The 72,089-nt window shown below is 43.0% G+C and overlaps 1 protein-coding gene and 2 long non-coding RNA genes across 6 annotated transcripts; 1 reads left to right on the top strand and 2 right to left on the bottom strand.

The window, feature by feature from the left end:
* Positions 1-34,339: 34,339 nt before the first annotated feature.
* On the bottom strand, positions 34,340-53,458 carry LOC106590029 (uncharacterized). 3 transcript variants are annotated; one of them, XR_006762721.1, is made up of 6 exons: positions 53,334-53,458; positions 49,673-49,892; positions 47,245-47,443; positions 45,932-46,152; positions 39,715-39,788; positions 34,340-35,263 (listed from the first exon to the last, which is right to left on the bottom strand). It is a non-coding gene; the product is annotated as an uncharacterized lncRNA (long non-coding RNA). The 3 variants fall into 3 exon arrangements; XR_001324995.2 differs by lacking the exons at positions 34,340-35,263; positions 39,715-39,788 and having other exon boundaries at positions 45,304-46,152; XR_006762722.1 differs by lacking the exons at positions 34,340-35,263; positions 39,715-39,788; positions 53,334-53,458 and adding an exon at positions 52,206-53,316 and having other exon boundaries at positions 45,304-46,152.
* A 3-nt stretch (positions 53,459-53,461) lies between these two features.
* LOC123724008 (uncharacterized) lies at positions 53,462-54,815 on the bottom strand. Its single transcript, XR_006762720.1, has 2 exons — positions 53,952-54,815; positions 53,462-53,822 (listed from the first exon to the last, which is right to left on the bottom strand). It is a non-coding gene; the product is annotated as an uncharacterized lncRNA (long non-coding RNA).
* Positions 54,816-55,266: 451 nt separating this feature from the next.
* Positions 55,267-62,716, top strand: m3k8 (Mitogen-activated protein kinase kinase kinase 8). 2 transcript variants are annotated; one of them, NM_001173785.1, is given in 8 exon segments: positions 55,267-55,334; positions 55,737-56,111; positions 56,332-56,505; positions 56,931-57,192; positions 57,859-57,965; positions 59,122-59,274; positions 60,460-60,706; positions 60,939-61,894. In NM_001173785.1, coding segments are annotated over 7 exon segments (1,419 nt in total). In that variant the 5' UTR covers positions 55,267-55,334; positions 55,737-55,766; the 3' UTR covers positions 61,070-61,894.
* The last annotated feature ends 9,373 nt before the right edge of the window (positions 62,717-72,089 follow it).

Genomic DNA, 72,089 nt, shown 5'->3' with positions numbered 1-72,089 from the left:
CTATATAGGGAATAGGGTGCCATTTGGGACACAGCAAAGGCAAGTTACCCTAATCACTGTTCTGTTCCACTCTCCACCAGCCTCCCCATCACCCCGACCCCCTAACCCTCTATCTCCTCCAAAAACAAGCCATCCAGCCATCCATAACAAACAATGTTGTGCTCCTTATTTGGGTGGAAAATCAGATCAAGGTTGTGATTTGGGCCTCTGATAAGTTGGAAATGAGTGAAGTTGTCCCAGAGGTAGAGCATGTACTGTAGGAGTAATGGATTGCTAAGAGACAAACAGCCCTGATTCATGTCTGACACACTTCAGCTCATGCGTTCATTCACTCACTGTTAGCCTACATCCCAAATGGCATCCTATTCCCTTATATAGGGCTATCAGTCCTGGTCAAAAGTAGCGCACCACACAGGGAACATGGTGCCATTTGGGAAGCATGCTTAGCATTTCAGGGCCAGTATGAAGCCTATAGTCAGCTAGTGACAAAAATAGACAATCTGAAAGGGTCCGTAGTGTCACACACGCCCGCACACACATTCACTTTCTCTATATATTTCTCTCTCTCTCCCTCTTTCTCTACCTCCCCGAGGGTCAGGGTATAATCTCGGGGGCAGGGTGGTCACTCTCATGGATCATCGCTCAGAGACTCTCCAGGCTTCACAGTACTAACTCTGGGGGCGAACTGGGTCACTCGTTTGTGTGCTTGAGGAATGACACACATTACACTAATCTGAGCTTTACGAACCAACAAAACAAACAAACAGGTACTTTTTAATGAGAAAATGTGGTGGGTGCCTGAGTCGTGTTTGAAGTAGTAATTAAAAGAGATTTTAGTCTTATTTAGTCTGCAGCCAATAAAGAAAATAAACGGAGAGCTGCAGCTCAGATCTCAAATCAAGCTCATTGGCAGAAGGCTGGACCTCAAACCCAAACCACGCATCATAGATTTAAAAGACCACGATTATACACACATGATTATATATGTATGCTGCTATATGCAGAGCACCAGCATTAAAGTGTGCGATTAAAATATGTGACTATGCAGGTAATGGCATGTGTACATTCACACAAACACATACAGACTCACAAACACAGGCATACAGTGCTATCGGAAAGTATTCAGACCCGTTCCATTTTTCCACATTTTGTTATGTTACAGCCTTATTCTAAAATGGATTAAGTTATTTTTTTCCCCTCATCAATCTACACACAATACCCCATAATGACAGAGCGAAAATGTTTTTTATTTTTTTATTTTAGTAAATATATTACAAATTAAAAACAGAAATACCTTATGTAAATAAGTATTCAGACCCTTTGCTTTGAGACTCGAAATTGAAATCTGGTGTATCCTGTTCCATTGATGTTTCTACAACTTGATTGGAGTCCACCTGTGGTAAATTTAATTGATTGGACATGATTTGGAAAGGCACACACCTGTCTATATAAGGTCCCACAGTTGACAGTGCATGTCAGTGCAAAAACCAAGCCATGAGGTCGAAGCAATTGTACGTAGAGCTCCGAGACAGGATTGTGTCGAGGGCACAGATCTGGGGAAGGGTACCAAAACATTCCTGCAGCATTGAAGGTCCCCAAGAGCACAGTGGACTCCATCATTCTTAAATGGAAGAAGTTTGGAACCACCAAGACTCTTCCTAGAGCTGGCCACCCAGCCAAACTGTGCAATCGGGGGAGAAGGGACTTGGTCAGGGACGGAACCAAGAACCCGATGGTCACTTTGACAGAGCTCCAGAGTTCCTCTGTGGAGATGGGAGAACCTTCCAGAAGGAAAACCATCTCTGCAGCACTCCACCAATCAGGCCTTTATAGTAGAGTCCGGGCTCTGGCCTGACGGAAGCCACTCCTTAGTAAAAGGCACATAACAGCCCGCTTGGAGTTTGCCAAAAGGTACCTAAAGTTTTTTAAACCATGAGAAACAAGATTCTCTGGTCTGATGAAACCAAGATTGAACTCTTTGGCCTGAATGCCAAGTGTCACGTCTGGAGGAAACCTGGCACCATCCCTACAGTGAAGCATGGTGGTGGCAGCATCATGCTGTGGGGATGTTTTTCAGCGGCAGGGACTGGGAGACTAGTCAAGATCGAGGGAAAGATAAACGGAGCAAAGTACAGAGAGTCACTCTGGATAAGAGCGTCTGCTAAATGACGTAAATGTAAATGTAAATCCTTGATGATAACCTGCTGCAGAGCACTCAGGACTGGGACGAAGGTTCACATTCCAACGCGACAACAACCCTATGCACACAACCTAGACAACACAGGAGTGGCTTCGAGACAAGTCTCTGAATGTCCTTGAGTGGCCCAGCCAGAGCCTGGACTTGACCCCGATCGAACATCTCTGGAGATAGTTGTGCAGCGACGCTCCCCATCCAACCTGAGAGGATCTGCAGAGAAGAATGGGACAAACTCCCCAGATACAGGTGTGCCAAGCTTGTAGTGTCAAACCCAAGAAGACCCAAGGCTGTAATCGCTGCCAAAGGTGTTTCAACAAAGTACTGAGTAAATGGTCTGAATACTTATGTAAATGTGATATTTAAGTTGTTTTCTATTTAAAATAAATTTGCAAACATTTCTAAAAACCTGTTTTTGCTTTGTTATTATGTGGTATTGTGTGTAGATTGAGGAGGGGGAAAAACAATTTGATCAATTTTAGAAAAAGGCTGTAACGTAACAAAATGTGGAAAAAGTCAAGGGGTCTGAATTTTCCAAATGCACTGTATACTGTCTACATGTACGCAAGCACTACGGCGCACTGTATCTCTTCTGTATCCAGTAAGGTCTGATGAAATAAAATATAGTATGGAGAAGGGATAGTAAACAGTCACCTCACCATAGGTTGTGTCCCAAATGGCACTCTATTTCTATAAATAGTGCACTGCTTTTGACCAGGGCCCATATGGTTCTGGTCGAAAGTAGTGCACTATATAGGGAATAGGATGCCATTTGGGATGAAACTATAGTCTGAGTTCAGTGAGAGGACATAGATAATGAACCAGCTGCTCACTCCTCAAATCAACCCACTGTATTATACTGCTCACTAACTTCTCAACTCTTATCTCTCAAAGTGTAGGGGTCTCTGAGGAGCTAGACACTTTCTTTCACTTTATCTTCCCTCCTCTCTCCCTTTCTCTTCCTCCCCCTCTTTCTCTTTTCCCCGTCCCCTTCTCTCCTCTCCCTCTACCCCACTCCATCTTCTCTCTCTACCCCTCACTCTCTCTCTCACCCCCCCCTCTCTGTAATAAAACCAGATTTGTAGGGCAGGAACGGAGGAATGGGAGGTTCTTGGTGCTCTGGAAATCCTCAGCAGCCAGATGAGAAAAAAACTCTCCCTCTATTTCTTCCTTCCTTTCTTCAGCACACACCCATGTTTTAATTTGCTGGCCAGTGGAATGGAAGAGGGAGAGAGTGTGAATGGGACAGGCTGCAGAGAGAGGTGATTTGCATGTAACCGAAACTTGTGCAAGTTATTCCCATTCACATCCTGCTTATAGCTCACTGCAACACAGTCATACTTTAACATCAGAAGGACATTTAGACTGCCACCCGTAAGACAGCAGTGTAAACTCCTCAGAGGAGGAAGGGGAAGACCATTCTCCTCAGTGAAATGTCATAAAAATAGAAATAGTGAAACATTAAAGTTATCCTTTTTAGATAAAACTATACTAAATATATTCATATGTCACCAAATAATTGACTAAAATACACTGTTTTGCAATGAAGGTCTACAGTAACTTTAAAAGCTCTGTCTGGGGTAGCACCATGGTGTACCCGGAGGACAGCTAGCTTCCGTCCTCCTCTGGGTACATTGACTTCAATACAAAACCTATGAGGCTTGTAGGCCTCACCCCCTTCCATAGACATACATGGTAATTATGACCACTTCCGGAGGACGTCCTCCAACCAATCAAAGCTTGTGTAGTATGAACTGACATGTTGTCCATCAAATTATAGAATTAGGATCAGAGAATGAACCTAGTGTGTTGTATTGGGATTGTGCCACAGAGCATTATGGGGGTTCTATGTGTTGAGAAGCTTGGTGACATTGTTGGATAGAGATTAAGAGTGAAGATTGATAGTTGAGACATTTTTACATATTAAATTCAACTTAGTTTTTTCAAATTACAGGAGACTGAGGAAGTATATTATAAATTGCTTTCTTGGTTTTAGAACTTTATTTTTGTGTCCAGTTAGTGCAATTTATTGAAGTTAACTAGCAGCGTGAGGGAGCAGTTTTCTCTGCCAGAATGACTAACGGTACTGATAATGTTGTGGACATTTTGTTCATTCTCTGGGGTACACGGAAAAGGTGTGAATTAAAACCGAGGGTCGACCTCTGCCTGAGATTAGTTTCATGAAGAAGGATGAAAAGGTGAGGGTTTTCAATACCAATTGGTATCAAAAGTATAGCTGGTTAACAATACAGATGGCCTTTCATCAAGCCATCTGTATTGCTGGCCTTGCTTGCTTTTTGGAAAGTCTGAGTCTTGAGCGAAAGGGGGGCGGCAGGTAGCCTAGTGGTTAATGTGTTGGGCCAGTAACTGGAAGGTTGTTGGATCGAATCCCAAAGCTAACAACTTAAAAATCTGTCGTTCTGCCTGATAGGCCATCATTGTAAATTAGAATTTGTTCTTAACTGACTTGCCTAGTTAAATAAAGGATACATAAATAAACAAACCAAAAAAATGCTGTGACCTGAAGAACATCAATCATTCAGGTAAATGGCATCACAAAAGCAGGGAGCATATAAACACTCACATCAGATACAAGCTTCTGGGAAAAAGCCGCATCGATCATGTAATGGACGAAGAGCTGCATATTCAAATTGCACAACACAACGAGAAAGTAAGAAAAAACAAGGATGTACTCAAGCAGATTATCTACACCACTGCATTTTTGGGAATGCAAGAATTCGTTTTTAGAGGACATGGCCAGAGGGACAGTGCCGCAACTACAAGGAGCTTGCAGAGGTAATAGCACGTTATGATGTGTTACTTGCTGAACATATGGAACTTTCTAATGTCTTTCCTGGTATTTCGAAATCAATTCAGAATGATTTGATAGCTTCCATCGCATCATCCATTTAAAGTGAGATTAAAAGAGAGGTGGATGCGGCGCTGTTTTTCGCATGGCAAATAATGAAACCACAGACATCAGCTGTTGCTCGCAGTTGTCAGTTATCGTCAGTTATGTGGATGATCAGGGCTTTTTTTCAGGAGCGTTTCTTGGGCTACTTTGATGTGTGAAGTGGGCGAGATCCGTAGTCTGTTTGACTTTGTGAATTCTGAGATGTCTGAGTTGAACTTCATGGAGAAACGTGTTGCCCAAACCTATGATAGTGCTGCTGTAATGGCTTCTGCCTTAAATGGCCTGCAGGCAAAAGTAAGAGAAGTAGCTCAGAGTGCCACTTTTGTGCATTGCTGTGCACACCGGCTCAATTTAGTTTTGAGTCAGAGCACCAAGTTCATTCCCAAAGTTAAGGTTTTCTTTGCGACACTGGGCGGCTTCACCACTTTTTTTTGCAAGTCGACCAAGAGTGTGATGGTGCTTGAACAGGCTAGATGTGCAGGCTTGCCAAAAAATGCACCAACACGTTGGAAAATCACTTCTAGAATTGTCAACACTGTGGCGGAAAACTATGAGCACTGAAGGACACCTTCACACATATCATAGAGCACCCTACTATGAATGATGATACTGTGTCATGTGCAGATGGGTTCAATTTTGATTGAACTAACTTTTTAGTAGATATTTGCTCACACAGATGTTGTGTTTGACATAGTGCAGCAGAAAGCCTGCTACTCAGGCCCAGAAGGTAGGATATGCATATTATTAGTAGATTTGGATAGACGTCACTCTGAAGTTTCTAAAACGGTTTGAATGATGTCTGTGAGTATAACATAACTCATATGGCAGGCAAAAACCTGAGAAAAAATCCAACCAGGAAGTGGTTTGTAGTTTTTCAACTTATTGCCTTTCCAAACTACAGTGTCTGTGGGGTCATTTTGCACTTCCTAAGGCTTCCACTAGATGTCAACAGTCTTTAGAACCTTGTTTCATGCTTCTACTGTTACTGGGCAGAGAATAAGAGCTGTCTCAAGCCTGGGACCAGTGAGTTGTTTACTGCGCGGGCACACAGGCACACCGCTCCTTCTTTTTCCTTTGTAATGAATATGCTATTGTCCGGTTGGAATATTATCGAAGATTTATGTTAAAAAGACCCTAAGGATTGATTGTAAACATCGTTTGACATGTTTCTATGAACGGTTTTGTGCTCACGCATTATGCCTTTGGATTAGTGATCTGAACGCGCGAACAAAACGGAGGTATTTGGACATAAATATGGAGTTTATCGATTAAAACGAACATTTCTTGTGGAAGTGGGAGCCCTGGGAGTGCATTCCGACGAAGATCAGCAAAGGTAAGTGAAGATTTATAATACTATTTCTGAGTTTAGTTGACTCCAGAACTTGGCGGGTAACTGTATAGCTTGCTTTGATGGCTGAGCTCTGTATTCAGAATATTGAACAATGTGCTTTCGCCATAAAGCTATTTTGAAATCTGACACAGCGGTTGCATTAAGGAGAAGTGTATCTATAATTCTTTGAATAACTGTTGTAAATTTTATCAACGTTTATGATGAGTATTTTTGTAAATTGATTTTATAATACATTTTCTGAACATCACGCGCCAATGTAAAATGTTTTTTTTGGATATAAATAATAACTTTATCGAACAAAACATACATGTATTGTGTAACATTGAGTCCTGGGAGTGTCATCTGATGAAGATCATCAAAGGTTAGTGATACATTTTAGCTGTATTTCTGGTTTTTGTGACGCCTCTCCTTGCTTGGAAAATGGCTGTGTGGTTTTTCTTATTTAGGCGCTGTCCTAACATAATCTAATGTTATGCTTTCGCCGTAAAGCCTTTTTGAAATCGGACAATGTGGTTGAATTAATGAGAAGTGTATCTTTAACCTGTTATGGCTAGGGGGCAGTATTTTCACGGCTGGATAAAAAACGTACCCGATTTAATCTGGTTACTTCTCCTGCCCAGTAACTAGAATATGCATATAATTATTGGCTTTGGATAGAAAACACTCCAAAGTTTCTAAAACTGTTTGAATGGTGTCTGTGAGTATAACAGAACTCAAATGGCAGGTCAAAACCTGAGAGATTCCTTTACAGGAAGTGGCCTGTCTGACCATTTCTTGAACTTCTTTGCCATCTCATTCAATTACAAAGGATCTCTGCTCTAACGTGACACTTCCCACGTCTTCCATAGGCTCTCAGAGCCCGGGAAAAAAACGGATGTCATCATCCCAGCCCCAGGCTGAAACACATTATCGCTTTTCTCAAGTGGCCGGTCAAGGGACTGTGGGCTTAGGCGCGTGCCCTGGCCGCCCCCGTCTTTGTGATTTTTCCTCTGTTTGCCGAAAAGGAGATTCCCGGTCGGAATATTATCGCTTTTTTACGAGATAAATCGCATAAAAATTGATTTTAAACAGCGGTTGACATGCTTCGAAGTACGGTAATGGAATATTTAGATTTTTTTGGTCACGAATTGCGCGACCCTGATATACCATTTCGGATAGTTTCTGGAACGCACGAACAAAACGCCGCTATTCGGATATAACGATGGATTATTTGGGACCAAACCAACATTTGTTATTGAAGTAGAAGTCCTGGGAGTGCATTCTGATGAAGACAACAAAAGGTAATCAAACTTTTATAATAGTAAATCTGATTTTGGTGAAGGCTAAACTTGCCGGGTGTCTAAATAGCTAGCCCGTGATGGCTGGGCTATGTACTTAGAATATTGCAAAATGTGCTTTCACCAAAAAACTATTTTAAAATCGGACATATTGAGTGCATAGAGGAGTTCTGTATCTATAATTCTTAAAATAATTGTTATGCTTTTTGTGAACGTTTATCGTGAGTAATTTAGTAAATTGTTAGTAAATTCCCCGGAAGTTTGCGGGGGTATGCTAGTTCTGAACGTCACATGCTAATGTAAAAAGCTGTTTTTTATATAAATATGAACTTGATTGAACAAAACATGCATGTATTGTATAACATAATGTCCTAGGTGTGTCATCTGATGAAGATCATCAAAGGTTAGTGCTGCATTTAGCTGTCTTCTGGGTTTTTGTGACATTATATGCTAGCTTGAAAAATGGGTGTCTGATTATTTCTGGCTGGGTACTCTGCTGACATAATCTAATGTTTTGCTTTCGCTGTAAAGCCTTTTTGAAATCGGACAGTGTGGTTAGATAAAGGAGAGTCTTGTCTTTAAAATGCTGTGAAATAGTCATATGTTTGAAAAATTGAAGTTTTTGTATTTTTGAGGAATTTGTAATTCGCGCCACACCTATCATTGGATATTGGAGCAGGTGTTCCGCTAGCGGAACGTCTAGATGTAAGAGGTTTTAACATTCATATATTCACAAGTGCAATACACCAAATCAAAGCTGAACTTCTTGTTAATCTAGCCACAGTGTCAGATTTAAAAAAGGCTTTACGGCGAAAGCAAACAATGCTATTATGTGAGGACAGCACCCCATCAAACAACACAGACAATCATATTTCACCCCGCCAGGCGCGACACAAAACTCAGAAATAACTATATAATTCATGCCTTACCTTTGACGAGCTTCTTCTGTTGGCACTCCAATATGTCCCATAAACATCACAAATGGTCCTTTTGTTCGATTAATTCCGTCGTTATATATCCAAAATGCCCATTTATTTGGCGTGTTTGATCCAGAAAAACACCGGTTCCAACTCGCGCAACATGACTACAAAATATCTCAAGTTACCTTTAATCTTTGTCCAAACCTTTCAAACAACTTTCCTAATACAAATGTAGGTATTTTTTTACATAAATAATCAATAAAATTTAAGACGGGAGAAACTGCGTTCAATACCGGAGAAAAACAAAGTGGAGCGTGCTTTTCAGGTCACGCGCCTCTATCAAACAGTACACTTCCCTCGAGCCTCATTCTGAACAGGGCTACTTCTTCATTACACAAAGGAAAAACATCAACCAATTTCTAAAGACTGGTGACATCCAGTGGAAGCGATAGGAACTGCAAGCAACTGCCTTAGAATTATGGATTCTCAATGAAAACCCATTGAAAAGAGAGTGACCTAAAAAGAAAATAATTCTGGATGGTTTGTCCTCGGGGTTTCGCCTGCCAAATAAGTTCTGTTATACTGACAGACATCATTCAAACAGTTTTAGAAATCTTAGAGCGCTTTCTATCCAAATCTACCAATAATATGCATATCCTAGCTTCTGGGCCTGAGTAGCAGGCAGTATACTTTGGGCACACTTTTCATCCAGACGTGAAAATAGCGCCCTCAAGCCATAAGAAGTTAACAAAATAAATACAATACCTGTTGTATATTGGTCACAATCTCTGCTGTGAGTTCGTTGTAGACTCTCAGACGAGCAGCATCCAGGTGCAGTAGGGACTTGAAACGGGGGTCCAAAGCGGTGCTTTTGTGTAAGAAGTCTTGGACACCAGGGTCAGCATATCTAGGCTCCAGGTTAACTCTGATAGCAGTCTTGACATCCCTTACTGCGGGTTCATCTTCATCAGATGCCACCATTGATTTCAAGATCATTGTTTTCATAGGAGGGACCATAGAAACTGATGGAATGCTCTCAGTGCATATCAGTGTTGTGACTGTTTTGAGAGGTTTGCACACTTTGATAACGTCCTCTGCTAGTCTTATGTCATTTTCAGACAAAGTCACAATATCTTTGACATTCTTCCACACAGCTTGATCAGTCAGTGCAGAATACACCGCAACTTTCTGCTCAAGGTATCTCTCAACCATGTCATGGCTTGAATTCCATCTAGTAGGGACATCTTGGATTAGTTTGTGGTTTGGCAGCTCCAGTATCTCCTGTTTTGTCTTGAAAACATGTGCAGCAGTTGTGCTTTTGTGAAAGGATACCACCTTCCTGATCTTTGCTAGGAAGCGAGAGGTTGGATTCACTGACATTGCTTTTTGAGATACTAGATTAATAACGTGAGCGCAACATCCTATCTGTGGCCCCAATCCAGCTAGTGAAACTGCAGTTACAATATTTCTAGTGTTGTCAGTGGTCACAGGAATCGTTACATTATCCCTCTCCAACTTCCACACTGCAACTACTTCCCTTAGCTCTTCCCCCAAGTTTACACTGGTGTGACTACTCTTAACGGGACGTGTTTAAAGAACATGGCTTTTTATTTCCCACTCTGCCGTAATGAAATTAGCCGTTACAATCTCTAGCTCTAGACGTCCAACTGTCTGTTGTTCGAGCAACAGACCACGTTTCTGACAACTCACTCTCAAGTTGTTCTTTAGTTTTTTTTAAGGCAGGTATTAATGTCTGGGCAAAATGTGTATGGGAAGGAATTGTGGAGCGCAACTCGACCACATTAAACATATTTCTGAACCCCCCATTCTCTACCACAGAGAAGGGTCTCATATCTGCCGCTATGAATTTTGCTATCGCTGCGTTGATTTCTTTAGCTCTACCAGAGTCAGCCGCATATTGTTGCCTGAAGGCTGTGGGGAAAAGTGGTTGTCGATTGGTTGCCGTTTCATTTTTTTCTCCTAGTCATACCGATTGGCACTTTGGGGTGATGTCGGCGAAAATGAGTAGTCATGTTACTCGTATTGTCACTCGAATAGGCTATCTGCAATGAACAGAGCCTACATGTTGTAAAAGTTTTATCCACCACTCGTTGGCAACCCCTGTTATAGTTTACAGGGAAACCGAAATGTTCCTAGACGGCAGACCTGAATGATACTGGGGCGTCTTCTAATTCTGCCTCGCCAATGCTTACCATGTTGCTCCTTTGCATTTAGCTAACTGCTAATTCCTTCATAAACTAATTGCTTCTACGATGGTCTCTCATCTCTGTTCTCGCTGGAGTGAAATAACTAATGAGCGGAGCTGCATACAAGACTGAACAACTCTTTTTTTTTTTTTTTTACAGACAACTTTATTACTATGTGGATATTTTTCCCACGTTAGTTTATACGCCATTGGTTTATGCAATAATATTTTTTTACAATTAAATATATAGATATTTTCCTAGCTATAATATATGATTCATGTATTGTTCGGTTCACAGTGCGTACCGAACCGTGCACCGTGGACCCTGTACCGAACAGTTCAATATGAATACACGTACCGTTTCACCAAAACTATCCATTGAGAATTCTTAAATCACTGCATAAACATCTTCACTAGTATGAGAAGGCCATCGACCAGTTTGTCAAGCAGACTATGAGAAGAAAGGACTTAATCTTTAAAGTAAATCTTTCACATGTTTTTCCCCATTATAATGAAGTTTACATGAGTTTAATTGTTAATGAAATTATGTTACCAATTTTGAATTGAATTGATATTCATTTTAATGTTGTTTTCAACAGTAATTCCCCCATGCTCCACCCATGGCCCTCTGAAGAACTGACCAGCCCTGTACCCCTTTGAAGAACTGACCAGCCCTGTACCCCTTTGAAGAACTGAACAGCCCTGTACCCCTTTGAAGAACTGAACAGCCCTGTACCCCTTTGAAGAACTGAACAGCCCTGTACCCCTTTGAAGAACTGAACAGCCCTGTACCCCTTTGAAGAACTGAACAGCCCTGTACCCCTTTGAAGAACTGAACAGCCCTGTACCCCTTTGAAGAACTGAACAGCCCTGTACCCCTTTGAAGAACTGAACAGCCCTGTACCCCTTTGAAGCACTGAACAGTCTGTGCCCATCTGAAGAACTGAACAGTCTGTGCCCATCTGAAGAACTGAACAGTCTGTGCCCCTCTGAAGAACGGAATCCCCTGGTTATTCCCCATCCTGTCCTGCCCTTAGTGGAGGAGTTGGGCTATTCTCCAACACCATCCATCCATCCATCCATCCATGATTAACCTTTTTCTGCACTGAAGCCTCTGAACACCTCAACCCTGTCCTGCACTGAGGTCAAGCCTTTGAACACTTCTACTCATGCCTCATACCCTCATTCAATCGCTGCTGCCCTTCCCAACACTGTAAGTAGCCCTCTCATTCCCATTCCCATAATATTTTACTTAAATGTCTTTATTAAACGTTTTAGGTTCAAATAATTTGTCTTTGATGATTTTAAAAATGTGCTTTGTTGTTTGGTCCGCAGCTATACCATGGGTCTTCCATCCTCCTCAATTTTTCAAGTCACAAGCCTCCACTACAATACAGTAATGGTAACGCCATCAACACAGTACTGGTAATGCCATCAACACACTAATTGTCACGGGCAGATAGAACACTTGGAGGATGAGTCAGGCGCAGGAGACTGAGGTCCGTTTGAACAAACATAATTTAATACTGCCAAGTGGCAAAATCCACATATAAGGCAGGGTGCACAAAAGTCAAATGACGAGAGGGAAGCTCCACTCTAAAAGACAGACAGGGCGCAGCCCGGCAACCCTAATACCTAAACGATACGTAGCAAAAGCAACTACGTTAAATAATTACAACCCCTACCACACGTAACATAGAACAATCCCGCACGAATCCTAACTAAACACAGACAACCTAAATACCCCCCCACTAATGACAAACACGAAACAGGTGCAACCAAAAACAGACATAACTAACAGACACTGAAACATAGATTGGTGGCAGCTAGCACCGAGCACCGCCCGACCGAGGAGAGGCGCCACCTTCTGTGGACGTTGTGACACTAATGGTATAAATAAATGTACAGAACATTGCTACTTATATTATAAAATCATAAATATCTCAGCTGAAGCTATGGAGCTGTCTGTGTGATTTATTTTAGAATGCATTGTTTAAAATGATAATGACCCAAACGAAGCCAGGCGGGCTGGTTGTTGACTTTGATGCCTCGCTTAATTAGAACGTGTCTCTATACATACTCTGGTCAAAAGTAGTGCACTATAAAGGGAATAGGGTGCCATTTGGGACACACTACTTTTGACCAGGTGCTCTGGAAAAGGTACTGCACTATAAAGGGAATGGGACACAACCTCTATTACCGCAGTGTGCCTCCAGTATCCAAAATATCAAAGCGTTTTTTTGTAATTACTATTTCAAGTCGCAGGGACTCAACCATTTCCCCAATCTCCTCCTCTCCTCCACACAAGTTCTTCTCTAGAACTTCAAAGTCGGTAATATTATTTAACCCAGCCTTTCTTCACCGTTAAACAAAAGGAGAGCAGAAAGAAATCAAACCAAGGACAAGAAGAGGGAGTATGCATCCAAAATGGCACCATATTCTCTATATGGGCCCTGGTCAAAAGTAGTGCACTATAGAGTGAATAGCGTACCATTATAGATGAGGCCAGAGTGCAAGAGCAGCAGATTATGTGGTGCAGTGGTGGAAAAAGTACCGAATTGTCATACTTAAGTAAAAATAAAGATACCTTAACAGAAAATGGCTCAACAAAAAGGGAAAGTCACCAGGGAAAATCCTACTTGATTAAAGATCTAAAAGTATTTGGTTTTAAAAAATATTTAACTATCAAAACTAAATGTAATTGCTAAAATATACTTAAGTTTCAAAAGTAAAAGTATATATAATTTCAAAGTCCTTATATTAAGCAAACCAGATGGCACCATTTTCTTTTTTTTTTAATTTACAGATATCCAGGGGCACACTCCAACACTCAGACATTATTTACAAAAGAAGCATGGGCTTAGTGAGTCCGCCAGATCAGACACAATAGGAATGACCAGGGATGTTCTCTTGATAAATGTGTGAATTAGACCATTTTCCTGTCCTGCTAAGCATTCAAAATGTAACGAGTACTTTTGGGTGTCAGGAAAAAATGTATGGAGTAAAAAGTACATAATTTTCTTTAGGAATGTAGTGAAGTAAAAGTTGTCAATAATATAAATAGTAAAGTACAGATACCCCCATAAACTACTTAATTAGTACTTTCAAGTATTTTTACTTAAGTACTTTACACCACTGATGTGGTGGAACACTGAGCTAACTGATCTAACAGATCTGTCAGACGCATGACAAAGGATGCATGTGCATAGCATCCTATTCACCCTCTGGTCAAAAGTAGTGCACCATGTAGGAAACAGGAGGTCATTTGGGACTCACAAAGGTGATACTGTGACATATGATGCAGTAAGCAGGTTCACAAACAAACAAAAGAAGAAGAGATTGTGGGCATTGTGGGACTGAAGAATAGAATAGGAGGAAATAATGTCAGACTTAATCACTGACTGAAACATCACCATCAGAACTCATTTGAGCAGGGCCTATTACCCATGACTCATTGGGGATTCCGTTCAAAGCACAGTGGGAAGAAAGAGAAAGAGAGTATCCTACCCCAGTCATAGCCGAAGGAGAAACATCTAACGAGGCAGGGAGAAGAAAGTCAACCAACTCTAGCAAACATTCTTCATCAGGACTAACCCAGGACTCCCTGGAAAACAGTGGGAATTGTTACTGAGTGGACGATCCTGGCAAAAAAAGAAGAAAAAGATCCCAACTGTAGTACTGATCTCCTTCTGCAGTGCTCTGTCTCTGTTTTGTGTGTCTGCTGAGAAGTGTAAAGTACAGATGGGGAGGATCTGGAATTCTGGATACAGTAAAGGCGCCCACATAGTAGGTTCGATTTGCTCCTAACAGAACTCGGCTAGGCGAAGCAAACGTCTGTGCCTCGCATAATCGCCTTAAAAGACCTTCACTTGAATATTATATGTTTGTCCCTCTTTAGACACCGTAGCAACAACATAGAGTGGCTTGCGAAAGTATTTACCGACCTTGGCATTTTTCCTATTTTGTTGCCTTACAACCTGGAATTAAAATGGATTTTGGGGGGGGTTGTATCATTTGATTTACACAAAATGCCTACCACTTTGAAGATGCAAAATATTTTCAATTGTGAAAAAAAAGACAAAAAAAAAGATAAAAAAACTTGAGCGTGCCTAACTATTCACCCCCCCAAGTCAATACTTCGTAGAGCCACCTTTTGCAACAATTACAGCTGTAAGTCTCTTGGGGTATGTCTCTATAAGCTTGGCATATCTAGCCACTGTGATTTTTGCCCATTCTTCAAGGCAAAACTGCTCCAGCTCCTTCAAATTGGATGGGTTTCGCTGGTGTACAGCAATCTTTAAGCCATACCACAGATTCTCAATTGGATTGAGTTCTGGGCTTTGACGAGGCCATTCCAAGACGTTTAAATGTTTCTCCTTAACCTGTTGGGGCTAGGGGGCAGTATTTGCACGGCCGGATAAAAAACGTACCCGATTTAATCTGGTTACTACTCCTGCCCAGAAACTAGAATATGCATATTTAGTAGATTTGGATAGAAAACACACTAAAGTTTCTAAAACTGTTTGAATGGTGTCTGTAAGTACAACAGAACTCATATGGCAGGCCAAAACCTGAGAAGATTCCATGCAGGAAGTGCCCTGTCTGACAATTTGTTGTCCTTCTAGGTTATCTCCATCAAAAATACAGCATCTCTGCTGTAACGTGACATTTTCTAAGGCTTCCATTGGCTCTCAGAAGGCGCCAGAAAGTGGATTGAGAGCTCTGCAGTCTCTGGGCAAAAAAACAGCAGCAGAGTTTGTTACTGGCCTGCCTGGGGACAGTGACACTGGAGATGCACGTTCATGTGAATTCTCCATTTTGTTCTTTCAGTCTTTGAACGAATACAACGTCGCCCTGTTGGAATATTATCGCTATTTCACGAGAAAAATCGCATCAAAATTTATTTTAAACAGCGTTTGACATGCTTCGAAGTACGGTAATGGAATATTTTGTAATTTTGTCTCACGAAATGCGCCCGTGTGTCACCCTTCGGATTAGTTACCTGAACGCACAAACAAAATGGAGCTATTTCAATATAACTATGGATTATTTGGAACCAAAACAACATTTGTTGTTGAAGTAGAAGTCCTGGGAGTGCATTCTGACGAAGAACAGCAAAGGTAATCCAATTTTTCTTATAGTAAATCTGAGTTTGGTGAGAGCCAAACTTGATGGGTGTCAAATTAGCTAGCCGTGATGGCCGGGCTATCTACTCAGAATATTGCAAAATGTGCTTTCGCCGAAAAGCTATTTTAAAATCTGACACCGCGATTGCATAAAGGAGTTCTGTATCTATAATTCTTAAAATAATTGTTATGTATTTTGTAAACGTTTATCGTGAGTAATTTAGTAAATTCACCAGAAGTTTGCGGTGGGTATGCTAGTTCTGAACATCACATGCTAATGTAAAAAGCTGTTTTTTGATATAAATATGAACTTGATTGAACAAAACATGTATGTATTGTATAACATAATGTCATAGGAGTGTCATCTGATGAAGATCATCAAAGGTTAGTGCTGCATTTAGCTGTGGTTTTGGTTTTTGTGACATATATGCTCGCTTTGAAAATGGCTGTGTGATTATTTTTGGGAGGGTACTCTCCTGACATAATCTAATGTTTTGTTTTCGCTGTAAAGCCTTTTTGAAATCGGACAGTGTGTTTAGATTAACGAGAGTCTTGTCTTTAAAATGGTGTAAAATAGTCATATGTTTGAGAAATTTAAGTTATAGCATTTATGAGGTATTTGTATTTCGCGCCACACGATTCCACTGGCTGTTGACTAGGTGGGACACAAGCACCCGCCTTGCCCAGGGAGGTTAAAGCACTCGAGTGTTGCTTTAGCAGTATGCTTAGGGTCATTGTCTTGCTGGAAGGCGAACCTCCGTCCCAGTCTCAAATCTCTGGAAGACTGAAACAGGTTTCCCCTCAAGAATTTCCCTGTATTTAGCACCCTCCATCATTCCTTCAATTCTGACCAGTTTCCCAGTCCCTGCTGATGAAAAACATCCCCACAGCATGATGCTGCCACCACCATGCTTCACTGTGGGGATGTTCTTCTCGGGGTGATGAGAGGTGTTGGGTTTGCACCAGACATAGCGTTTTCCTTGTTGACCAGAGTACCTTCTTCCATATGTTTGGGGAGTCTCCCACATGCCTTTTGGCTAACACCAAATGTGTTTGCTTATTTTTTTCTTTAAGCAATGGCTTTTTTTCTGGCCACTCTTCCGTAAAGCCCAGCTCTGTGGAGTGTACCGGCTTAAAGTGGTCCTATGGACAGATACTCCACTCTCCGCTGTGGAGCTTTGCAGCTCCTTCAGGGTTATCTTTGGTCTCTTTGTTGCCTCTCAGATTAATGCCCTCTTTGCCTGGTTTTGGTGGGCGGCCCTCTCTTGGCAGGTTTGTTGTGGTGCCATATTCATTTAAAAAAATTATAATGGATTTAATGGTGCTCCGTGGGATGTTCAAAGTTTTGGATATGTTTTTATAACCCAACCCTGATCTGTACTTCTCTACAACTTTGTCACTGGCCTGTTTGGAGAGCTCCTTGGTCTTCATGGTGCTGCTTGTTTGGTGGTGCCCCTTGCTTAGTGGTGTTGCAGACTCTGAGGCCTTTCAGAACAGGTGTGTGTATATATACAGTGAGGGAAAAAAGTATTTGATCCCCTGCTGATTTTGTACGTTTGCCCACTGACAAAGAAATGATCAGTCTATTATTTTAATAGGAGGTTTATTTGAACAGTGAGAGACAGAATAACAACAACAAAATCCAGAAAAACGCATGTCAAAAATGTTATAAATTGATTTGCATTTTAATGAGGGAAATAAGTATTTGACCCCTCTGCAAAACATGACTTAGTACTTGGTGGCAAAACCCTTGTTGGCAATCACAGAGGTCAGACTTTTCTTGTAGTTGGCCACCAGGTTTGCACACATCTCAGGAGGGATTTTGTCCCACTCCTCTTTGCAGATCTTCTCCAAGTCATTAAGGTTTCGAGGCTGACGTTTGGCATCTCGAACCTTCAGCTCCCTCCACAGATTTTCTATGGGATTAAGGTCCGGAGACTGGCTAGGCCACTCCAGGCCCTTAATGTGCTTCTTCTTGAGCCACTCCTTTGTTGCCTTGGCCGTGTGTTTTGGGTCATTGTCATGCTGGAATACCCATCCACGACCCATTTTCAATGCCCTGGCTGAGGGAAGGAGGTTCTCACCCAAGATTTGACGGTACATCCATCGTCCCTTTGATGCTATGAATTTGTCCTATCCCCTTAGCAGAAAAACACCCCCAAAGCATAATGTTTCCACCTCCATGTTTGACGGTGGGGATGGTGTTCTTGGGGTCATTGGGGTCATAGGCATTCCTCCTCCTCCAAACACGGCGAGTTGAGTTGATGCCAAAGAGCTCCATTTTGGTCTCATCTGACCACAACACTTTCACCCAGTTGTCCTCTGAATCATTCAGATGTTCATTGGCAAACTTCAGACGGGCATGTATATGTGCTTTCTTGAGCAGGGGGACCTTGCGGTCGCTGCAGGATTTCAGTCCTTCATGGCGTAGTGTGTTAGCCATTGTTTTCTTGGTGACTATGGTCCCAGCTGCCTTGAGATCATTGACAAGATCCTCCCGTGTAGTTCTGGGCTGATTCCTCACCGTTCTCATGATCATTGCAACTCCACGAGGTGAGCTCTTGCATGGAGCCCCAGGCCGAGGGAGATTAACAGTTATTTTGTGTTTCTTCCATTTGCGAATAATCGCACCATCTTTTGTCACCTTCTCACCAAGCTGCTTGATGATGGTCTTGTAGCCCATTCCAGCCTTGTGTAGGTCTACAATCTTGTCCCTGACATCCTTGGAGAGCCCTTTGGTCTTGGCCATGGTGGAGAGTTTGGAATCTGATTGATTGCTTCTGTGGACAGGTGTCTTTTATAGAGGTAACAAATTGAGATTAGGAGCACTTCCTTTAAGAGTGTGCTCCTAATCTCAGCTCGTTACCTGTATAAAAGACACCTGGGAGCCATAAATCTTTCTGATTGAGAGGGGGTCAAATACTTATTCCCTCATTAAAATGCAAATCAATTTATAACACTTTTGACATGCGTTTTCCTGCATTTTTGTTGTTATTCTGTCTCTCACTGTTCAAATAAACCTACCATTAAAATTAGAGATTGATCATTTCTTTGTCAGTGTGCAAACGTACAAAAACAGGAGGGGATCAAATACTTTTTTCCCTCACTGTACTGAGATCATGTGACAGATCATGTGACACTTAGATTGCACACAGATGGACTTTATTTAACTAATTATGTGACTTCTGAAGGTAATCTGGTTGCACCAGATCTTATTTAGGGGCTTTATAGCAAAGGGGGTGAATACATTTCTTTTATATTTATTAAAAAAAAAAAATTAAACAAGTAATTTTTTTCATGTCACTTCACCAATTTGGCCTATTTTGTGTAAGTCCATTACATGAAATCCAAATAAAAATCTATTTAAATTACAGGTTGTAATGCAACAAAATAGGAAAAACACCAAGGGGGATGAATACTTTTGCAAGGCACTGTAGCCAGTATACACTTCCTCAAAATAATCAGAATTAATCTACAAGAAATCTGTAATTAATTGACGTTTTTGCCAAGCAGGTCTTAGTCGCACAATTTTACATCTAACTACGTTATATAAGATGTTCTGTGCAGTATTTCTCAGTTGAAAGAATTTGCAACAAACACTTAATTGAAGAATCTTGTCCATTGTTCCCACTTCTACTAGGAGTAGTACCAAAGATTTGTATAACTTACCCATGATAGACCACAGCTTGTCGTTTCCAATGGAAGCAAATTAATCATAGTGGGCAGAACAAGCAAGGAGGTGGGCAGAGCCAAGCACGAGCTAGCAAGATCCTATTGGTGCGTTCTAGCATGTATTTGCATATTTCCGTTAGGGAACTCCTAGTCTGTGTAGTGCACGTGCGCTATAACTAAATTCGCCCTTGCACTCATTCTAAAGAGCGCAATGTCTTAAAACTTTGGCAACGGGTAAAGTCTACCAAAATTAGTCCACTCTGTTCGTAAAAAATTCTCGTTTTGGAAAAAAAATAAACTGTATTGAGATCAATTGTTTCATAGTTGAGAAAATTAGCAGAGTGTAGGCCAAAATCCATCTTGGTCCATCTTCTCCCACTGCCGGCCACTGGGCTCCTCTCGTCACCATATTTGGTTGTGAGTGGATACGCCAACGGGATGCTGCACATTTATACATCCGGTGAAATATCTGGCTCATTGTTCTATCTGTGGTAGTATTGTTGATCAATGACTGACGAATGGGCGTAAACTTCAGCTACCGAACTTCGATTTGACTCACGAAACAAATGTGTGCGCGCGAACAGCCGGAAAATAAACCTGCCGAACACCATAACTAACAAAAACTTAAAAATGTCTTGTTATAATAACCTTTCCAATGTTACCTGCCCATCCGTTCACTCTCACACCATTCCATTCGGACAGGCTAGAACAAATAGACAGAGTGACAGACAAACAAATGGACAGATTTTTGAAAGAGGTCCATTTATTTCACACACAATCGTTAGTTAGGGTGGGGTTATTGGAAGAGGGGTGCCTATCTACCCCCATTCACTCTAATTGCATCTGGGTTAACAGTGGAGGTAGGCAAGGGGTGGAACATTCCAGAGCAGTAAGATAACTTCACTCTAGGGCTCCCTTCTCTCCAAATGAAAGGCGTGTGGAATTTTGTGCCAGAGCTCTAACAGGTACTGAGGAAGAGGAGCAGAAAGAGCAAAGAGAACGGGGAGAGGGAAGAGAAGTGGGGTGCTGTTATACTACCACGATACAAAACACATGTGCTCCTCCTCCCCCACCTCCTTCTCAACCCACCTCATCCCCTGCTCCACTTCCTTCTCAACCTCCTCCCCCTTCTCCACAACCCCCTTCTCCAAAACCCCCTTCTCCTCAACCCCATCCTTCTCCTCCTCACCCCACACTCCTACCCCTCCTCCTCACCCTCTCCTCATCCCCCCCTCAGCTCCCTGCTCCCCTGTTAGGGTCTAGGAGCCGAATAAAGGCATTATAGAGTTCATCTAAAGCCTGACTGCACCAAATGCCCCAAATGCCTATTTAATCAAAAGAAAATAAACCTGGCCACATTCAAATATTGGGTAAATCAACCTGCCCGTGTTGGCTGAGCCCCAGAATTATAACATGCTGTCTGAGGTTTAGGCATGGAGACTCAGGCTGCTTCTGAAACGGCACCCTATTACCTATATAGTGAACTACTTTTGACCAGAGCCCTATGCAGGCTCTGGTTAAAAGTAGTGTACTAAATAGGGAATAGGGTGCCATTTGGGATGCAACCATGGAGTCAGGCTTCTGGCCTGGTCTGTGTCTTCAGGCCCCCACTCCTATTACCTAAACATACTGAGGAAGGAAGAGACACACCCAGACCCAGCACTGAGGATGAATGGCTTACCATAGATACGCATATCACCTGGAAGGAAATTAACTAAAAAGGAAAAGGTTATACTGTTTTATCAAGTTACATGTTTGAAACAACAAATTCTGATAAGTTGCAGCAGAATTAAGCAGAGTAAGAAATTCAAGAGCGTAAATTGTTAGGTATAAGGACAGGCCCATTACTCTGTAGTAGTACTACACTAAGGCTACCTTTTTGGAAAGTTGTGCAAAGAAAACCCTACTAAGTTATGTTGTTGAAAGCTATGTTGTTGTGTTGCCAGGTATAAGAATAAGAACGTCTCCTGACAAGGTTAAATTAATAAACATGGTATAATGGACAACCTTTCCCAGAGTCACAAGGTCAGCCAGGTCATGGGGTCAGCATCCTCAAGGTCACGTCGCATGCAGTAACCCCTGGTTACACAGCCTGTTGTTTATTATGAACCGCATCACTTATGCCATTTAAATTAGCCTGTCTATCGCCCCCCAGCCTGACGCAGCCGTCCCGCGTCACTGTCCTTCTTCCCATCTAGAGGGCCCCTTAAAACAGGCCATCATTGTCTGGAGCTCTAGAGAAAGATGGTGTGCGTCTGTGTTTTCGCTCCTCTGGGGTGGGGTTCATTCGGCTGTCAGACAGACAGAAGGACAGTAATGTGGCCCAGCAACCCAGCCAGCCAATGGAGCTATGGAGCATGGAACAGCTCAGATGGAGGGATGGAGGGAGGGGATGGGGGAAGGATGGAGAGCACAGAGCAGCTCCACCGGAGGACCAACAGAGATTACTCTTCCTAATAGGGTTCATTAAGGTAACACAATAGCTCTGTCTGGGTATAGTAGTAGAGGAAGAGAAGAGTAGGCTATGCAAAGAATCAGCATGATGTTGATGTTGTTTTCCTGGATCAGCCCTGGGCTACGTTGCAAATTCCAGAATCCAAATACTTGGTAACAAGAGCTGCATTGAGAGCAGCTGAAGCCCTACAGCTGATGGTTGGGATAGGATTGGATGGACTGTTTGTATAGGTCTCCAAAATCTTCTGTCTGGCCACATAAAGTCTTAGCACAACTTTTCAAAGCAGTAGCTGTGGGCTACCACAGTAACTAGCTCTACCTGGGACATCACAGGATCACAGACCTGGTTCTCCAGCACAGCCTGTCATGCTTGAAGCCCAATCAGTCTTGTCACTGGGACTGGGCTGCTGCCACAGATGTCCATTTAATGAGCCACTAACATCTTTAAGGAGTGCTGATCTACAATCAGTTTCACCTTTCAGATCATAATGAATAAGATTACACTGAGTATACAAAACATTAAGAACACCTGCTCTTTCCATGACATAGACTGACCAGGTGAATCCAGGTGAAGGCTATGATCCCTTATTGATGTCACTTGTTAAATCCACTTCAATCAGTGTAGATGAATGGGGAGGGGATAGGTTAAAGAAGGATGTTCAAGCCTTGAGACGTAGATTGTGTATGTGGGCCATTCAGAGTGTAAATGGGCAAGACAAAAGTATTAATGTTTTCTATATTGTCGCTGATCTAGAGGATATAAGAGGTGGAGGTGAAGAAGAAGAACAAGGATGTATCTGGGGAAAGAGGAGAATGACTTGTGAACATCATTTAATAACAGTCATTTACTTCGTCTTTTCTTACTCTCAGTTCTGTCAGCCAATCAGGTCTTGTAGAGTGGACACAAAACACATTACACTGTGGTGGAGTGACCAATGATCAATCGCTGTATCTACACCACTGATTGCCCACTGAGACAATGCACAGCTGACAATAGTTATGTCTCCCAGACAGAAAAGCCACCCTACTACCAACAAAGGCTGTGAAAACAGCTTCAGACAGGGCCTCTTTCATACCACACCCACCCTTACTGCTCTGTTCTGTCTGAGCTAAGCTGACCAAGATAAGAAGTGCATGTCTACACACACAGACGTACCCACACACACAGATGTACGTACGCATACACACGCACGAACCTGCTGACGCACACACACACAGACAGACACACGCACACTCACAGCTCTTAATGCACAACAATTTATTCTTGAGCGGATGGTCGGGGAGCCAGAACAAATTCCAAATAATTTGTAGACTACAAATTGACCGATAGAAGCTCAAACAGACATGTTTGACTAAAACATCATTTCAAACCTTGCTTATATTTGTATACTATATTTGTATACTAAGTGTTGGAAAACTTGGGAACACATTTCTTAAATTAAAATCACTTGGAGCTGATTTCCTGGCATTTTTACAGTCTTTTATGTGCAACAATGAAAATGCAAAAAAATATATATTTTCATAATAATTTTTGCTCAGAAAACTTTGGGGGCCAAATAAAATCACCCCCAGGCCAAATTCGCCTTGCGGGGCGCCAGTTAGGGAATCCTGGCCTATAGCCCAGGCCTACTCTACGCTATAGACACTCAGCCATGCATTGAACAGCCTTTTTTTGCAAAAAGTAATTGAGTTAATAATTAATTAATTAGCCTAAATTATGACTATCCAATCTACTTATCACATTACCAAAGCAGTATTCACCCCCTTGGCATTTTTCCTATTTTGTTGGTTTACAACCTGGAAATAACATGGATTTTTTTGGGGGGGGGGGGTTGTATCATTTGATTTACACAACACGTCTACCACTTTGAAGATGCAAAATAAAACAAACAAGAAATAATACAAAAAAACTGAAAACTTGAGCCTGCATAACTATTCACCCCTCAAAAGTCAATACTACTGTAGAGCCACCTTTTGCAGCAATTACAGCTGCAAGTCTCTTAGGGTATGTCTCTATAAGCTTGTTACATCTAGCCACTGGGATTTTTGCCCATTCTTCAAGGCCAAACTGCTCCAGCTCCTCCAAGTTGGATGGGTTCCGCTGATGTACAGCAATCTTTAAGCCATACCACAGATTCTCAATTGAATTGAGGTCTGGGCTTTGACTCGGCCATTCCAAGACATTTAAATGTTTCCCCTTAAACCACTCGAATGTTGCTTTATCAGTATGCTTAGGGTCATTGTCCTGAATGAAGGTGAACCTCCATCCCAGTCTCAAATCTCTGGAAGAATGAAACAGGTTTCCCTCAAGAATTTCCCTGTATTTAGCGCCATCCATCATTCCATCAATTCTGACCAGTTTCCCAGTATCTGCTGACGAAAAACATCCCCACAACATGATGCTGCCACCCATGATGCTGCCACCCATTCTTCACTGTTTTAATCTCATCTGATCAGAGTACCTTCCTCCATATGTTTGGGGATTCTCCCACATGCCTTTGGCGAACACCAAATGTGTTTGCTTATTTTTTTCTTTAAGCAATGGCTTTTTTTCTGGCCACTCTTCCGTAAAGCCCAGATCTGTGGAGTGTACGGCTTAAAGTGGTCCTATGGACAGATACTCCAATTTCCACTGTGGAGCTTTGCAGCTCCTTCAGGGTTATCTTTGGTCTCTTTGTTGCATCTCTGGTTAATGCCCTCCTTGCCTGGTCTGTGAGTTTTGGTGGGTGGCCCTCTCTTGGCAGGTTTGTTGTGGTGCCATATTCTTTCCATTTTTTAATAATGGATTTAATGGTGCTCCGTGGGATGTTTAAAGTTTAGGATATTTTTTTAAAACCCAACCCTGATCTGTACTTCTCCACAACTTTGTCCCTGACCTGTTTGGAGAGCTCCTTGGTCTTCATGGTGCCGCTTGTTTGGTGGTGCCCCTTGCTTAGTGGTGTTGCAGACTCTGGGGCCTTTCAGAACAGGTGTATATATACTGAGATCATGTGACAGATCACATGACACTTAGATTGCACACAGGTGGACTTTATTTAACTAATTATGTGACTTTCGAAGGTAATTGGTTGCACCAGATCTTATTTAGGGGCTTCATAGCAAAGGAGGTGAATATATATGCACAAGCCTCTTTTCCATTTTTATTTTTTAGAATTTTCTGAACCATGTTAATTTTTCCATTTCACTTCACCAATTTGGACTAATTTGTGTATGTCCATTGAATGAAATAAAAATAAAAATCAATTTAAATTACAGGTTGTAATGCAACAAAATAGGAAAAACGCCAAGGGGGATGTCACGTCCTGACCAGTATAGGGGTTATTTGTTATTGTAGTTTGGTCAGGACGTGGCAGAGGGTATTTGTTTTATGTGGTTCGGGGTGGTGGTTTGTTTAGAAGGGTGTTTGATTTATTATTTCCGGATTTTGGGTTATGTTCTATGTTTTTGTATTTCTATGTTCTTTCTAGTTTAGTATTTTCTATGTTAGGTAATTTGGTGTTGGACTCCCAATTGAAGGCAGGTGTTTGTAGTTGCCTTTGATTGAGAGTCCTATATAAAGGGATGTGTTTTGTTTGTTATTTGTGGGTAGTTGTCTTTAGCACTGCTGTAATAAGTATAGCCTGTTAAACTGTCTTCTGTCGTCCTTTTTTTATTGTTTTTCCCGTGTTCACATTTATTTAATAAATTATATGATGAGCACGCAACCCGCTGCGCCTTGGTCCTCTCTTCACGAAGACAGCCGTTACAGGGGATGAATACTTTTGCAAGGCACTGTAGGTTATCTTACATAAGTCTGCAAATGCAATGATGCACGGAATGCCTTATTATAAAGGTGAATTTCTATGGGGAGAATTTAGCTTCCTCAAACTAGAAACTCATGTGCCGCCAATGGACTGTACCACATGATATTGCAGAGCAGCTAGCTAACAGCCCCTTGTTATTCAAAGTACTATAACTCACTACCCTCATTCTGCAGGTCCAAAGAGGAGTTGAGAAAAAGGCTGTGTTTGGCTAATTGAAGTGATATGGTACAACAGAAATTAGATTAACAGGATGAATAGATCACAGGAAGGCTATATTTGGTGTGGTGGTAATTGTGTCCCCTGATAGTGGCAGTCAGATGATCTTAAAACATGGTGTTTTTTTAGGGCAATGGGAGGTGGAGATGGGGTATGTGTGTCGGGGAGCCAGGAGTTAGGGTCTCTCACAGCTGATATGGCTAGTTCTGGCTGCTAACAAAAGAGAGGGAGGATTTGGCACTGGGGGGGTGCTGATCATCTCTTTGGCATAAAGCCATACTCCATCGGTCTCCATCTACCTTCCCTCAGCCCAGGGACAGACTGCTCCAACCCCCCTCGATGCATCATGGATCCTGACAGTGTCTAGGGCCAACCACATAAAGGCCCACACTGGTCACACAGAGCTTTGCTTTGAGACCATCCAGGGGGGACCAAACAGCTGGCCTTAATAGGGCATCCACATGGACAGTGCAGTAGCCTACCAGTCCCAGTCCTCATCCCAAACAATGCTGGTTTTAACCAGACAGGATGTACAGTAACAACGTTGTACAAACGTTGCCATCTCATCCTTTTCAAGTGAGCAGCTGACCCCTACAGTATAAGAAGCCCATCCCCAGGCCAGCCTCCCAGCCATGGAAAAGAGACGACCGGAGGGAGGAATGGACATTGAGGATGCGTCCCAGATGGCACCCTATCCCCTTTATAGTGCATTACTTTTGATCAAGATCCTGGTCAAAAGAAGTGGACTATATAGGCAATAGGGTGCCATTTGTGATGCAAACCAAGTTTTCTGAAGGGTGTGTTACCATGGGAAGGACTCACACCTGAAACAAAGGATATTTTGGTACAGTACAGTGAGACTGTGGCTTCCCCTTACTCTACACACTGCTTACATTATTGGGCCAGTTGCTTCCCCATTCTGCTTTCTTTGGGGGTTTCCGTTATGTAAACTGTGATAGCTTGTTTTTGTCAGACCTGGCAGCTTTCAGTGACTGAAAGTGGAAGCCTGACGTGCCACTTTAACTACAGTGAATGTAGGATAACTCTAGAAGAGAGAGATACACACTTTCATAACCTTATGGGACCTGAGCGTGCGTCAGGATCATTCCTGCTTCACCTACACTCCTCCCACGTGAAAGAGCGAGAGAGAGAGAGAGAGAGAGAGAGAGAGAGAGAGAGAGAGAGAGGCATATATAGAAAGAGAGAGGGAGAGAAAGAGAGGGCGTTGGGAGCGGGTTAAGTCTGCTTATGTTGGCGGGTGAATGGTTGTAGTGAGGTTGAGGGAACTACACTGATACACTGCCTGGGAGACGTGGATAGTTGTCCCTCAACCTACGGAAGCTGCATGGTGTTATAACCTCTTACAATGATGTCAGGACAATTCATGGAACTGGGAGGGGAAGTGATTGGAGATTACTTTCCCCACTATGCACTGTTCCTAAATGGCACCCTATTCCTATAGCGCTCTACTTTTGACCAAAGCCCTATGGGCCCTGGTCAAAAGAAGTTGACTGTATAGGCAATAGGGTGCCATTTGTGATGCAAACCAAGTTTTCTGAAGGGTGTGTTACCATGGGAAGGACTCACACCTTGTCCTTCATTCTGGTGGGGTTGGAGGGTATAGGGTACAATGAAACAGGGTATATCTGTGTATGGCGTATGACCACAATCCAGTTGTTTTATTAATTAAAGCCATACAGATATTATATCAATAGAGGCTTGCATCCATGGCCCGTAGGCTATTGAAATGGGGGGCATTCTCACTCATCCATCCTAGGTCTGCTATAACGGATATAAAGGATGTGCAAACAACCATGGTGCCAACATTCAACTGAATCACCAACCCTCTGCCAGGCACCAATTAGGCAGCAGAGCACCCTGAACCCTGACCTGAAACAATGTATATTTTGGTACAGTACAGTGAGACGGAGGCTTCCCCTTACTCTACACACTGCTTACATTATTGGGCCAGTTGATTCCCCATTCTGCTTTCTTTGGGGGTTTCCGTTATGTAAACTGTGATAGCTTGTTTTTGTCAGACCTGGCAGCTTTCAGTGACTGAAAGTAGAAGCCTGACGTGCCACTGTAACTACAGTGAATGTAGGATAACTCTAGAGGAGGGAGATACACACACAGATAATCTCAAGGGACCTGAGCGTGTGTCAGGATCATTCCTGCTCCAACTACACTCCTCCCATGTGAAAGAGCGAGAGAGATAGAGGGGAGAGAGAAGCACGTATAGAAAGAGGGAAAAAGAGAGAGGGAGAGAAAGAGAGGGTGTGGGAGTGGGTCAACTCTGCTTATGTTGACGGGTAAATGGTTGTAGTGAGGTTGGGGGAACTACACTGATACACTGCCTGGGAGACGTGGATAGTTGTCCCTCAACCTACGGAAGCTGCATGGTGTTATAACCTCTTACAATGATGTCAGGACAATTCATGGAACTGGGAGGGGAAGTGATTGGAGATTACTTTCCCCACCTTGCACTGGTCCTAAATGGCACCCTATTCCTACTTTTAACCAGAGACCTATGGGCCCTGGTCAAAAGTAGTGCACTATATTGGGGATAGGGTGCCATTTGGAACATACCATATGTGTGGAGCCTGGGGAGGTACGTGCTAGTAGCACGGATCAGATGGTTTGCTAAAAGAGCATGTAAAAGTGATCGGAGAGATAAGGCCCCCTGGAAAGACCACACTCAACGAGCTGTATAAGGCCATAAGCAAACAAGAAAATGCTCATCCAGAAGCGGCGCTCCTAGAGGCCGGGGACTTAATTGCAGAAAAACTTAAATCCGTTTTATCTCATTTCTACCAGCATGTCACATGTGCAACCAGAGGAAAAACAACTCTAGACCATCTTTACTCCACACACCGAGGCACATACAAAGCACTCCCTCCCCTCCCTTTGTCAAATCTGACCATAATTCTATCCTCCTGATTCCGGCTTACAAGCAAATTCTAAAGCAGGAAGTACCAGTGACTCGCTCAATACGGAAGTGGTCAGATGACGCGGCTGCAACGCAACCGAACTGTTTTGCTGGCATAGACTGGAATATGTTCTATGATTCATCTAATGGCATTGAGGAGTATACCACCTCAGTCACCGGCTTCATCGATAAGTGCATCGACGACGTCGTCCCCACATTGACCATACATCATCCGCACCGAGCTAAAGGCTAGAGCTGCCGCTTTCAAAGAGGGAGACACTAATCCGGACGCTTTTAACCTGTTATGGATAGGGGGCAGTATTTTCACGGCCGGATAAAAAACGTACCCGATTTAATCTGATTATTACTCCTGCCCAGAAACTAGAATATGCATATAATTATTAGCTTTGGATAGAAAACACTCCAAAGTTTCTAAAACTGTTTGAATGGTGTCTGTGAGTATAACAGAACTCATTTGGCAGGCCAAAACCTGAGAAGATTCTGTACAGGAAGTACCCTGTCTGACCATTTCTTGGCCTTCTTGATTATCTCTATCCAAAACAGGGGATCTCTGCTGTTACGTGACACTTCCTACGGCTCCCATGGGCTCTCAGAAGGCGGCAAAAAGCTGAATCGTGGCTTTGCAGGCCCTGGCTGAAAAACATTAGCGCGTTTGGATAGTGGTCGGTCAGAGTACTATGAGACTGAGGCGCGTGCACGAGTCGACTCCATGTTTACTTTCTCTCTCTTTGAACGAAAACAACCACTCCCGGTCGGAATATTATCGCTTTTTTACGAGAAAAATGGCATAAAAATTGATTTTAAACAGCGGTTGACATGCTTCGAAGTACGGTAATGGAATATTTAGAATTTTTTTGTCACGAAACGCGTCGGGCGCGTAACCCTTCGTCACCCTTGGATAGTGTCTTGAACGCACGAACAAAACGCCGCTATTTGGATATAACTATGGATTATTTTGAACCAAACCAACATTTGTTATTGAAGTAGAAGTCCTGGGAGTGCATCTGTTGAAGAACAGCAAAGGTAATAACATTTTTCTTATAGTAAATCTGACTTTGGTGAGGGCTAAACTTGGTGGGTGTCTAAATAGCTAGCCCTTTGATGCCGGGCTATCTACTTAGAATATTGCAAAATGTGCTTTCACCGAAAAGCTATTTTAAAATCGGACATAGCGAGTGCATAGAGGAGTTCTGTATCTATAATTCTTAAAATAATTGTTATGTTTTTGTGAACGTTTATCGTGAGTAATTTAGTAAATTCACCGGAAGTGTTTGGTGGGAATGCTAGTTCTGAACGTCACATGCTAATGTAAAAAGCTGGTTTTTGATATAAATATGAACTTGATTGAACAAAACATGCATGTATTGTATAACATAATGTCTTATGTGTGTCATCTGATGAAGATCATCAAAGGTTAGTGCTGCATTTAGCTGTGGTTTTGTTTTTTGTGACATTATATGCTAGCTTGAAAAATGGGTGTCTGATTATTTCTGGCTGGGTACTCTGCTGACATAATCTAATGTTTTGCTTTCGCTGTAAAGCCTTTTTGAAATCGGACAGTGTGGTTAGATAAAGGAGAGTCTTGTCGTTAAAATGGTGTAAAATAGTCATATGTTAGAAAAATTGAAGTTTTTGTATTTTTGAGGAATTTGTAATTCGCGCCACGCCTATCATTGGATATTGGACCAATAAAATAATAAAAATGGCTAGCGGAACGTCTAGATGTAAGAGTTAACATTGGGGAGGCAGGTAGCCTAGTGGTTAGAGCATTGGGCCAGTAATCAAAAAGTTGCTGGATCAAATCCCTGAGCTGACAAGGTAAAAATCTGTCGTTCTGCCCCTAAACAAGGCAGTTAACCCACCCTACCAGAAGGGCTAAATGCCTTTTATGCTCGCTTTGAGGCAAGCAACACTGAAGCATGCATGAGAGCACCAGCTGTTCTGGACGACTGTTTGAATGCTGTACATTGAGTACAGCTCAGCGTTCAACATCATGGTGCTCATCACTAAGCTAAAGACACTGAAACTAAACACCTCCCTCTGCAACTGGATCCTGGACTTCCTGACGGGCCGCCCCCAGGTGGTAACGGTAGGCAACAACACATCTGCCACGCTGATCATCAGGGGAGCGTGCTTAGTCCCCTCCTGTACTCCATGTTCACTGTTCAACAAACTATCATGGTCCAAACACACCAAGACAGTCATGAAGAGGGCACGACAACACCTTTTCCCCCTCAGGAGACAGGAAATATTTGGCAGGGGTCCCCAGATCCTCAAAAGATTCTATAGCTGCACCATTGAGAGCATCCTGACTGGTTGCATCACCGCCTGGTATGGCAACTGCTCGGCATCCGACCTACAGAGGGTAGTGCCTACGGCCCAGTACATCACTGGAGCCAGGCTTCCTGCCATCCAGAACCTATATACTAGGCGTTGTCAAAAATTGTCAAGGACTCCAGTCACCCAAGTCATAGACTGTTTTCTCTGCTACCGTACGGCAAGTGGTACCGGAGCACCAAGTCTAGGTCCAAAAGGCTCCTTAACAGCTTCTACCCCCAAGCCATAAGACTGCTGAACAATTAATCAAGTGGCCACCCGAACGATTTACATTGACCCCCCCCCCCCCTCACTGCTGCTACCTGCTGTTTATTAACTATGCATAGTCACTTTACCCCTACCTACATGTACAAATGACCTTCACTAACATTGGCTCGGTACCAGCACCCCCTGTACATAGCCTCGTTATTGTTATTTTGTTTTATTTAATTTTTTACTTTAGTTTATTTAGTAAATATTTTCTTAATCAACAATGCAATTCAAGAAATAGAGTTCAGGACTTATAAGTAAGCATTTCACGGTAAGGTCCACCTGTTGTATTCAGCACATGTGACAAATAAAATTGGATTTGATATTTGATTTGAAATATAGGTATGTAACCTAAATGGCACCCTATTCCCTATATAGTGCACTGCTTTTGAAAGGTAGTGCTGGTGGACTATATCGGGGATAGGATGACATTTGGCGGACACACACTAGAACGCTGGAATGTTTTCATCTAGAAAAATAGAAAGTAATTGTAGTAGTAATTTCATGAATTACAATAAAAATGTCTTTCCTTGGTCCACTATTTCACACCAGGTTTTAAAACGCTAAATTGCAGAGGTGTAAAAAGTCCCCCTAAAGAGGTTGTTAAAAATTGTTTTAAAAGTAGAATTCCAAATCCAAGACCATTTTTATATCTTCTTTATCCTTAGTATTTTTTTATCCAATCCCTCCCATTTTAAAAACTCCTCAAGCCACCTTTGTAAATTCTTTCAGGCTCTGAAGGGGGAGAGGGTTGGAGCCAAGGAAAAGCCCCAGCAACATAAACTATGATCAGACCTTGGTTCAACTATATGAAATCAATCCAAATACGCTAGCCGGTCTTGATTGAGCTTGCCTGGCGCAATAGAACCAAAATAATAGTAGCAAAACTGAAACCCCCTCCTAGCTGTCACTACATGTATGCTAAAGCAAATGCTGAAAGCACTTGAAAGAGTTAAACTTTATTTGAACCCAGGTCTTACAAGGTCCACAGTGCCTTTGTCTCTAAAACCGCCAGAATTCCTCTGAGTGTTTCAATCCATCTCGGACCTATCGCCATGCTGGCTCATAAATCCGAACCTATGGTTTGCTGCCCGGAGACACTGAGGATGGGGGTCAACGCAAGCAGGTTAGCCAAACACACTCCTGGAGAGGTGCTAGACCCACTTCAGAAGGAGTACCCCTCAACAGAGAGAGAGGGTGTGCCCCAAATGGCCCATAGGGCTCTGGTCAAAAGCAGTGCACTGTAAAGCGAATAGGGTGCCATTTGAGACAGAGACACTCGGGTGGGCTAGATACTTATCTCTGGTACGGAAGAACTAGTCAGTTACATAACATAGGTAGACATTTAGAGAAGGTATAACATTACTTTGACCCTGACCTTGCCACCTCTCTGTACAGGAAGTCTTGGTTCATTTCCACAAACGGTCAAACCCTAGGATTGTATTACACATGAATACCTACAGTACCTACCTAGTGATAAATACAAGAGTAGAGTTTGTCATGTTAAATCATTGTTCCCTTGTATGAATAAATTCCTAATAGTAAACCATAGCCATATTTAGGTGCAGGACAGAATCAGATCTGTTCTACATAATTCATTTATTTTAGTGTTTTGTACAGTTGCACCCTCCTGAACAAACCTCTGACACACAAGCTCTCTCTTAACCTAGTTACTCAGAGGGAAGGGGTAGAGAAGAAAAATTCAAAGCCATCCTATAATGTAATGTACGTTTTTGAGGCGGCAGCGGGCACTCCTCTCCTTCCCGTCGCTGTGCCCCCGTGGCAGAAGAGGAACTTTTCAAACTGGATCCCTTCACCCCTTAACCTCATGCTGCACAGAGTGGAATAACAGCTGTGGGGCCACCACACACTCCTGCTCCTGAACCACTGTCTCCGGGGACACTCGCTGCTAAAGCCACTCACACATGCATATTCTGTCACTCTCAAACACAAACACTCGCTCACTCTCTCAAATATACCCAAACGCTTTCTCCCTCAAACACACAAACATACAAGCACAAATGGAAAGACCTACAGTAGTACCTTTATGGTTTGAAGAACTGCAAAGGAGGCAGAAACTTACCGTAAGTGGAAAAGGCACACATTCCTTCTCCCTAATGGCAAACTATTCAGTGGTAGGGTTCATTCACAGAGAGTGCTTAGGTGGCAAGAAGTTTTGATTAAAAAAAGAACTTACATTATCTTGGCCTTGTGCACTCCGTTCACTGAACTTATCATTAAGGTTTGGGTTGGAAATGCCTACTTCCAAATTGGCAATAAAGGATTATGAGCAGATCTGGAAACAAAGTTAAGGCCCTGTCTCTTTCTTCCAGTCTCCACCGAGAAAACTAAAGACTTGTGTTTAAAATGGAATGTGCCTACTCTCTATCCAAATATTTGACATGTTAGCTCAACCAGTAGCCGGGAAGAGGTCCATCCATTTTACAGACTAACCACGCTGCTGGCTCCTCTCTCCTCCAGACAACTGACTTGATGAGCAACGGTATGGACTGTTTAAATACGGACTGACTAACAAGCTAGCAAGGTTGCATCGTTGTTTTTGGACAGTTGACAGTAAAAGTTGAATCTAGAAATAACAATGTCAGACCGTTCATTATCCACCACACATTTCAAAATACTGTTTTCATTTTGGTATAAAAGTCAATTTTGTGACACTGATTTAATAAAAAACATCTGAAAACATTTGATATAATGTAAACAAACAAAAAGATGTATAGTCAGATGCTAGAAGTTAATATCTTCTTTAAGTACATTATTTGCAAAGGTTGGCATGGAGAGTAAATAAGTCCTTTCTTATCAAGAGTATCTGGTCACGGAAACATTTATACCCCATTTCACACAATCATGCCAATCCAAACCATACTGCGCCAGCTTGTATATTTTCGTCAGGACAGTTCAAGCTACCATAGCGGATGCCTAAACAGGCCAGCTCAGTACAGCTTGGCTCGGCTCATAAGTCCACTAATGTGGTGTCTTTAAGGGTAGGACTTTAAGTGCGTGTTGCCCTTGGACTTATACCTCACCAGTGCCATCTAGTGGTGATGGTCTGCAAAACCGTGTGCAGACTGCACAGTATGAGTGATCTACAAATCATTTTGCATCCCAAATGACTACTGATCAAGATTAGTGATTCTGCATCTCGCCTGGGCTCAAACTGATCCCCTCAAACACAGTGAATCTTCTCCCCTAGCTCTTCTTCCTCGTGGTGTTGATACCGTTGCCGGTCTTCTTCTACTCCCTGTTCTTTAGACACTCCAGCAGGCTCTTGATCCTCTTGCTGGCCGGTTCCCTCTTCCTCTTCTTATGACCCTTAACCTCGGGCCGCCTGGGAGACGGAGTGCATGAGGAGCACAGCCAAGCCCCAGGGAGCATTGTTCCCGGTACCGGTCCCGTTACTGCCGCTGCTGTGCGGTACGTTGAACTCCCGCTGCTGCATCATCCAGGCGCTCTCCCGACTCAACGCCACGAAGTGCTCCAGCTGTGTTCTGTTAACGTGCTTACTGACGTTCATCGCTGGCTTGAAGGGGTTCTGGATGTGAAGGGAGAGACCTCAGGTTTGTTCTACTCTCTGCCCTGTGAGAGAGCGAGCAAAGAGAAGAGTGAGGGAGAAAGTAAGATGTTAAAAGAGGGTGAGAGAGAAAGAGAGGGGTGACAAAACATAAAAACACACTGGCTTTATAAATGGTCCATCTATCTTAGGTGTTGTTGCTGTTATGTAGGCCACCTGGACCCAGTTATAAAGGGTCTGGCTGGTACATCTCATCTCTTCATGGGCTAGCAGGCTCTGTCCCAAATGGCACCCTATTCCCTACTACTTTTAAATCAGGCTCCATAGGGCTCTGGTCAAAAGTAGCGCAGTGTGTAGGGAATAGGGTGCCATTTGGGACGCAAATAGTGTCAGCCTAGCTTTGATGAACGGGCCTGGGGGCAGCACCAGCAGGGTAGACACAGGTTCAATCATCAATCATACCACAACATCATTAGCCTGGTCCAAGATCTGTTTCTGCCATCTTGCTAAATCTTTGGCGATTCCAGTGTCCTAGGCTAGACCATTGCTGCTTTGGAAAAGTAGTGCACTATATGGAATTGGGTTCCATTTGTGACTCTGTACTATTCTGGAACTGTGACACAGGCAATAAAAACCTAGGTAAAAGATCTATCTCCAGAGCCCTCCAAGGTTCCATGCAAACAACAGATGCACCTGGGTTCAAATAGCATTTGTTTTCTTTTAAAAGCTTTAGCTGTGCCTGATCGTCCTTGCCTGACGCAATGGAAACAATAGAATAGTCTCAAAGGTGTAAACCCCTCAAATCTAACACCCCAGGCAAGCTCAATTTTACCCCTCAAAGCATTTGAAATAAATCAAATACTATTGGAACCCAAGGCATGCATGGCATGCAATACCTCAATACCCTATCCCCTAAGCCGGGGGTTGTAAAAAGGCTGAATGGATGGAGAAACAGAGATGGAGCCTCCAACACAATGGGATGGAGAGATGACCATGGACCATAAAGCCATCAGTCAGGGCAGAGGGAGAGGGGCAGGAGAAAGAGAGGGAAAGGGGTAGAGAGAGGAGAGAGGGCCAGGGAGAGGGAGGGAGAAATGGCAGGAGAGGGAAAGAGAGAGGGTAAGGGGACAGGAGAGGGCCAGGGAGAGGGAGGTAGAGAGGGAGGGAGAGGGGCAGGAGAAGGAAAGAGAGGGAAAGGGTAAGGGTGCAGGAGAGCGAGAGGAGAGTGAGAGGGTAAGAGTGCCAGGGAGAGGGAGGTAGAGAGGGAGGAGGACAGGAGAAGGCCAGCTCTGACTTTGCTGCTACTTAGAGGACAAATTTACTTACTATGACTGTGATATGTGGTTGTCCCACCTAGCTATCTTAAGATGAATGCACTAACTAAGACGCTCTGGATAAGAGCAATCTGTTAAATGACTACAATGTAAAATGGTAGGACGCAGAAGACAGGGAATAGGAGAGGGTGGGAGAGGAGGGAGACAGGAGAGACGCAGTACACAGTAAAGATGATTAATGGTGGTTTCTCCACTGGTGAAAGGTTATATGCAGAGGCCATGACCACCAGTCTTCCTACAGGCCTTCCTTCAATACTTCAGTCCTGACCCTGGGTTCACGCACGAACACGCGCACGCGCACGCACACGCACACACCTCACCCTGGGTTAACGTCTTTACAATATCTTTACTCTCAGGGGCCATGAGGAGATGAGGAACAACAAAAAGGCCTGTGTCCTAAATGGCACCCGATTCCCTATTGGCCCTGGTCAAAAGTAGCTCACTATATAGTAGGGATGTAACGATTACACATCGGTCTGCAATTCAAATGTTTAAGATAAGACTGCATTGGTCCACAGACCCCAGATTTTTTTTTCAAACATTATGAATCGCCGATAAACTAACATGTTTTGCTCATTTTACTTTCTTTCTACCTTGAGAAAATACCTAATCCTTTGTGACAATTGATGCGTCTTATCCTTCAGTGTTGAACTAAAAGCATGTAACTGTGTTGACAGTCATTGATTTAAACTGAACAAAAATATAAACGCAACACGTAAAGTGTTGTTCCCATATTTCATCAGCTGAAATAAAAAATCCCAGAATGTTTTATATGAACAAAAAAGCTTATTTCTCTAAAATGTTTACATCCCTGTTAGTGAGCATTTCTCCTTTTGCCAAAATAATCCATCCATTTGACAGGTGTGGCATACCAAGAAGCTGATTAAACAGCATGATCATTACATAGGTGCTCTTCGTGCTGGGGACAATAGAAGTCCACTCTAAAATGTGCAGTTTTGTCACACAATGCCACAGATGTCTCAAATGCAATTGGCATGCTGACTGCAGTAATGTCCACTAGAGCTGTTGCAAGAGAATTGAGAATCATTTAAGAGAATTTGGCAGTGCCTCACAACTGCAGACCACGTGTAACCACGCCAGCCCAGGATCTCCACATCCAGCTTCTCCACCTGCGGGATCGTCTGGGACCAGCAACCCGGACAGCTGACGAAACTGTGGGTTTGCACAAACTGTCAGAAACCGTCTTGGGAAAGCTCATCTTCGTGCTTGTCATCCTCACCAGGGTCTTGACCTGACTGCAGTTCAGCGTCGTAACCGACTTTAGTGGGCAAATGCTCAACTCCTCCAGCGTGCCAGTGGCCATCGAAGTGTGCTCTTCATGGATGAATCTCATTTCAACTGGACCAGGCAGATGGCAGACAGGGTGTATGGCGTCGTGTGGGCGAGCGGTTTGCTGATGTTAACGTTGTGAACCCATGGTGGTGGGGTTATGGTATGGGCAGGCATAAAATACGGACAACGAACACAATTGCATTTTAATGCACAGAGATGCCATGAGATCCTGAGGCGCATTGTTGTGCCATTCATCCGCCGCCATAACCTCACGTTTCAGTATGATAATTCACAGCCCCATGTTGCAAGGATCTGTACACAATTCCTGGAAGCTGAAAATGTCCCAGTTCTTCCATGGCCTGCATACTCACCAGACATGTCACCCATTGAGCATGTTTGGGATGCTCTGGATCGACGTGTACGACATCATGTTCCATTTCCCGCCAATATCCAGCAACTTCGCACAGCCATTGAAGAGGAATGGGACAACATTCCAAGGGCCATAATCAACAGCCTGATTAACTCTATGCGAAGGAGATGTGTCACACTGCTTGAGGCAAATGGTGGTCACACCAGATACTGACTGGTTTCTGATCCCCGCCCTTACAATATATATATATTTTTAAGGCATCTGTGACCAACACCAACACCGCACGGCTAAAACATGGAGAAAAAAAGTTTACCAAAATCTTCCAAAATGGTCAAAACCATTCGATTTTGAGATGGGGGTGAAATCCAAAATTTTATTATATATTAACTGGTTATGTCATAGTTCATTTGTAAATGAATATTGATACATTGCTAGCTAAAACACTTTATCTGCTAAATGTACAAGTTAAATAGTGGGTGATGTTGATTTCAGAACCAAAGGCTACATAGTCCCCCCTAATCTGATAGTGGGGTGGTAGATGCCTAGTCTCCCCTATGGGTTAGATCAGGTGCATACATAGTATACACCATAGATATACATCATTTACACACACAAGTCAGCTCAGACCGATCCAGCTCAGAGGCTCAGCTCATGAGCTCCATCAGCATCAGATTTGTATTTAGAATGGAAAATGAGTGTGTTTATGCAACAAATGTTAGTGCATCGAATCATATCGTATCGATTCGTTCTCTAATCAAAGAGAATCGCACAGAATTATTTCAAACTAAAATGTATTGTTCCTGTATCATATCGGAGCCCATCTATCTAGATACGTATTGAATCGTCTTGAAAGGGAAAGATGCACATCCCTACTGTATAGAGAATAGGCTGCCATTTGGGACAACCTTGGCCTGCAAAGGAATTAAATGAAAAACAAACTGGGTGAACTGTAACTAAATGAACACACACGTGTCTAAGATTGAATAAACGTGTTGATTATGTTTTCTTATCGAGTGTGATGAGCTGCTGATTGTGTTCATTAGAGATGGGTAGAGAAGAGGAGCAACTATCAAATCACACAGTCCTCTGACAGCTGTAGTCTTAGCTGGCACGGAGAGACATTAGTGCGATGCTGGTGTGTATGTGTGTGTTTGATCCACCAAAAACCCACTTTATTACCAACAGCTTCCCCTCTTGGCTCTCAGCCCTGTGACTAGGGAGAGCTAGCCAATGAAAGATCTCAAACGCCGTTAGCTAACTCTCCAATCTGGTTCTGATAGTATCTGCAGTAATTTTTTCGCCAATTATAAACTACTACCATGAAACAATGGCAATTATGCACAGGGGTGAAAGTGCTGCTGGAATCACTTGTGAGAGGATTGGCAGTTTACAGCTAAAAGGGTTCCAGAGAAGGCTATTTCTGTTTAAAGCTTTCAGTGCAGCATCCTCATCTTGTGTCCAATCAACATAGAATGACTTGGTACTAATTAAAACAGAATGGACTGTCTGTGCCTGTTACCTTTCTGATGTGTATGGACAGGCGGTTGAATATGAAGGTTCCGTAAAACTCAAAGAACTCCTGCACCAGTTGCTCTGAAAGGAATCACATAGTATGATAACAAATACCACATTTATAATGATCAATAAACCTGTTTTAATGTGGAAATAAAATGTATACAAAATATTAGTATGTATGCTATGGTTAGGGACAGGGGCTTTGGTAGTTTTCTCCCCCCCGCATTTCAATCATCAGACCTCAAGAGGCCGATATAGCACCTTCTTGCTCCATGTGTGAATTAATTGTAATGTCTGCATACCATGATCATCTACGGCAGTGGTTCCCAAACTTTTTATAGTCCCGTACCCCTTCAAACATTCAACCTCCAGCTGGTACCCCCTCTAGCACCAGTGTCAGCGCACTCTCAAATGTTGTTTTTTGCCATCATTGTAAGCCTGCCACACACACACACACACTATACAATACATGTATTAAACATAAGAATGAGTGTGAGTTGTCGTCACAATCCGGCTCGTGGGAAGTGACAAAGAGCTCTTATAGGATCAGGGAACAAATAATAATATAATCATAATCAATAATTTTGTTCTTTATTTAGCCCTCTTACATATAAATACTTATTTGTTCAACAATTGTGAATAACTCACCACAGGTTAATGAGAAGGGTGTGCTTGAAAGGATGCACATAACTCTGCAATGTTGGGTTGTATTGGAGAGTCTCAGTCTTAAATCATTTTCCACACACAGTCTGTGCCTGTATTTCGTTTTTATGCTAGTGAGGACCGAGAATCCACTCTCACATAGGTACGTGGTTGCAAAGGGCACCAGTGTCTTAACAGTGCGATTTGCCAAGGCAAGAAACTCTGTGAGCAGCCCTATTCAGAAATCTGGCAGTGGCTTCTGATTAAATTCAATTTTCACAGAACTGCTTGTAGCAATTTCGATGAGGCTCTCTTGTTCAGATATCGGTAAGTGGACTGGAGGCAGGGCATGAAAGGGATAACGAATCCAGTTGTTTGTGTCGTCCGTTTCGGGAAAGTTGCTCACTCAGATGCATCGCTATATCCCATTTGACATTGTCCGTAAGCTGGAGTTCATTTGCACACAAAAGATCATACAATGATGGAAAGACCTGTGTGTTGTCCTTGTTAATGCAGACAGAAAATAGCTCCAACTTCTAAATCATAGCTTCAATTTTGTCCCGCACATTGAATATAGTTGGGGAGAGTCCCTGTAATCCTAGATTCAGATCATTCAGGCGAAAAAGAAAAAAAAACACCCAGATAGGCCAGTCGTGTGAGAAACTCGTCATCATACAAGCGGTCAGACAAGTGATCATTATGATCAGTAAAGAAAACTTTAAGCTCGTCTCTAAATGTTTTAAAACTTGTCAATACTTTACTTTGATAACCAGCGCACTTCTGTATGTTGTAAAAGCGTTACATGGTCGCTGCCCATATCATTGGATAATGCAGAAAATACACCAGACTTCAGGCGCTTTGCTTAACAAAGTTAACCATTTTCACTGTAGTGTCCAAAACGTCTTTCAAGCTGTCAGGCATTCCCTTGGCAGCAAGAGCCTCTCGTTTGATGCTGCAGTGTACCCAAGTGGCGTAGGGAGCAACTGATTGCACGCACGTTACCACTCCACTGTCTCCCTGTCATGGCCTTTGCACGATCAGTACAGATACCAACACATCTTGACCACCAAAGTCCATTTGATGTCACAAACCTGTACAGTATTTAAAAAATATCCTCTCATGTTGTCCTGGTTTCCAGTGGCTTGCAGAAGAGAATGTCTTCCTTAATTGACACCACATAAATGTAACAGACATATACCAGGAGCTGTGCCAGGCCCGCCACGTCTGTTGACTCATCCAGCTGTAACGCATATAACTCACTGGCTTGTATGCGAAGCAGTAACTGTTTCAAAACATCTCCTGCCATGTCACTGATGTGTCGTGAAACAGTTTTGTTTGATGAAGTCATTGTCTGTATAGTTTTTTGGGCCTTTTCTCCCAGCATTGTCCCAGCCATATCCGCGGCAGCAGAAAGGATGAAGTCCTCCATAATAGTTTGGTGCTTGCCTGTCCTAGCCACTTGGTAGCTCACCATATAAGACACTTCTAGCCTCTTCTTATTAATGGTATCTGTTGCTTTTATACGTCTTACTACTCGAAAGTCGTTTTTATTCTCACTCAAACTCCCGTGGTGTCACGTTCTGACCAGTATGAGGGTTATTTTGTTAGTGTAGGCTGGTCAGGACGTGGCAGAGGGTATTTGGTTTATGTGGTTCGGGGTTTGTGTATTATGTAGAGGGTAGTTGATTTATGTATTCCGGGGTTTTTTGGTCACTGCTCTGTTAGTCTATGTTCTTTCTAGTTGGTCTGTTTCTATGTTTAGTTAATTGGGGTGTGGACTCTCAATTGAAGGCAGGTGTTGTCTAGTTGCCTTTGATTGAGAGTCCTATATATTAGGGTGTGTTTGTAATTTGTGGGAGGTTGTCACTTGAATTGCTGTCTTGTGCCTTCAAGTCTGTATTCGTCGTCCATTGTTTTGTTTTGATTGTAGAAGTGTTTTCATTCAAGTTAATTATGAGCACTCAACCCGCTGCGCCTTGGTCCATTCCTGACGACCGTCGTTACACGTGGCTTATTTTTCAAATTGTCACGTTTCGTTTCTAAATGTCTGCGCAATTTGACTAGACAATGTGTATTTGACATTGTGTTGTTACTTCGCTGAACACTAGATGGTTTAATTACATTTTTGGCAGTGAAACGAAGCTACTCAGGCGAGAAAAAAACCTCACCCAAATGTATAGCCCCCTTGGAAAATATAAATGTACTGTTTGAAAATGTGAAGGTTAAAAAAATATAATATTATGATAAAAAAAAATGTGAATCACATTTTTATTTGGCGTACCCCCGACGGCATTGCGCGTTCACCAGTTTGGGAATACCTGATCTAATTAGTCCAAAATAGATTCCCAACCATGTGGAGACCAACAATTATTCTCATCAGCAGCCTACGCTTTAGCCTAATGCACCACATTTATTTGCCTATCTTAAGGACATTATCAACAAATATTTAACTTATCGTCTTTTATCAACATTATATGGGAATAATAAGAAAACGTAGCCTATTTTCGAACAAAGTAGCAATTTTCATTCGCTATAGCAATACATGTAACAAAGTACATTCTGAGGATATGGCTTTTGCAAGCGCCAACATCCCTCTCGAAAAAGTTGATAATCCCAAAATGCTTGCATTCATTAACACATGTAAAGAACAGAGCAGTCTGGTAAAAAAATTGAAAATAAATCCCCATAAAAACGGACGAATATGCTGACACACAAGACCAATATGTTCTGAACATATTGTAGGAGCTGGGTAAAGACGTTAAAGTTGTTCTGGCTGATATATATTTTTCAGATGTCTTTCTATCCTGTCTTTCCGTTTATAATGTAATGCTAAATTGCAGAATATATTGTTGTCTGCAAAGAGCGTCCCAGTGGGGTATTGGCACACTTTTTTAAAGCGTAATTTCAATATTGTGTATGTGACCAATTTTTATAACCTCTGATGATCAGGGATTGAGAAAAGTGAAGAATCACTGATCTACAAATACTATTCCCTGACAAATAATAGGCTTTGTGCAATAAAGATTCATATGCTACACCTCTTCTGGTTTAGGCGATCCCCCCCGCCAAAACACCCAACCAGACATTGAATGATTAGAGACTGCTTGTGTCAATTAAAGAGTATTTTCTAAGATTTTCTGCCTGCAGCAAACCCAGTGGATAATGCTGGAAATACCAGACAAAGACAAAACCCGCAACAAAAAAAACGACAAAAACGTGGCCCTAGTTATGGGGGGGGCAGAGGGGGAACATAAGGTTAATGACATGGTACACACATCACAGGGTAACACACTACACACAAGGTAAATGACACACTACACACAGTGCATTCGGAAAGTATTCAGACCCCTTCCCTTTTTCCACATTTTGTTACGTTACAGCCTTAATTCTAAAATGGATTAAATAAATAAAAAATCCTCATCAATCTACACACAATACCCCATAATGACAAAGTGAAAATATTTTTGCAAATGTATAAAAAAAAGAATGTAAATATCACATTTTCATAAGTATTCAGACCCTTTACTCAGTACTTTGTTGAAGCACCTTTGGCAGTGATTACAGCCGAGTCTTCTTGGGTATGACTCTACAAGCTTATGTAACATAACATAACATAACGTGGTAAAAGTCAAGGGGTCTGAATACTTTCCAAATGCACTGTATCTAGGGCCTTGTAGGAGAAAGAGGGGAACACAAGGTAAATTACATACAACATATGTCTATGTACACAGCGATGATGTTCATAAACAAAACAAAGATGGATGGTGTAACAAAAAACAGAAGCAAAGAGAGAAAGGGAGAAGATAGAGAGATTTCAAACAAAACTGGGATGGATAGAGCAAAAAAGAGGAAGAGGTCAAATAAGAGAGTGAGGGCGATTACAAACCGGAAAAAGAGAGCGGAGGTAGAAGGAGGGAACATAAAGGAGGAAGAGACAGTAAACAGAGTAGAGCTGGGCGATATGGACAAAATCCATATTGCAATAAATTGCCTGAATTGATGCGATAACGATAAATAGAACGATACATTTATAACATTAATGTGCACGTCATTCTAAAAAAAGTATCCTTAAACTGCTACTACTAAACTCAGCAAAAAAAGAAATGTCCTCTCACTGTCAACTGCGTTTATTTTCAGCAAACTTAACATGTGTAAATATTTGTATGAACATAACAAGATTCAACAACTGAGACATAAACTGAACAAGTTCCACAGACATGTGACTAACAGAAATTGAATAATGTGTCCCTGAACAAAATTGGGGGTCAAAATCAAAAGTAAGTCAGTATCTGGTGTGGCCACCAGCTGCATTAAGTACTGCAGTGCATCTCCTCCTCATGGACTGCACCAGATTTGCCAGTTCTTGCTGTGAGATGTTACCCCACTCTTCCACCAAGGCACCCGTAAGTTCCCGGACATTTCTGGGAGGAATGGCCCTAGCCCTCCCCCTTCCAATCCAACAGGTCCCAGACGTGCTCAATGGGATTGAGATCTGGGCTCTTTGCTGGCCATGGCAGAACACTGACATTCCTGTCTTGCAGGAAATCACGCACAGAACGAGCAGTATGTCTGGTGGCAATGTCATGCTGGAGGGCCATGTCAGGATGAGCCTGCAGGAAGGGTACCACATGAGGGAGGAGGATGTCTTCCCTGTAACGCACAGCGTTGAGATTGCCTGCAATAACAACACGCTCAGTCCGATGATGCTGTGACACACCCCCCCAGACCATGACAGACCCTCCACCTCCAGATTGATCCCGCTCCAGAGTACAGGCCTCGGTGTAACGCTCATTCCTTCGACGAGAAATGCGAATCCGCCCATCACCCCTGGTGAGAAAAACCGTGACTTGTCAGTGAAGAGCACTTTTTGCCAGTCCTGTCTGGTCCAGTGACGGTGGGTTTGTGCCCATAGGCAACGTTGTTGCCGGTGATGTCTGGTGAGGACCTGCCTTACAACAGGCCTAAAAGCCACCAGTTCAGCCTTTCTCAGCCTATTGCGGACAGTCTGAGCACTGATGGAGGGATTGTGCGTTCCTGGTGTAACTCGGGCAGTTGTTGTTGCCATCCTGTACCTGTCCCGCAGGTGTGATGTTCGGATAGGTCCTTTATTGTGATGATGCCTGGGATAGTGTCTCTGTCTGGGCTAAGATGGAGGGAGGGGGGATAGATTGCTTTTGGAAGGCAATTATTTGAGAGCCAAGGTGACAAGGGAAGCAGGAGTATGAGCGGTGGGAAGAGAGCATGACTGTACTATGCCAACACAGATATTTTTGTTGCCAATTAGGATCAGCAATCAGATCTATTCAATAAATAATATTTTAATAACCCAATTGCCACTCGCTCAGTGGTCCATTGCTACCGGCTGAACATCAATTTCCAAATTACTGAATACAACTAGGAAGTGTAGCAATGCAAGACTACTACCTGCCAGCTCTTTGAGGTGATACTGATAGTATAGATTTTTGTTAAATGAAGTTGCCGCTCAGTGCTCCATTTTTCTCTACCTGCTTTGAGGCAGTCCATGGTGGGCAGTATGGGCTTGCTTGTGGGTGTGGGTGGGTGCGTCTGTGTCTACCTACTAGTTCCTTGAGGTGGTCCAGGGTGAGAAGTATAGGAACAGTCCTCCTCTGCAGGAAGAACAGGACCATGACAGTGAGAGAGAAGTTGGTGATCCAGGCTCCAGGTATAGAGCTGGTGATACTGTGGGCCCAGGCCTAGCACTGAACACAGCACCAAGCAACGCACCCACCGATCCAGCCGCCCATACAGGTACAGAAACTCAGAGCTCTTCATCGCCACCCTGCAGACACATACAGAATGACAGTCAAGACACACAAGACACAGTACGCAATCACTGTAGCTGAAACACTTGATACTATCTGGGATTTTTGAATTGATCTTTCTGACACAATTTCTATCACCATTCCTAAGCATTTACTATGATGATGATGATACACAAAGAATGGTAGTCATGACAACATATAGGATATTAAAGCAGAATACCCTCATTATCTGAGAGACTTGATACTGTCTGGGACTTTTGAATTGAACAACATTTATAACATTCTAGGAGCAGAGAAAATGAAAAAGTCAGTGGACATCGTAATTCTCACTTCCAAAATATCCCTCTGTTTTGCAAGGATGACAAACTGTGTATAACCATACTCTTCAATGTTTTTAACATAAACACACAGTCAGGGTGTCTACTCTACCCTACTCGATTTTATTACAAACTGAGGCGTGGATGGGTTTGTTTCTAATCATTAGCAGGTGTGTTTCTGGCTGCTTCACTTTCAGGCTAACTTTAGAGACCACAGAATCCCTTAGGGCCAAGGAAAGAAGAAGTGAAACACATGACGCATTGATCTTCTGCGCTCTCTCCCTCTCTCTCCTGCTCTCTCTCCTTCTACGCAACTCGAGTTTCAGTTTGCTTTGTGCAACACCAGTAAGTTTTGAAAGGCAACAGAGTTTCTATGAAGCATTAGAGCAAAATGACAAACAGCAACTGACATTTAAAAGGTGACTATTAGTTATGTGGACAGGTGAACTTTAAACAACTTCAACAATTCAAAATTCTAACAAATTGGTCAGTTATATAGAAGTAGAACTAGGCAGGCAGAAGTATGCTCGCTTTAATGATTCACAATTGTTTAACAGGAACAGGTCAAGCTGTATAGAAGGCTTTCTGATTTAATCATACTGATGATGTATTTGAGACGGATTACACCAATAAAGGAGTTTGCTTAGTGACTCTTCAATGTGTGTGTGTGTGTGTGTGTGTGTGTGTGTGTGTGTGTGTGTGTGTGTGTCTGCGTGCTACCATGCATGCGTGCGTGTCTGTCAGCATGTGTGTATCTGTGCAAACTAGTCCATATGTGTGTCTTTGTCTTACCTATTGTTGGCTGTGAGGTCACACTGGAACCCTAATGGTTGGTGGGTGAAGCGGACCAGGGGACAGCGAGCGTTGAGGATCTTCTGCCGGGTCCAAACTGGTCTACACACTCCCCAATCACAGACAGGATACTCTGGGTCACCGCTCACTCAGACGCAGACCTCTTTGCCTGGTACTCCAAAGACAGCCCTGCTTTTGGCTGGGCAGATGGGACAAGGCCATTTATTGAACAGCATTTTTAATTACAGAAACATAGGGTTTAAATGCATAGGATTACAGTGAGTATGCGAGTGAAGATGGCGGGCCAAGGCTGAAAAAGATATGTAGACGGCGTACAGATGCAAACAGTTGCACGTGCCCATACACAGAGAAAAGTGCATAAATACCTACATCTTTCAATCTCATAGGCCTTTGAGTACATTTTTTGGAAGTCAGAGTGACACTCAACATTCACATAGAAAATATATAACTTTGACAAGCTCTGCAAACACTCTTTATACATGAGGGTCTTACATTTCTACTGAACAGCCTTGTCCACAGAAGAGGAAGTGGTGATTTGTAGCACTGTGTGCATCTCTCACCTCTTTTTTTATCAGCCTGTTGTTTACCCAGAGAGAGAGAAAGAGACTGATAAGGACCTCAGGCTCAGTGGGCTTCCTACAGGGCTTTTCCCACACTACGTCAAGGTAAACACATTTTCTATAGGAAGTCCCCCCCTTCTCCCTCTCTGAACAAATGTTCTACAGCCCAACAACAGAGTGACAGTAGGGGTCTGGTTTAACAAGGTGCTTGATTTCCTCTCTTACATGAGTTCTTGTAAAGATGTAAACAAAAGGACATGTAATTAAAAGGAGAGGGTATGCAGCAGAAACACGGGACCAATCTCTCTACAGCTGTTTTATGATATGAAAACAACCCTAGGTCAATATTGGTATTTAAACGAAGAGACCCCTTGGAGTGAGTTTCCTGAAAGCTTTGTAGCACTAAGCATATATTGTCCATATGACCAGTGCTACGAAGCTCTTGGGAAACACCCCTAAAGTGTTTCTTTCTTAACCCTTTACACTTGCGGAAATGGGCAAATATGGGTTGGGACAAATTGAAATGTTTCTAACAGGAGAACTATAAAAACATATGCATGACCATGGTAGCAATTGATAGAGTTCACTTAGGAGATTATGGGGAAATTATCAGACCAAAGGTGACAACAGTTCACCTGACAAGACTGAATCCAAACATTACACTGTTGATGTTATGTGCATTTTACATTTACTGTACTTTTCGCAGCATTTGTCAATAACGAAATCTGAAAATACTCTGGATATATTCAGTAATATAATAAGAATATTCATGGTAATTTTGTGGTAGGTATAACATAAGAAAAAAATATTACAAGGGTTTGAATGAGAGGTCTAACTGGTGTCTCCAAGTGTCCAAATGCCTCTCCAAACTGTGCCCAGTTCCTAAGTAATTTCCATGCACTTTTATGACTCAAGGAAAGAGCCTTCAACAATAAGGTGCTTTGCCGTTGAGGAACTGAAGCAAGCACACTTGTCGTTTTTTGTTTGGAACACATCCCTGCCACACCATCACAAAATTACTGTTGTTGTTTATGCAATCCAAAAACTCTCCATTATAAAATGGAAATCTGGATCAGATGAGCATCATTTGAAAGCTTATTGTATTACCAGCTAAGTTATAAAAAACAATTTTACAGTGTTAGGCTTTCACAAGGCACTTCATTCAGACAGATGCATGTCATCCTTGTAACTGTACATCAAACATAGCGATCATAATTGTTGATATTGTAAATTAGTTTTCAAATGCACATTTGGACTGATGGGCATGTGGTTTGCTTTTACGACATCAAAGCGGTATTTATTATAATCTTCAACGTCTCATCCTTCACGTCTTATCCTCACTCAGACAACAAAATATTTCCAAAAGTAACATATTTGTTGTGCATGGTACACACGTTTAGAACGGCTGTCAGTTGAATCCCATACAGCGCTATAAAGGGAAGAGCCTGAGCTTTGACGTTATATATACCGTATGTTACAGTATATCCACTAAGTTCCAATTTAGGCGCTTATCAGTGACCAAGAATTGTAGGAAATTAACTTAAAAACTCTCTCTCCACTGTCAAGAGGGGGGCCGCTAAAATGTTTTGCTTCACTTACGGCCCCCAAAAGGCTAGGGCCGGCTCTGACTGCGGCCCCACATGATGAGTTCAGATTTTCTGTGGCCACCACCCCCATCAAAGTTGCCCATCTCTTGTATAAAGGGTTAAAATGTCCTTCTCCTTTAAATTCCTACCTGGACTTATTTCAATAACAAAACGGATTTTTGTTTTCCGTTGCAAGACCTTTTGCTACGTCGTGCCCTACTGAACATGACCCTGATGTGGTTCCTCCATCCCCATCCTCACCTTCAGATTACTTCCATCCCAAGACCATCCAGGTCCAGAAACATGTCTAGATCACAACCCAGCTTCCCGAAGCGGTTCACGGAGGAGCCAAAGGGCACAATGATGCATTCTAGGAAATATGCAGCAGCTATGTCGTTCAGCAGCGAGCAGACCAGGAAGCGCAGACAGACATTCTCTTCTGTTAGCTGGTATGTCTCTGTAAGGGAGGTGATTTGTTGGTCTGAGATAAAGAGAGAAGAAAGACACAGTGTTCTCATTGGAGTGAACAATATTTGTGCTTAAAGCAAGGGATCACTTGAAATCTCTAAAATTTATATTCAACTTTGTCTTGGTATAAATGTTTGTCACCTAAATTAGCACTAAAGCTGACATTGTACCTATTTGTGTTCCCAGGGACATCATATATGTTGCTATGCTAATCTGCATTCTAACAATCTTAATTTAGTCAGTTAGACAACTTCAGACAGCTTGTATTTTAGAAACCAGTCCATGTCGACTTACACTGTCCTCTTTGGACAGTCTCTGTATGACGTCGTTGTTGGGGATGGTTGTCTGTGGTTGGCACTGACGGGCAGACTGGCCGTTAGACAGGTCTACAGGACACATTTTTTTGAGGGACAGCAATCTGGACTTGAAAGGCACTGTAGCTTCATAGTTGAAGCTGGGGTTGACGGTCATTTCATGTAATGAAGTGAGGCTCTCCTTGCTGGTAAACTCCACCAATTATCTTTGACAACCTCCTCTCAATATACATTTTAGATAGAGCTTTTTTTAAATGTTGGTTAGATTTTATTTTTTGTTTCAGATGAAAAAATAATACAATAAATAATATTGAGGACAATTGACATTAAAGATTGTTTTCTTACATAATCATACACATTTTTGTACATTCAGCGGCGTGTGTTAATAAATATATAAAATATACTTTGCAAGCGTTCTTGAAATTATGTACACATTATATGGTCGATTAGTCCAGTTGTATATATTTCCTTCCATTTACAGAAAAGCAGTTTTTTTGCAACTGCTGGGGCTACACTTGTTTTTGTGACTGTTCAGTCCAAAACCTCCCAATTTTTTTCCATAGTCTCATACCATATGTAGATAAGTCCCCTCTTCAGATGAACATCTCCAGCAGCAGGTGTCTGTGAGCTTCAGACCGACCCTGTGAAGCTTACTAGGAGTCGAATGTTTAAAGGTGTATTGTTTTCGATTGCGTTAGCTTTAGAGACATCTACCGAAAACCTCATTCCATTCTGCCTTGGTGATATCGCAGTCCAAGTCTATTTCCCATATTCTCTTCAGGGCCTGGAGTCAGATGATATTACTCCAAGGATCACTCTATAGACTCCAGGAGTTTTATTTGGTAGATGGTGGGAAAACGATTGGAACCATTTCCATGTTTGACCGCTAGGTTTTATGGGTATTATGACACCTGCACTGTGGGGCTCTATGGAACCTGAATTTCTTAGAAATAGTTCCATTGGCAGTAACTGTGCCACTGGCCCCCGGAATAAAGGGTTTAGAGCCAGCATATAAAGTGGGGGCTAAATCCATAGGACTCCAGGGCTTTAAATAAGAAACCCCACTCCACCCTATCAAATGCTTTCTCAGCATCCAGGGACAGAGCTATGGTGGGGGTTTGGCAGGTCCTCATAGCCCATTTTATATAATTTTATTTGTATGCTATCAGCGCCGTACCGGTGTTGGAAAAAGCCAACCTGATCAGGGTGAACCGGGTTGCTTATAAAGTGTTCTAGTCTTTTTGTTAAGACTTTAGACAATATCTTTAGGTCACAGTTTAGTATTGAGAGGGGGTGGTAATTCCCACATTGTGTAGGAGAAAAGATAGACCTCCTTATAAATTACTCCCTTAACAATACAATATTTTCATTGAATTTAATTATGTTCAGTTATTTTTGGATATGCTATTTCCCATCATACTGTAGATACATACAAACAGCATTGCTTTTGTTTACATACATTCGTGTTGATTTGTAGATTCATATCTTAGCACAACTGAAATACTTACATAGCTTATATGAAATAAACATTTGTTGATATTTCCATGTCTGGATAAATACTTCAGTAACTTTTTGTTGTTGGTTTTAGCAGGGCAGCTGATAAGGACAGATCTCTCTGCCTGTTCTATCCTCTCTTCTTGTAATGTGTAAAAAGATTTGTCTCCCTCCTTTGGTTCTAAAATCAAGAAAACAGACCGACACATATCATGGCAACATACTTAAATAAATGGATACATTATTCCGTCTTTGACATGGAAATGTAGGCCTAATCCATCTTGCTAACTATATAGATGCCATGATAGTATGGTGTTTTCGCTAGCTACTTGCCACAACTTTGTGGCCCCTATGCCTTTAATGTTGAGCATGATCAGCTAAACTACATGAATTAACAAGTGGCAGGGAGCTTGAACTGCAGTAGTCTTGGGTCAACTGCCAGCTATAACGTTACCTACAATGAATGGCTAGCTCATGTTACTTACAGGATGCGTCCAATCGTTGGATGAAAAACCTACCGATTTCATGTTTCTTTTTTAGTACATTGGTCTTCCTAGCAGCAGTACTAGTTCCGATCTTTATTTGAAAGCATGAATCTAGTTATTGGAAGTGTTTTGAGAGGCTACCGCTTCCTCTCATACATAACCTACACGCCAAAGGAGGACACCATTGATGCCCTGAGATTGGCATTAAAGCGTGTTCCTCCTGTTCAGAGACGGCTCAAGCAGAACAGGGAAGGCTCAGTCAGCTGTAATATTAATATTGGGTTTTTACTCATGTGCAATACCAAACTGATCAATTTAATTGTTTGTATTGAAATGACTTTGTTTGCTCTCTGTAATGCAACCACCTGCGTTTAGTTTTATTACACTTCTATCACTTAAGTCATTTCTCATAACTGTTATTGAACTTCAACAACACGAGACATTGCGAAACACAGTATTTTTAATTGACGCGCAAGGGTTGAAAATCGGAGAATGGTGAAATTGCGTTCCTGTATGTGGGTATTACTGCACAATCATGTTGGATGCCAGCAACTGATAAACCCCGCGGGGGCGTAAACCGTAGCTAGCCATACACCAGTACGTTAGACAGTGTCCTTCGTCCCGTTTGTTAGGCACTGGTTTCCCGCAGTTCTGTTAACGACGGTAAGGGCAGGTTTTCAGTAGTCGAGAGCGAAGGACACTGGGTGCTAGCTTAACCAACTGGAGTACTCCGGTACACAGCTGGCGGGAGGCTAGCTAGCACACGGCGTTGCAAACTACTAGTTAGTACACGTGTCGCCCCAGCCTCCCGTCTGATGTGCTTGCGGGAAGCAGGGGCGACTGGTAGACATTGTCCTTCGCCCCTGACTGTCGGGCATGGTTTTCTCCGGTACATAGCAGGCGGGAGCGACACAGTGTGCTATCTAACGAGCAAGTTAGCTAGCACACTCTATCGCCCTAGCCCAGGGGTCGGCTACCCAACATGTTGAAAGAGCCATATTGAACCAAAAAAACAAATTGTCTGGAGCCGCAAAAAATTAAAAGCCTTATATAAGCCTTATAATGAGGGCAACACATGCTGTGTCTATATTAGCCTACTATCAAAATGATAAGTAGGCTACAAATACATAATGAGCATTCATGATTAAACGTTTATTTTACCTGCATCCTGGAGAGAATGACGCACCACGTGACTACTCTGCTGTACGATGGTGCTTTAAGTTTAACTTCCATTATAATATTAATGTATTATGTTTCGTTGCATTGATGAAATTATAGAAATACAGAAATCAGATTTGATGTCATTTTTATTTTAGGATTCGAAAAAAACAACAACAAAATGTGCAACGTGCATAATAGGCCTCCTGTAATTTCAGACCTCCCCATGGAAATAAAATGCAGTCCTTTTCAATCCTCAATAATACGATACAATCCTCTTCTCTTTCCCCCCTTATCTGGGCAACAGACAGAGTGCAATAAAACAGCAGCCTTTTGAAAAGGTAAAGTATATAAAATTAAAATAATACAGTTTAAGTTCGATGTCTGTGCATTATCCTCTTCTCTTTAGTTTTCTGCAAATGTGCAAGGGTAAAATGCAGCAGCACCCTCTTCTCTTTTGACACGCACAATACAATGCAGCCATCCTCGGACCTGAGCAACAAAACACAATAATATCCCTATGTGTCATTCCAAATATATACTGACAAAAATCAGAAATCACTTTATAAAAACAGCCACTTTGTTACTAAATATGTGCCTATGACAGGATTGTGTTCTTACCCGTTTAATGTGACTTCTGTTTTCGGACATCACTGGACAGTTTCTCAACATCGGGCATGTAAGATGTAACTTTAATCTTCACGTAGGACTGACTGCAAGCTCTCATCTGTGAGGCGGGTGCGGTATTTGGATTTTATGTAGTTCATGTTTGAGAATATCTGCTCGCACAGGTATGTTGATCCAAAGATGGATAATACTCCAAATGCATAATTCTTCATGTTCCTATAACTGTCAGGAAGAATGGAAATGTCTTTCCACGTTACTCTTTTTGTTATTTGACAACTTCTCATTACAAAGCAAACATGCAGGCAATCCTTCCGCATTGGCAATGAAAGCAAATGATTCGGTCCAAGAACTGTGGAATCCTCTGTTCTCCTCAGCTATCTTTCTCTTTTTCCCTTTGGGATCCATGGCCCATGACACACCCGCCGTTTTGTTTACAACAGCCACCTGTCTGGCACTACGCGGAGCTGAAAGAAACGTGTGTCGCAGGCTATGACGTAAATCTTCGTTGACAGAAATGTTGAAATTAAATATTTATTATACACATTTTTACAGCATTGGATAATAAATTATATTAAAACAAAAAATATATTCACACCATCTTTTTCCATTTTCATATTTTTGAAAAAGCTCCAGGGAGCCACTAGGGCGGCGCTAAAGAGCCGCGGGTTGCCGAACCCCGCCCTAGCCTGTCGTTTGATGTGCTAGTGGGGGCGACCGGTAGACAGTGTCATTCGCCCCCTCCTGTCGGGCACTGTTTTCCCACAGTTCTGTTAACGAATGTGAGGGCAGGCGGGAGCGAATAACACTGTTCACCGCTAGCTAGCAAGGGGGATTCCGGTATGCAGGGGCGAAAAAACGGCGATAATACTTTTACTTCCCTTTTGACCTACATTCAAAAGTGTCACACAGACATGAAGGTACACTCCATACAGAACCAATCAGTCGATGGGGGGCGTTCCTGCAAATGAAAGACTGCCCACATGCAGCAGGAACGCCCCGAATTGCTGGCTGCAGTTTCACACTATTGGAATATACCGAACTATTCTTTTGAATCTGATGATCGGCAAGTCTATTAGCTCCCTTCACCTGAATACGTTCGCCCATGGAAAACAAATATTACGGGGACATTAAGGAAAATGAAAAGAAAAACGAAACTACAAAGGAACCATATGACTATAAAACTCACAGCATTCGCATATTTTTTCATTAATACAGCACTACACCTGCACACGGAGACTGATATGGACTTCCTCTGTTGACAACTTCCTCACTGGTGACAGTCCGTAGGTTTCAATGAGCAATAGAGTTGCCTGCATACAGACGCAAGAATGGAGTGAGCACAGTCAGACCTGATCCTAAGTTATTACAAAGACTCAGGTAATCATATTGATATTACGCTTTTATAAACGAATCCTGATTCGCCTTATTTGCTTCCAACCTTAGTTTTCCAAAACGTGTCAATTAATTGAGTTGCATTTCTTCTTCACTTGGTTACAATGAGAACACATCATGTGATTTAGGAGAAGTGGACATTTAGCCAGTTATGTTTTCATCACTTTATTATGTCTTCTGAAGTCCATGAGTTTGTGTACCCTAACATGAGGGTGCAATTTCACCAGAGGCTTCCCAGCTAATTGTCAAATTACCTTTATCTGCAAGGAAAACGGGTTCGTCTATAGATTAGATTTCCCCTCCTTTGCTCTGCTTCCACAACAAGCTGTACCAGGATCAGAATGTCAAAGGATCTTTCCATCATGGAATCTCAACTTTCCATTTCAGAAACCATTTAGGAGCAGCGAATCAAACAAGATGGATTACAAATATGACAATGCTGGAATAGAACTCCTGCTGGCTCACATGAACATAGAGGACATAATCGACGTGGTGGAAAAACTGTACCACACCAAGGAAGAGGAAAAAGAGGCTGGGGCGTCGTTTGAGGAGGGACTCTCTCAGGAGGAGATGGACCAGAACGAGGAGGCAGTGGATGATTCGTGGGACGAAGTGACAGGAGGGACACAGCAGGGGAACAGTGGTGGTAGGGTAAGATACGGGACGGTGTCGGACTTGCTCTCTTTCGTCAACCAGATCTCTAACATGCAGCCAGAAGTACTGCAGCACCTGCCGGAGGAGATGGGTGTGTTACTGAACAAGGTGAGACTTCAGGACATTGGTTAGTCTTTTGAGTAGACTATGTTGATGGATCTGCTCACAAAGGACCAGTGTTAGAAATTACATTGCATGTGTGTGTCTCTGTCTGTGTTCGTCTGTTCATGGGTAGAGTTAAGAATAGTATACTTCTTTGTACAGGGTTTTAACTGCCTTTACTGGGTCAGAAGCACCTCTCACACTGTATTTCATTACCTCTGTGCAGAAACACATGAGGCTGAAGAAGGGTCACTATCGCATCGATTCAGATGTGTTTCTGTTTCCATGGAAGTGGACCTATAAGACTCCTGGTTCTGGCGGCCATGTTCCAAAGGGCTCTTTTGGGAAAGTCCACTTGGCCCAGGATACCATTACCAGGAAGAGAATGGCATGCAAACTGGTGAGTCAATGAGCCCCATGCTGGAATGTCTGGCATGTTTGCAGAATGAATTTCTCGAAGCAACCAGTTCATTAGGACAAAAATCCATGTCAAAGCATCATGTCTCATGTCAAGTCAGTCAGGCATTTGCACACAAACACTTTGAAACTTGCAAGAAGATCATTTTTTTCACTGTGACACAAAAAAGCCAGCATTGCACATGGATGGAAACTGAAAGTATTTGGCTCGCTACCCCACAGGAAACTCAACAGAAACCCCCCACAGTAACAGCGCTGGTTTTAGACAATAACAAATGCAGTGGGAAAGAATCAAACGGCATTATAGAATATCACCATTACCACATGTTTTCCCCGCTCTAGTTCTCATGATTGGAAAGTTTACATACTAAAGAGTTTGTGCCTTAATGGTTATATCCATGCTCCTAGATCGCCATGGAACACTTCAAACCAGCCGATGTGGAGATCCAGGCACGGTTCCGTCACGAGAACATTGCAGAGCTCTATGGTGCTCTCCTCTGGGACCAAAACATCCACCTGTTCATGGAAGCCGGTGAGGGAGGGTCGGTTCTGGAGAAACTGGACAGCTGTGGCCCCATGAGGGAGTTTGAGATAATCTGGGTCACCAAGCAAGTCCTCAGGGGCTTGGAGTACCTACACTCTCACAATGTCATCCACCACGACATCAAACGTGAGTAAGAGCCCAAAACAAATATAGAAAAACACACATTAGTAGACAGAGCAGTGTAAGAGTATGCATAAGAGTGAGAAGAAGAGTAATAGGCATACAGCCTCTACTTTTACCAGGGTTTAGAAACCTAGGGTTTCTCAAATTCTAGCCCCAAATACAGCAGAAATGGAACCCAGGTATGTCTACACATGCACGCTAGTGTATTTGGGGCCTGTGACTGTCATCAGCCACTTTACATGTTTACACTTTACATCATCTACTTTACAAAGGTAACCAAGAAAGGAAAGGGCTTTAGAGTAGACTGCAGCTTAAAGAAACGGCTTCATAGGAAACTCAGCCGCAGACACCTTAAGAAACCACAGAGCTCCCTATATAGTGTACTTCCTTTGAATGTACGTACAGTTCTCATCACATATACAGTAGGTCAATAGCAATTTTTGAAAATTATAAAATAAGTATTGACCTTTGAAAGTAGTGCTGTATCTAATCTTTCGTGATAAACTAATAACATAGCACTGTAGCTAGTTAGTGCACACTATATTCGGTTCTGGGTTCTGAGATTATACTGTATCTTGCAGCAAAGATTCTTTAGCTATGACATGGCTGAACTAAGCAGCTTTTATGGTGAATCTCACTCACTCTCCCTCCCTCCCCCTCTCTCTTCAGCCAGCAACATCGTCCTGATGTCAGACAAAGCGGTTCTGGTGGACTTTGGCCTGACGGTACAGATGACAGAGAAGGTATACACCCCTAGGGATCTACGAGGCACAGAGGTGAGTGATTCTGCTGTTTTTTTCTCTTCAACACACTCAGGCCTATGGCATGACAAGAAAATACACCCTCAGGCCTATGCCATGACCTAGAGGTTTGGGGTCAATTTGTTTTCAATTCAGTCAATCAACATTTTTTAAAATTGGAATTGGAATTTCGGTTTCTGAATTATGAATTGAAATGGAATTGACCCGAACCATGATGACATGACAAACAACAAGAGCAATGCATTGGAAGAACCATCCTACTCCTGTTACTTCATGAGAAGTTAAATAAGTGTGTTTACTAGAAGATAAAAATGCTGTTTCTAGTTTTGGGATTGAGATCACGCAATGCCTCAGCACAGTCTGATAATGATTTATTCAGAAGACAAGTCAGTGCTCCTCTCACAGTGTCTCAGTCAAAAAAAGGTGCAATGAAATCACATCAAACATGAAGAGAACTTGTACAGTGGACTGTTGGTTTTTGTGTGTAATGTATAGGCTACAGAGTTTTGCATAAGTTACAAAATGTACAGTGTTTAAGGTTGAATGCCTTTGAACAGTAGCATTTTCAGATTCAAATGTAGTTAGGAACAGGAGGATGAGGAGAGGGAGGGTCTTAAGAAAGATCATAGTGATTGCCTCATCTATATTTTCCCAATTCACTCCACTACCCTCTGTGGTAACCTATACCACTGGTGACAGAGTGGGAAAGTCCCAGAGCAGAGAGCTAGACACCCAGCACATCATTAATAACAGGGAGGGAAAGGGCTACCAAACAGACAGCTAGCCAAAGGAGTGGAGCTGCTGAGGCTGCTGGAAATTCCAGTTGAAATTCTGGTCTCTTGGGTTTACTGTTTCATACTCCACAGACCATACCACAAGTACCGTATTAGCTATACAGTACAGAGCCTAACATAAGCCCAGCTGCTCTTAGGGTTCCTGTATTATTACATAGTCATAGAGACACTGTGCATTATCAGAGAAAACTCTTGTCTTTGCTTTTTTTCATGTTGTGATTGTTATTATTATCACTGGCTTCATGACTACATAACAAAAAATTACATTTGATAAAGAAAAATATTGTGTACTTTCCAAACACTTATTTTCTTCTTCTACAATTAGCATTATGCCGTTGACCCTGTGAGTAACAGTTGTCTTGTGTTTTCTTCCCCAGATGTATATGAGCCCGGAGGTGGTTCTTTGTCGAGGACACAACACCAAGACAGATATCTACAGCCTGGGCACCACCATCATCCATATGCAGACTGGCAGCCCACCCTGGGTCAGGAGATACCCACGCACCGCCTACCCTTCCTACCTCTACATAGTAAGTACCACCCTACCTATCTCCCTCCCTACCCATCCTACCTCTACATAGTAAGCATATCCTGATAGTTCACAAATGACTTCTATACACTTCCAATAAATGCATAGAAATTGACAGAACACATATGGAGCTGTGTAGCAGAAGCTGTTTTTGCATGGGATATAATCAGTGACAACTCCACCAAGTATTAACGAAAAGTGGATGGATGAAGTGTATAGACGAGTGAATGGTGAACTTACAGGCCTTCCTCTTGCTACACTGACGGGGCTGAAGGAGGGGAAACCCCTCGCTTGTTTGTGGCCAGTTATTCCTTGAAACAGACATGCAGTTTGACTGAACATTCACTGAAGATCAAATAAACTATTTATGATAAAGTTAGGTCAGAGACAAAGTAGACTATACCTAGTAGAATGTCATTTTCACCTGTTTTGCTGCACCCACCCAAACGTCACATTCTTCCATGACCCTGTTCAGATTTCCATGTCATAGACCTAGATTCTTGCAAGATGATTTTTCTCAAATGTCATGAGAGGCAGGTCCCTTAACGTGACTTTGTCTTCATCCTAAATGGCACCCTATTCCCTATTATAGTGCACTACCTTTGACCAGAGCCTTATGGGCCCTGGTCAAAGTAGTGCACTATGTTGGGAATAAGTTGCCATTTGGGAGGCAGTCTCTGTCTATGACACATTAGTAGTTTACTCCCTCAGTCTCAGTACAGTAGTTCCGTTTTACTTTTAACAGTGTTTTTCCATGATCATGTTCCTGATTTGAATATGTCCTGTTTCTCTTTTTGAAGCGTTATTCATCTCTGCTTTAAGGAAGGACTTACTTCCTCATTCTTCACTGTCATAGGGATGCCCTTTCTTGTACATCAAACTTATTTTACAAGATATTACTCAATAGATGGAGCTGTAAGATAGCATAGAGGTGCAGATTCAATGCAGGATAACTATTAGTTTCACCCTACCAGAATCGGTATTTAACAAGATTGGAAGAAAGCATCGAGGAATAGATTCGATCAGTTGTTTTTCTTCAAATACTTTAGCTGTGCTTGATTGAACTTGCCTGGTGCAATGGAACCAATGCAATAGTCCCAAAAGTGCAAACGCCCATCCATATAAACTTACCTTACCTGGAGGTATTACTTCAGACCTCTGACCATATCCTCCTCTCTCCCCTCAGATCCACAAGCAGGCCCCTCCCCTGGAGGACATAGCGGAGGACTGCAGTGGTGTCATGCGGTCCTTCCTAGAGACAGCCCTGGAGAGGAACCCTGCCAAGCGCAGCTCTGCAGCCAAGCTCCTGAGGGACGAGGCCATCAACCCTCCCAGAGAGGAACAGCCACGCTGCTGGAGCCTGGACTCAGCCCTGGTGGAGGCCTCCCACCCTCTACTGAGGCAGCATAGCCAGCAGCCTGACACCACACAGGGTAGAGACTTCTATATGTTACTGTTCTCTATCATTGTTGTTCCCTAAAATAAACAGTTCTACATACTGTTCCTCACAGGGTAGGGACTTTTAGGGATATGCTAATAAACTGTACATCTAATATGTTTTAAAGTGCATGTTTCTCTGATATTCAAATGACACAGAGTACACACTCAAAAATTTGCATATGAGGGCACCTATTAATACAACAACTATTCTCTTTCTCTTCACAGAATCCTCTTTGTACTCTGAGCCTGAGGACTCTGCCCACCTGAGGAGAAAGGGATCCCTGTACATCGACTTGGGGGCAATGGCTGGATACTATAATCTAGTGAGAGGTCCCCCTGCCACAGAGTATGGCTAACCTTGAGCCTAACCTCTGAAGGAAATTTGTATTTTAAAGATATCAGCGATAACTGTTACCTTTCACCTTAGCCTGGTACTGGTGAACTGTTAGGTCAGAAACTCAAGAAGTTGAGTTAGGGACTCATGAAGACTCAATGGTGAACGTGTGACTGATGCTTTTGGAAAGAGATACCAGAAGGACAGAAAATTGGATAGAGACAGTAAATAGCCTGCACTTCAATGGCGCTGGACTCGTGTAATGAAATTGACCAATGTCTGAAAGGTGGTTTCTGTAGCTGCCTTAATTTGTCATCTCTCAACAATGCAGTGGCTCATTGGATGTGTTACTCAGTAACAGTGTTTCACTGGTTAACAGTGGAAACAGTGACATCTTGTGGGATGTTCTGTAGATACATGATATACTGTACAAGCATCTTATACAAGTTTGTTTCTTAAAGAAATGCATCTGAATGGGTCTTGTGATTGAGACATCATTCTATTATTTTGTGTCAATATGAAACTATGATTTCTGACCGTGTATGTGTGGTTTGTACAAATTGTACAATTATATTGTTTTAAACGTGAAGTTCTTAAAATGAACTTATTTGTGTTTGTTCCTAAGGAATATGAGAAGTGATTTTGAGAATTGCTATGCAAGTTACACCATGTACATGACTGATTAATTTGTTACTTTATTTGTCTGATCATTGTTCTTGTACCTGTTGGGTATGCAGTTTTATTTCATAGTGAACAAAAATATAAATGCAACTTGCAACAATTTCAAAGATTTTACTGAGTTACAATAAGGAAATAAGTCAATTGAAATAAATTCATTCGACCCTAATCTATGATTTCACATGACTGGGAATACAGATATGCATCTGTCGGTCACAGATACCTTAAAAAAAAGGTAGGGGCGTGGATCAGAAAACCAGCCTGTATCTGGTGTGACTGATCAGACTTTCGATTGTGGCCCTTTGAATGTTGTCCCACTCCTTCAATGGCTGTGTGAAGTTTCTGGATATTGGTGGGAACTGGAATACGCTGTTGTACACGTCGATCCAAAGCATCCCAAACATGCTCAATGGGTGACATATCTGGTGAATATGCAGGCCATGGAAGGAGTTGGACATTTTCAGCAGAATTGTGTACAGATCCTTCCGACATGGGGCCGTGCATTATCATGCTGAAACATGAGGTGATTGTTGCGGATGAATGGCACGACAATGGATTTCGTCACGGTATCTCTGCATTCAAATTGCCAACCACTCGTCCACACAACGCTGTACACGTGGTCTGCGGTTGTGAGGCCGGTTGGACGTACTGCCAAATTCTCTAAATCAATGTTGGAGGCGGCTTATGATAGAAAAATTAACATCAAATTATCGGGCAACAGCTCTGGTGGACATTCCTGCAATCAGCATGCCAATTGCGCGCTCCCTCAAAACTTGAGACATCTGTGGAATTGTGTTGTGTCACAAAACTGCACATTTTAGAGTGGCCTTTTATTGTCCTCAGCACAAGGTGCACCTGTGTAATGATCATGCTGATTAATCAGCTTCTTGATATGACACACCTGTCCGATGGTTAGATTATTTTTGCAAAGGAGAAATGCTCGCTAACAGTAATGTAAACAGAGAAATAAACTTATTGTGCCTACGAAAAATTACAGGATCTTTTATTTCAGCTCATGAAACACGGGACCAACACTTTACATGTTGCATTCACATTTTTGTCCAGTGTAGTATATCCAATGAGATGACCAGTGCTGTTTTGTACACACATTAATTTCAATATAGCATTTTGTTAATTTTCTTCAGACTTTGTCTCATACACTACTTTGTTTCTGTCATGTTAGTTGAATAAGATGTCATATCATTAACCTGAATGAAATGAAAAGCCAACACGTGTTTTAATCATGTTTATATGACTTTATGACATAATGTATTCTTGACCATATGAAGAGCTAGATAAAACAGTTGGTGTATCTCTTTCTATGAGTGAGTATAGGGGGAGTGGGAGGAGGGGGGAAGTTGTCATTTGCACCTCTTTTTCTCCAAAGGTCAGCTTCCTCTCTGTGATCATGTTTTGGATTAATAATAATATGTCCAAAAATCATCACAGAGCAGTCAGTCAGCTAATACACACAAACTCATGTAGATACTGTACTAGTTCGTACTCTTGAAAATGTTAAAAAATTGCAAATTGCTATGATAAAGTTTGCATACTATTTAAATTACAACTCTGCCTTCAACCACTACATAGGGGGGCATCCATTCAACATGTTCAAATGCTTCTGTTACATAATGACAGTATCCGTCTCTGTCATCATAGGTCGTTTTGTGTATGAACACTTCTTAGATAGCATCAGAGCTCCATTTGCTTATTATCAGGAAGCATGTTGCTTCCATAGTGTAGTCTCTCTGGCATCATAGTAACAGTGGGTGGGCAGGACTGAGGATAGGTTGGGGGTGGTTGACAACCAGGTATTCCCTGACCTCAGTTATTACTAACACTGATAACCATATATGGCTGTATGAGTGGCTGAGATCCAGATAACACATAGGGCCTGCAGCAGAATCATCAGAAGAGGAGGAGAGGGGTAGGCTCATTCGTTTATTTACAAATAGATTTCAGGACCGAGGGTATTCAGAACCAGGTATTCCCTGACCTCAGCTATGACTAACACTTTGACCTATGATGACCAAATATGTCTGTAAGAATGGCTGAGATGCAGATAACACTTAGCTGCATACCTGCAGTAGCATCATCAGTTTATTACTAATAGATCTCAGGCAAGCCCCTTTGAATTTCACCCTCTCCCACATATAGATAACATCCCAAATGGCATGCTCTTCCCTATATAGTGCACTACTTTTAACCATAGCATTATAGGCCCTGGTCAAAAGTAGTGCACTAAAGGATAGGTTGCCATTTGGGATGAAACCACAGTGTGAGTGTGAAAGGGAAGTAAGTGCATGCCTGGATCAGATAATATAACAAATAGCTCACACCAAGCCCACATAGTTTCCCTTGAGGTGGAATCAATGTGCTAGAGTGAGAGATACACTATATATACAAAAGTATGTGGACACCCCTTCAAATTAGTGGATTTGGCTATTTCAGCCACACCGTTGCTGACAGGTGTATAAAATCGAGCACACAACCATGCAGTGTCCATAGACAAACATTGGCAGTGGAATGGCCCATACTGAAGAGTTCAGTGACTTTCAACGTGGCACCCTCATAGGATGCCACCTTTCCAACATGTCAGTTCATCACATTTCTGTCCTGCTAGAGCTGCCCCGGTCAACTGTATTGTATTGTTATTGTGAAATGGAAACATCTAGGAGCAACAACGGCTCAGCCACAAATTGCTAGGTCACACAAGCTCACAGAACGGGACTGCCGAATGCTGAAGCGCATAGAGTGCAAAAATTGTCTGTCCTCGGTTGCAACACTTACTACCGAGTTTCAAACTGCCTCTGGAAGCAACGACAGCACAAGAACTGTTTGTCGGGAACTTCATGAAATGGGTTTGTCATGGCCGAGCAGCTGCACACAAGCCTAAGATCACCATGTGCAATGCCAAGCATCGGCTGGAGTGGTGTAAAGCTCGCCGCCATTGGACTCTGGAGTAGTGGAAACGCATTTTCTGGAGTGATGAATCATGCTTCACCATCTGGTAGTCCAGCAACGTATTCACCTAAAAATGTGTTTCGGCAAAACTTTAGTTAGCTAAAATCAAATCAAATCACATTTTATTTGTCACATACACATGTTTAGCAGATGTTATTGCGGGTGTAGCAAAATGCTTATGTTTCTAGCTCCAACAGTGCAATAATATCTAACAAGTAACATCTAACAATACACACAATCTAAAGAAAAGGAATGGAATTAAGAATATATAAATATTTGGACGAGCAATGTCAGAGTGGTATAGACTAAGATACAGTAGAATAGGATAGAATACAGTATATACATGTGAGAAGAGTAATGCAAAATATGTAAACATCATTAAAGTGGGCAGTGATTTCAAGTCTATGTATATAGGCAGCAGCCTCTATGTGCTAGTGATGGCTATTTAACAGTCTGATGGCCTTGAGATAGAAGCTGTTTTTCAATCTCTCAGTCTCAGCTTTGATGCACCTTGTTGTGGAAATTCAGTACTGAGAGATTTGGTCATTTCTTCAAACAATAATCTTTATTTAATATCGATTAATTATTGCAATAATGAGGCTGGTCGACCCGCCACCCTTGAGTGTTGGACCGAGTAACCTAACCTTTACACAAATGCAGAATACTATATATAGCTGACACTAACAATGCTCAGTCATGGTTGGTTCAACCCCCCTCATGCAGACCAAAGAGCATCATAAGCCACTCTGGGGTCATCCTGTTGTTATCTGCACGTGGGTTGTTGTCTTAACCCCACCCTGGCTTAGTTTCGCAGGTGGAAGGATGATTTAGAGACAATGAGGAATTGTTCTAAACTCCTCCTGGCTATCTCTATCTCGGTTACACCCACCACATCTTGTCTATGTAATGCAGTCTTTAACTCATTTGTCAGCTCAAGCAATCTCTAGTGACCACACACCCAAATTAGCTGCAGGGAACAGGCAGTGGCTCGGGGGGGGTTGTTGTCCTTGATGATCTTTTTGGCCTTCCTGTGACATCGGGTGCTCTAGGTGTCCTGGAGGGCAGGTAGCTTGCCCCTGTTTATGCGTTGGGCAGAACGCACCACCCTCTGGAGAGCCCTGTGGTTGCGGGCGGTGCAGTTGCCGTACCAGGTGGTGATACAGCCCAACAGGATGCTCTCAATTGTGCATCTGTAAAGGTTTGTGAGGGTTTTAGGTGCCAAGCCAAGCTACCTAACACATGAATTGTGCAAAAAATATATTAGCTAACGTTAGCTAGCTAAGCTCTAACCAGTCAGTCAGTGTGTTTCACTCTATCCCATAAAACATGACATTGCTAACTAGGCATCATTTAGCTAATAAAATGTTAAAGTTCATTAGGAAGTTTAATTAATATGTTAGACACTCACCAGACAACGTTGGTAGGTACTGTAGCTAGCTAGATAGGTTGGTTTCTATTTTCCAACAGATTTCTAATTCCCCTGATTGGTCATCAACGGTTACCAGTCTTGGAATTCATGTGTTCACCAGAAACGGCTTCCGGTAAACTGTTTGCCACTAGTGGCAATAAATATTATTGTTGCTAAAGGTTTTCCCCAGATTCACCAATAGTGGCAAACATTTGCAAACTTCTGCCAACATTTTGTTGCACAATATTTGGTGAAACATTGTTTTTGTGATTAATAATAGGATAAATTACACATCTGACTAAAGAGTGATCTGTTCTTGCAATTTGTCATTATGTGTCACGCCTTGATCTCTTTCACCTGTTCCTGTGATTGTCTCCACCCCCTCCAGGTGCCGCTTATTTTCCACAGTGTATTTATCCCTGTGTTTCCTGTCTTTCTGTGCCAGTTCGTCTTGTATGTTTAGTCAAGTCAACCAGCGTGTTTTTCCCGTACTCCTTTTTCTAGTCCTCCCAGTGTTTTCACCCTTGCCTGTTTCTGGACTCCGTACCCGCCTGCCTGCCTTGACCACGAGCCTGTCTGCCACTCTGTACCTCCTGGACTCTGATCTGGTTTTGACCTTTTGACTGTCCATGACCATTCTCTTGCCTACCCCTTTGGATTATTAAACATTGTAAGACTCCAACCATCTGCCTCCTGTGTCTGCATCCGGGTCTCGCCTTGTTGCTTGATAGTACGAACTGGCCATGACAGACCCAGCAGACTTGGACCAACTCCGCCATGCTGTCTCCCTGCAGGGAGCCACCATTATGAGACCTGAGGAGTTGGTACAGGGCCTCTTTGGAAGGGCTCAGGTCCTTGACGGAACGCCACGACCATGGGTTAAAGGCTATTATGGAGCAAATCAGGGAGTTAGCTCAGAGGCTACCTACCACCTCAGGAAAAACCCTAATCACCCAGTAATTTTCCCCCTATCTGTGGTGAGTTTGTACAGCCTATCCTGGCTCCCCGAGAACCCTGCTTACCACCTCCGGAGCGATGTTCGGGGAATCTTGGTACCTGTTTTTTTTTTCTCAGTGCTCGCTTATTTTTGAGCTACAGCCATCTTCGTTTCCTTCAGACAGATCGAAGATGGCGTATATTATTACACTAATGTCGGGAAGGGTGCTCTCCTGGGCTACGGCAGTTTGGGAGCAACAATCTGCCATTTGTGGTCATCTGGAGGAATTTGTGTCAGAAGTGAGAAAGGTATTTCAGATTCTGGGAGAAAGGCGGCCAGAAAACTCAAAACTCCTGTAGTGTGGCAGACTACATGGTTGATTTTCGCACGTTGGCCGCCGAGAGTGCCTGGAATCCGGAGTCTCTTTTCTGCACGGATTATCTGAGAAGGTAAAGGATGAGGTAGCTGCTCGGGAATTGATGGCTCTCGACTCCCTTACCATTAAAATGTATGGACGCTTAAGGGAATGTAAGAGTGAGAGGTCTGGTCTCGGGCACACTCGTGCACCCACTATGGCGCATTCACCTCCAAGGGAATCCGGAAGTTTCCGAAGGCAGCTCTTCCGAGAGGATTTGAAGCCACCCGAGCCCTCTCGGGAATCTACGATGGGTGAGTTGGATACTCCTGAGCCTATGCAGTTGGGAAGAGCTAGGTTATCAGTTGGGGAATGCTCACAAAGGATGAATAGTAACTGTTGTCTGTACTGTGGAGGGGCAGGACATTTTATAGCTACCTGCTCTATTAGGAAACCCTTGTCTCTAGTGGGTACCAGTACTAGATACCGGTATTTATGGTGAGTCAGGCTGGGAGTTCCCTAATTCCCATCCCCCGCACACCTTTTTGCTCTTGTGCTGTGGGGAGACCAATCTAAGTCTCTCCAGGTGCTCATTGACTCTGGGGCTGATGAGAGTTTTATGGATGCCATGATGGCTTCGGAGCTTGGTATTCCCACACAGCCTCTCTCTGTGTCCATGGATGCTAGGGCACTGGACGGCCGCTCTATACGGGAAGCCACCCAGACTACTGTTCCCGTTCAATTAAGGGTTTCTGGTAACCACAGTGAGACAATACAGTTCCTCCTCATTGCATCTCCCCATGTTCCGGGTGTTTTGGGATTTTCCTGGCTTCAAAACCACAATCCGATTGCTTGGACCACAAGCTCCATCCTGGGTTGTAGCCCATTTTGCCATTCCCACTGTCTTCAAGCAGCACAGCCTTCCTAAAGTCATCTTCCTCTGGATGTTAGCAAGACTGTGGATGTCTCTGCTATCCTCAGAGAATACCATGACCTCCTGGAAGTGTTCAGTAAGGCACGTGCTACTTCCCTTCCCCCGCACCATCCTTATGATTGTGCCATTGAGGCACTACACCACCTCGGGGTCGATTTTTGTATTCTGTCTGGACCAGAGACCAAAACTATGGAGGAGTACATAGAGGATTCTCTGGCAACTGGGGCCGTCCGTCTGCATCTACTGCCGGCGCAGTGTTTTTCTTTGGCGAAGAAAGACAAGACCCTGCGTCCATGCATTGACTACTGGGGATTTAATGACATTACTGTCAATCGTTACTTCCTACCTCTCCTTTCCTCTGCGTTTGAACCTCTCCAGGGGGCCACCATATTTTCCAAGTTGGACCTTCGAAATGTCTACCACCTGGTAGGGGGATCAGTGGAAGACAGCCTTCAACACAGCTAGTGGACATTATGAGTACCAGGTCATGCCATTTAGAGTCACCAACGCCCTCGCTGTTTTCCAGGCTTTGGTCAATGGTGTTCTTCGGGGACATGCTAAACCGGTTCGTGTACCTTGATGACATCCTGTTTTTTTTTTTTTTTTTTTTCCCGATCTGCACAATAACATGTTCTTCATGTCAGACAGGTCCTTCAGCGCCTCCTGGAGAACCAATTGTTTGTGAAAGCCGAGAAGTGAGTTCCACTGCTCTAAAATCACCTTTCTGGGATATGTCATTCCTGAGGTTTAGATGGATCCTGGAAAGGTGAAAGCAGTTGTGCATTGTCCTCAACCAACGTCCAGGGTGCAGTTGCAACGGTTTCTTGAGTTTGTAAACCTTTACCACCGTTTCATTCGGGACTACAGCACCCTGGCAGCCCCCCTCTCGGCACTCACCTCTCCCAAGGTACCGTTCAAATGGTATCCAGCTGCCGACAAAGCTTTGTGGACCTGAAGCATCGGTTCACAACCGCACCCATCCTCATCCAGCCGGACCCCTCGCGTCAATTTGTGGTGGAAGTGAATGCTTTGGATGTTGGAGTGGGGGCCATCCTGTCCCAGCAATCTGCCCAGGACCAGACACTTCATCCCTGTGCCTTCCTGTCCCATCGTCTCAATCCTGCTGAAAGGAACTACGATGTAGGCAACCGAGAACTCCAGGCGGTGAAGATGGTGTTGGAAGAGTGGAGGCACTGGCTGGAAGGAGCAGAACAGCCATTCTTGGTCTGGACCAACTATTAAAAACCTGGAATATCTCTGTACAGCCAAGCGCCTCAACTCCAGGCAGGCCTGGCGGGCCCTCCTGTTCACCAGATTTAACTTCACCATCTCCTACCGCCCAGGGTCAAAGAATATAGCCTGACGCCCTCTCCCGCCTATACAGTTCCTCTGCCACACCCTCGACCTCTGAAACCATTCTCCCTACCTCATGCCTTGCTGCCACTGTGGATTGGGGTATTGAGAACCTGGTCCGCGAGGCACAACACTCCCATCCTGGACCTGAAGGGGGCCCGGCTAACCGGCTGTTTGTCCCTAATCCAGTCTGGTCCTGGGTCCTGGAATGGGCTCATTCCTCCAGGCTGATCTGTCATCCAGGGTCCCATTTGTAAACTAGCCTCCCTCCGACAATGTTTCTGGTGGCCTACAATGGTCCCTGACGTCTCTGCCTTTGTCGCCGAATGCACAGTGTATGCTCAGAACAAGACTCCACGGCAAGCTCCTTCTGGCCTCCTTCTGTCACTACCGGTCCCTCATTGTCCCTGGTCTCATATCTCTGGACTTTGTCTCTGGGCTCCCTCCGTCTGACGGCAACACTGTCATTCTGACGGTAGTCGACCGGTTCTCCAAGGCTGCCCATTTCATCCCTCACCCCAAATTACCTTCTGCCAAGGAGACGGCCCAGCTTATGGTGCAGCATGCCTTCCGGATCCATGGACTTCCGGTAAACATGATCGGGGTTCTCGTCTCAGTTCTAGAAGGCATTCTACACCCTTATTGGGTCGTTGGCCAGTCTGTCATCCGGATTCCATCCCCAAACTAACGGTCAGTCATGGCAAGCCAACCAAGACCCGGAGACCACCTTAAGGGGCCTGGTCTCAACCAACCCCACTACCTGGAGCCGTCAACTGGTCTGGGTGGAGTATGCCCGGAACACCCTTCCCTGTTCTGCCATGGGACTCTCCCCTTTTGAGTGCTCCATGGGGTATCAGCCTCCACTCTTCCCGGAGCAGGAGGTCAGCGTACCCTCGGCCCAGATGTTTGTTCACTGATGTCGACGTACCTGGAGAAGAGCCAGGGCGGCTATTCTCAAGACCAACTCCAGGTACCGTCGACAAGCGGATCATCGCTGGACCACAGCTCCCCGCTACCACAGAGGGTATGGCTTTCCACTCGGGATCTGCCCCTTCGGGTAGAATCCCGCAAGCTGTCACCCCGGTTCATGGGAAAATAACCAATCTCCAGAGTCCTGAGTTCCACTGCTGTCCATCTTGTGTTACCCAGTACCCTCAGTATTCACCCAGCCTTCCATGTGTCTAGGATTAAGCCCATGTCTCCCTGTCCTTTGTCTTCTGTCTCCAGGCCCATCCCTCCCTCCCGGGTTATCGGTAGCCAGCGTATATGGTGAGATGCCTCCTGAAGGTCCGACCACGGGGCAGGGTTTTCCAGTACCTGGTTGAATGGGAGGGTTATGGCCCTGAGGACAGGTGCTGGGTCCCGGCTAAAGACATCTTGGACCTAGCCCTCATCGGCAAATTTATTTAAATTGTCGACACGCTGGTCAGCCAGGTATGTGCCCAGGCAGGATGCCAGGTGGCATCCCTAGGGGGGTGGGTACTGTCATGCCCTGATCTGTTTCACCTGTTCCTGTGATTGTCTCCACCCCCTCCAGGTGTCGCTTATTTTCCCCAGTGTATTTATCCCTGTGTTTCCTGTCTCTGTGCCAGTTCGTCTTGTATGTTTAGTCAAGTCAACCAGCGTATTTTTCCCCGTACTCCTTTTTCTAGTCCTCCCAGTTTTTTGACCCTTGCCTGTTTCTGGTCTCTGTACCCGCCTGCCTTGACCACGAGCCTGTCTGCCACTCTGTACCTTTTGCCTGTCCACGAACCATTCTCTTGCCTACCCCTTTGGATTATTAAACATTGTAAGACTCCAAACATCTGGGTCTCGCCTTGATACTATGTCATTTAAGATTTAGGGAGTGAATGTTATTTATATTGAGGGATAACTGGAGGTAATTGGATTTCTTTTTTTTTTAAATGAAAATGGATTATGTTGTTACCTGGCCCTCCCCGAGAGTATTAAAAAAGAACATGTAGCCCTCCCCTCCAATGATAATTAAAACAAAATAACAGGGACTATTTAATCCCTTTTAAGTATCCTATCAATGTTGCAGTCATGAGCTGGAGAACCACTGCTGTATTAATACCATATTCATGTTTTCCGTTAGAGGGCGGTATTTACCAAATTAAACATTAAGGGCCGTCCACAACAATGACGATAACTTTAATGATAAATTATACATAACTATAAAACATTGGTGAGCATCCACACTAGAGAAGTTTTTATCGTTCTACAGTAGCCTACCCCTGTCAGTCAAATGATCAAAGCACGCTGTAGGCCTATTAATAAGTTGGTAACCCAGACAGACCATTCAGTGCTTCAGGGTGTGTTCGTTGTCATAGTGACATGTAGCCTACAAAAAAATTATATAAAAACGTATATTTCAATATAGAAATTCAACCACAAATGCTGTTTAACGTCTTAA

The sequence above is a fragment of the Salmo salar genome, chromosome ssa29, assembly GCF_905237065.1.
Source record: "Salmo salar chromosome ssa29, Ssal_v3.1, whole genome shotgun sequence".
Lineage (NCBI taxonomy): Eukaryota > Metazoa > Chordata > Actinopteri > Salmoniformes > Salmonidae > Salmo > Salmo salar.
This window is presented reverse-complemented; position numbering and strand designations above follow the sequence as displayed.

Bases quoted from the DNA above. Each gene is read 5' to 3' on its own strand.
- m3k8 (XM_045710507.1), top strand. From the start codon at position 55,767: ATGGATTACAAATATGACAATGCTGGAATAGAACTCCTGCTGGCTCAC. The intron at 56,112-56,331 runs GTGAGACTTCAG...ACCTCTGTGCAG, and splicing joins TGGGTGTGTTACTGAACAAG to AAACACATGAGGCTGAAGAA. The intron at 57,193-57,858 runs GTGAGTAAGAGC...CTCTCTCTTCAG, and splicing joins CATCCACCACGACATCAAAC to CCAGCAACATCGTCCTGATG.